Raw genomic sequence first — 66,327 nt, forward strand, 5'->3', positions numbered from 1 at the left:
GCTTTCTTCAGTACTCGACCCACTGTGCACCGTGATTCGTGTGTTCAATCGAGTATGGGCAAACAATTCCCAAATATTGTTTATCAACACGCAGACTGATAAACGGTGAAATTCGGAATCTTTTTTGCTTTTGGTAAACCAGTTTCACTCCATTTCGAAGGTTTTGTGGCCAATCGAAGGAATGTGTCTTCCACCTACTATCATAAGCCCCCGGTTTCCTCCCAAGCACTCGAAGGTTCTTGCGGTGTGGCTAGCTTCCCAGGTTTCCCCAGGTTCGATGGCCCCGGACCACTTCTTCGGTGCGTAAACCCCGTTAGCTTTTCGCGACTCGCGTGGAATAAATTATTGTCGCACAACAGTCGAGCTCCGCCGGTTTTGGGCCGCCGGTGCTATTTTCCACTTGCGTTCGACGTTTGTGCCTAGAAGGAGTTGTTGCTGCTGCTGCTGCCTGTTAATGCGAATGGTACCTGCTTGTTGGCAGGCAAGCGGGCAGGTGGCAACCGCCATCAGCAGAACCATAAAACGACCTAACACCCGCATCGCTTTCTTCTCTTTTTCTTTCCGATATGTAGTCACAAATTACCAACATGTACACGTTCCCTAAATGCTGGACCCTGCTGCTGATAGTCGCCGTAACGGGAATAGCCGCTGAGGTAAGGACAGCCGTTCTGTACGCTGTAAACCACGCGGCCGCGTTCCGTTCTCATATGTGTGACTTTTAAATTTGCATTTCTCTTCCCGGTGTTGTCTCTTCCTTTTCCTTCGGTTGTTTTGGCTGCCCTGTGCCACTTCGTCGCTCGCCCACACGCTGTGGCTTTCTTTTCGCATTTTTTTCGGCAAACTCACCACAACAGGATGTACTCACATGTCCAAATGGTAAGTAGGTTACGGTGGTCATCGTACGCCAAAAACCCAACGGCGCGCAGGATTGCTGTGATTGCTTGGAATTTTTGGGGTAAATATTGGAACTGATCAAACGTTTGGCTTTGTTTGTTGTTCTCCTTTGAATCGCGACAGGCTGGAAGCTTCGGGGGTTACACTGCTACAAGTATTTCAACGTGAAGCACTCGTGGGTTAAATCGTCCACACTTTGCAAAAGGTAGGAACACTCGTCTCCTAAAGCATGATTTCAGTCCAAGCGTCTGTTATATGTATTTGTCGGGAAAACCCCTTCAATTTCTCCCCGCGCAGGTATGGCTCCGAGCTGGTGACGGTTGACTCGTACGACGAGAACAACTCCACGTTCCAGATTGCGACCAGCAGCGAGTACCGGACGCGCAACAATGTCAAGTACTGGCTCGGGTTCGCCTCGCTCGACGACCTGCGGACCAACACGCTCGAGTCCACCTCGAGGGGTCTGTTCTCGCAGTACTCCGGCTTTTGGGCCATCAACGAACCGAACCCGCTGGCGGGTGAGTGCGTCGCGGCGAACCTCGGCTCGACCGACCAGAGCTGGGAGCTGAGGTCCTGCGAAACGCTGCTTCCGTTCATGTGCAAGGCCCGGGCCTGCCCGCAGAATTCGTTCCACTGTTCGAACGGGGCGTGCGTCAACCAGGCGTACAAGTGCGACGGCAATGACGACTGCGGCGACGGTAGCGACGAGCTGGACTGCAGCGCCAACTGTAACATCTACATGGCCTCCGGTGGTGACGTCATCGAGTCACCGAACTTCCCGCAGAAGTACCCCTCGCTGAAGTCCTGCAAGTGGACGCTCGAGGGTCCCCAGGGGAGCAACATCATACTGCAGTTCCAGGAGTTCGATACGGAGAAAAACTTCGACACGGTGCAGATTTTGGTTGGTAGCCGTACGGAGGACAGTGCTGTGTCGCTGGCCACACTGTCCGGTAAGAGTGACGTCCCGAACCGGACGTTCATTACCGCGTCCAACTTCATGGTGATCAAGTTCACCTCGGACGGTAGCGTGGAAAAGAAGGGCTTCCGAGCGACGTGGAAGACGGAACCACAAACGTGCGGTGGCGTACTGCAGGCCAGCAAGCAGGAACAGTATCTCAAGAGTCCCGGCTTCCCGCAGGCGTACCCCGGTGGGATCGAGTGTCTGTACATTATCGCCGCACGCAAGGGCTACACGATCTCGCTCGACATTCAGGATCTCGATCTGACCGCCGACAGTGACTACCTGCTTATCCGCGATGGTGAGAGCGCCCACGATAAGCCGATCGCGAAGCTGACCGGCACGATCGACACCAAACCGAACCGTGTGATCATCTCCACCGGAAACAAGCTCTACCTGTACTTCAGCACATCGCTGGCGCAACCGGCCAAGGGCTTCAACATTCGCTACGTGGAGGGCTGTACCGCGGTGGTTAACGCCCCGAACGGTACGGTCAGCTCGCCCGCCTACAACCTGGCGATGTACCCGAACAACCAGGAGTGCTACTTCGTCGTCAAGAACCCATCGGGCAAACCGCTGTCGATGCGATTCGTCGACTTTGACGTACACAGCTCGGATCTGGTGCAGGTGTTCGATGGACCGTCGACATCCGGTGTGCGGCTTCACGCCGGCAACGGTTTCACCGATAACAACGCGCCAAAGATCACGCTCACCGCTTCCTCCGGCAAAATGCTGCTGAAGTTCATCACCGATGCACTGTACAACGGCAAAGGGTAAGTGAAACCGGTCAACGGTGTTGATCGATCGCGCAATGTTGACCTCCATTCGCAACGTATTTGTCTGTTTTCTCTGCTATAGCTGGTCTGCGGAGTTTTCTGCCGACTGTCCCGAGCTGAAGCCGGGTATCGGGGCGATCGCTAGCAGCCGCGATACTGCCTTCGGCACGGTTATCAACTTCACCTGCCCGGTTGGGCAAGAGTTCGCCACTGGCAAGCACCGGATCACCACCGTGTGCCAGAACGGAGGCAACTGGAGCGTTAGCTACATTCCAGACTGTCAAGGTAAGTGAATCGAGCGTCCAATTTTTGCTCTTTGACTTGTCCGTATGACCTAACGGGCTGCTTTTTGCCCCGCTACAGAGGTTTACTGTGGACCGGTGCCACAGATCGACAATGGATTCTCCTTCAAAACCACCAACGTTACCTATCGCGGTATCGCGACCTACCAGTGCTATGCTGGCTTCGCGTTCGGATCCGGTCTAGCGACGGAAACCATTTCCTGCCTGGCCGACGGTACCTGGGAACGACAGCCGGCCTGTATGGCATCGCAGTGTCCGCCGCTGCCGGAAGTGGCGCACGCCAACGTCACCGTGCTCAATGGCGGTGGACGCAGCTACGGTACGATCATCAACTACGAGTGCATCCCAGGCTACGTGCGCACCGGACGTCCGATTCTGATCTGCATGTCCAACGGCCAGTGGAGTAGCCCGGTACCGAGCTGTTCGCGCAAGCAGTGCTTCAAGTATGTGATCTCATTCTCCTGCTGACAGATCATTACCAAATGATCGTTACTCACGCTGCATACCTTTCTCTTACGCAGAGTGCCAGACGTTCCGAACGGCTACGTGGTCGACAAGACCCGCGAATACTACTACGGTGACGAGGCACGCGTCCAATGCTACAAAGGCTACCGTTTGATTGGCTCCCATACTGTCAAGTGTAATGAACAACAAGACTTCTCTAATGTTCCGGTTTGTGAAGGTGGGTGTACACGGAAGGATCAAGTGTGACTCCGTTGAAGAAACACTCGTATGAATTAGCATAACAAGTTTTCGATTACTAATAATTGTTCTCCGCCATCGTTGCCCCGCCTTTCACAGATATTGATGAATGTCAAACGTCACAGTGTGATGCGGCCTCGACCGAGTGTATGAATGCGGCCGGCTCTTTCCATTGCAAGTGTAAGACGGGTTACACCTCGTCCATGGAATGCCGCCCGGTGGTCGATCTGGGACTCTCGAACGGTGGTATAGCCGACGACAGCATAACGGTTTCGTCGACGGCGAGTGGCTTTGAAAAGGGCGTAAGTATCCAATTGACCAAAAGGCACATTTGCTAAATGTAGGTGAATTCATCCATTATCCGTTAATCGGTTAATCTGTTTGCCAAATTTCACTTTGAATGATTTTCCTCATTTTGATAATGATACTCTGCTACCTCGACGAAGAATAAAAACTAACCTGAGGTAAACCTTATTCAAACATCTACGTATCGTTAAAGTTTATGAAATTTAAAATTTATTAAATTTAACTCGAAAATTTAAATTTAACAGACTGACAGACAAATCTGAAGATTTAGGACTAAAGACAGAAATAAGACTTAGATAAAAGTTTGTTTAAAACCCGATTAAAGTTTGTTTAAAAAAAGTTTGTTTGTACCAACGAAGTAAAATATTTGAATGATTTTAATTTAATTTAATAATTTTAATTTAATTTAATTTTTAATGTCAAATATTTTTAAACAAAATATACATCAACAAAAGATAAACGCAAAACATTCTCGTTAAAATTTTCGCTTAATTTATTTAATGGATTTTAAAAAATCGCTAAAGAGATATCAATAGGATTAAACATAAGTTCTTCTCGAACTCATGAAAAAAACATTCATAAACTAGGCAATTCCTTATCTTAGGCTCTTAAACACAATTAGTATTTTTGTTTTATGTACATTTGTTAGTATTTTTCCAAAACACTTGCCTCCATTTGTTAGTTGGTGGGTAAATGATGATGCATAAATACTAGATACCCTCAATTCTTCTGTAGATCGTTGACCAGGTGTTTGATCTCACCATAGGCATGATAGGTTATAGGTCCTTTCACTTTTTCCCGTTTCAAATTTACGACCTACGTGGGTAGGTAGAAAGACAAACCGGAACTATCAAGCACTTGTTAGCCACCATTCTTGTACGAGAACGACGTTCTTAACGCCGTCCACCATCCATTTTGCGACGTATCAATTTCAGATGATCCGTCTGAATTCGGTCGGCTGGTGTGGCAATGGAAAGGAGCGCGGCTCGAACTGGGTGATTATCGACATGAAGGCACCGACCGTTGTGCGTGGCTTCCGTACGATGTCCGTGCAGCGCATGGACGGTGCGTTGGCGTTCACCTCAGCGATCCGGCTCGAGTACTCGGACGACATTTCCGACGTGTTCAAGGACTACGCCAATCCGGACGGGACGGCGGTAGAGTTCCGCATACTGGAACCGACGCTGTCCATCCTCAATCTGCCCATGCCCATCGAGGCGCGCTACATCAAGTTCAAGATTCAGGACTTTGTGGTGGCCCCGTGCATCAAGCTGGAAATTATGGGCTGCACGCGTTTGGACTGCCTGGACATCAACGAGTGCGCCAAGGATAACGGTGGCTGCAACCAGAAGTGCGTCAACTCGCCCGGCTCGTACAAGTGTGCCTGCAACTTTGGCTACGAACTGTTCCGTCAGAATGGAACCGAAGGGTAGGTGTTGGTAGCGAATGGCGAATGACCAAACATGTAGACCCAGTACGATTAAAATAATACTCTCCTTTCTGTAGGTTCAGTATCGAGCGTCACGAAACGGGTGAGAAGGACGGTGACATTTACCAGCGCAACAAGACTTGCGTGCGTAGGATGTGCCCCGCGTTGTCCGATCCGGAGAACGGAAAACTGCTGACCAGCGAGATTCAGCATCACTTCGGTGACGTCGTGAAGTTCCACTGCAATTTCGGGTACGTCCTATCGGGCAGCTCGTCGTTGTCCTGTATGTCGAATGGCAACTGGAACGCATCGATGCCAAAGTGTCAAAGTAAGTATCCTTCTTAGAAAGAATATGTTTTGATATTTGGATTTTGAGTTCGTATTGTAACATCTATCCACTTGTATAACGCCAGGTGCCAAGTGTGTTTCCTTGCCGGACGATGAAAAGGAAGGTCTCTTTGTGAAGCGTGGCGATCAGAACGAAATTCTTGTACCGTTCAACGAAAATATCACCCTGGAGTGTACGACCTCGGGCAAGCAGATTGGTAAAACGGCTATTTCTACCTTCCGCCAGTGCGTGTTTGATCCTCAACCGGGATATCCGGATTACTGGCTATCCGGGGTGTTGCCAACTTGCGCACGGGCAGACTGCGGTACACCGATGCCAACCGCCGGTGCCGAGTACGGTCAGTACGCCGATACCAAGTACATGAGCTCATTCTTCTTCGGATGCCAGAACACATTCAAACTGGCTGGGCAGACTAGCAAGAACGACAACGTTGTCCGTTGTATGGCGGACGGCGTGTGGGACTTTGGCGATCTACGGTGTGAGGGTCCGGTGTGCGTTGACCCTGGTCGACCGAACGATGGCTTCCAGGTGGCGAACAGCTACGAGCAGGGCTCGGAGGTACTGTTCGGATGCTCGCGTGCCGGCTACATCCTGATCAACCCGCGTCCAATCACGTGCATGAAGCAGCCCGAGTGTAAGACCATCAAACCGATCGGCATCTCCTCCGGCATTATTCCGGACAGCGCTATCAATGCGACGTCTGAGCGGCCAAACTACGAGGCAAAGAACGTACGCCTGAACTCGGTCACGGGATGGTGTGGCAAGCAGGAAACGTTCACGTACGTCAGCGTGGACCTGGGTAAGGTGTACCGCGTGAAAGCGCTGCTGGTGAAGGGCGTCGTCACGAACGACATCGTTGGCCGCCCGACGGAGATCCGGTTCTTCTACAAGCAGTCGGAGAAGGAGGATTATGTCGTGTACTTCCCGAACTTTAATCTGACCAAGCGGGATCCGGGTAATTACGGTGAGTTGGCAATGATCACCCTGCCAAAGTATGTGCAGGCACGTTTCGTCATTCTGGGCATCGTTAGCTACATGGACAACCCGTGTCTGAAGTTCGAGCTGATGGGTTGCGAAGAACCGTCGACCATGGAACCACTGCTCGGTTACGACTATGGTTACTCACCGTGCGTCGACAACGAACCACCGGTCTTCCAGAACTGTCCACAGCAACCAATTCTGGTTAAGCGTGGACCGAATGGAGAGGTACTTCCGCTGAACTTCACCGAACCGACCGCCCTCGATAACTCGGGCTCGATCGCACGATTGGAGGTAAAGCCACCACACTTCAAGACCACGAGCTACGTACTGGACAACACCGTGGTGAAGTACATCGCGTACGATTACGATGGCAACGTGGCGATTTGTGAGATCAACATTACCGTACCGGATATTACGCCACCCCTGCTCGACTGTCCGCAGAGCTTCGTGATCGAGCTGGGCGAGAAGCAGCAGAACTACTACGTGAACTTCAACGACACGATTAAGCGCGTGAAGACATCGGACGCTTCGGGTGACGTGCGCGTTGAGTACATCCCGGAGGCGGCCTCAATCCCGCTCGGTGGATTCCGCAACGTAACGGTGGTGGCAACGGATAAGTTCAACAACAAGGCTTCGTGCAACTTCCAGGTGTCAGTACAACCGACGCAGTGTGTCGATTGGGACCTGCAGGCGCCGGGCAATGGAGACATCAAGTGTACCACGCAGGAGTCGGGTGGCGTTGAATGTGAGGCCACCTGTAACCCAGGCTTCCGGTTTACCGATGCGGACAAGAAGAAGGTGTTCAACTGCAAGAAGGGTCGCTTCTGGAAGCCGTCCTCGGTGGTGCCGGACTGTGTGTCGGAGAACACGCAGCGTGCGGACTATCAGGTTGTCGCTACGACGACGTACCGTGCCAATGGGGTCGTGTCGGAACTCTGCCTGCCCCAGTACCAGGACCAGACGGCGAAACACTTTGCCAGCCTGAGCAATGTGCTGTCCCAGCGCTGCTCGGCGGTGTACGTTAACATGAACGTAACCATCCTCAAGTCGGTGCCGCGCCTCATCGAGGAGAACGTGGTGGAGATGGACTTCGTTCTACTGATCGATCCGGCCGTCAAGCAGCCGCAGCTGTACGATCTGTGTGGTTCGACGTTGAATCTGATTTTTGACCTAAGCGTACCGTACGCCAGTGCGGCCATCGAGCCGCTGTCGAACGTGAAGGCGATCGGTAACGAGTGTCCACCGCTGCGCGCACTGAAGAGTTCGATCTCGCGCGGATTTACCTGCGGCGTCGGTGAGGTGCTCAACATGGACACCAACGATGTCCCGCGGTGTCTGCACTGTCCGGCCGGAACGTACGCCGGCGAGAACCAGACGACCTGCTCACCGTGCCCGAAGGGTTTCTATCAGCATCGCGAACGGCAAGGATCGTGCCTCAAGTGCCCGGTCGGAACGTACACGAAGGAGGACGGATCGAAGGCGGTGCAGGACTGTGTGCCCATCTGTGGCTACGGAACGTACTCACCGACCGGACTGGTGCCCTGTCTCGAGTGCCCGAGGAATTCCTTCTCGGCGATGCCACCGATGGGTGGATTCCGCGACTGTCAGGCCTGTCCGAGTGGAACTTTCACGTATCAGCCGGCCGCGCAGAGTGATACCGACTGTCGGCGCAAGTGCCCGGCCGGTACGTACTCGTTCACCGGGCTGGCCCCGTGTGCTCCGTGCCCGAAGAACTACTTCCAGAAGTCGGAGGGAGCGACGACATGCAATGAATGCCCATCGGGTCGACGTACGGATACGGTTGGCTCGCTGACGGCGGATGATTGTAAGCCGGTCACGTGCAACGAGAACTCCTGCCAGCACGGTGGACTTTGTGTGCCGCTGGGTCACGACATTCACTGCTTCTGCCCGGCCGGATTTTCCGGATCGCGGTGTGAGATCGACATTGACGAGTGTGCGTCGCAACCGTGTTACAACGGAGGCATCTGCAAGGACCTGCCCCAGGGTTACCAATGCCAGTGTGCGCCGGGTTACAGCGGAATCAACTGTCAGGAGGCGAAGAGCGATTGTGACTCCAACCCTTGTCCGGCCCGAGCGATGTGCAAGGACGAGCCTGGATTTGGCAATTACACATGCATGTGCCGTAGCGGCTACACGGGAGACAACTGCGACGTCACGATCGATCCGTGTACGGCCGGGGAAAACCCTTGTGGCAACGGAGCGACCTGTCACGCGCTGCAACAGGGACGCTTCCGATGCGAGTGTACCGCTGGTTGGGAGGGACATCTGTGCAACATCAACACGGACGACTGCGCGGAGAAACCGTGTCTGCTCGGGGCGAACTGTACGGATCTGGTGAACGACTTCAGCTGCGACTGCCCGCCCGGTTTCGCCGGCAAACGGTGCCAGGAGAAGATCAACCTATGTCTCTCGGAGCCGTGCAACCATGGTATGTGTGTCGATCGGTACTTCTATCACGAGTGTATCTGCGCTCCGGGCTGGGATGGTTCCGCTTGCGACGTCAACGTCGACGAGTGCGAGAGCGACCCGTGCAAGAACGGTGGCTCGTGTACGGATCTGATCAACGACTATCAGTGCACCTGCGCCGAGGGATACACGGGCAAGAACTGTCAGCACACGATCGACGATTGTGAAAGTGCACCGTGCCAGAACGGTGGCACTTGCGTCGATCAGTTGGATGGCGTGACCTGTCTCTGCCGGCCCGGATTCGTCGGGCTGCAGTGCGAGACGGACCGCAACGAGTGTCTAAGCGATCCATGCAATCCGATCGGCACGGAGAAGTGCCTGGACAAGGAGAACGCATTCGAGTGCGTCTGCCGGCAGGGCTTCGATGGAAAGCTGTGCGACAACGACATCGATGACTGCGAGTACGCACCGTGCCAGAACGGAGGCACCTGTATCGATCGTGTCGGAGGATTCGAGTGCAAGTGCCCGTCGGGATGGACCGGGGAGCGGTGCAACGTCCAGGTGACGGCGTGCGACGTCGAACGGCCGTGCAAGAACGACGCCCAGTGTATCGATCTGTTTGAGGACTTCTTCTGCGTCTGCCCGAGCGGTACCGACGGTAAGAAATGTGAAACGGCCCCGGATCGCTGCATCGGCCAGCCGTGCATGCACGAGGGCCAGTGCAAGGACTACGGTTCCGGACTGAACTGCTCCTGCTCGATGGACTTCACCGGAGTCGGCTGTCAGTACGAGTTTGACGCGTGCGAAGCCGGCACCTGCCAGAATGGGGCCACCTGTGTCGATCGGGGCAGCGGCTATCAGTGCATCTGCCCACCGGGCTACACTGGCAAGAACTGCGAGACCGATCAGGTGGACTGCAAGGATAACTCCTGCCCGCCCGGTGCCGTGTGTATCGATCTGAACAACGATTTCTACTGCCAGTGTCCGTTCAATCTTACCGGAGACGATTGTCGCAAGTGTAAGTAAAGTGTTACTCTCGGTTACCATACTTTGATAACTAACACTTTTCACCTACTCCTCCTCTTCCGTTCGACTCCAACAGCGGTCCAGATTGACTACGATCTTTACTTCACCGATCCGACCCACTCGTCCGCATCGCAGGTTGTACCGTTCTACACAGCGGCGTCGGACAGTATGACCCTGGCCATGTGGGTGCAGTTTGCGCAGAAGGACGAAACCGGCACCTTTATCACGCTTTACTCTGCAAGGTAAGTGCAAGAAAAAAAATGGTAGATTGAGTCACTCAAATGAGGATTCTGCATAAGATTTAAAAGAAATGTTGTGGAAATGATAACACAAAAAATGTCAATGATACAAAAGTGAATGATGTATTTGTGAAAGTATTTCTTCATAATGGTGAACTAAAGTCCAAAGTACCCGAAATGAGCTTTCATGACCCTCTTTGATCTATTACCAACTATAAAAAATTCAGCTTCTGCACGGACATCAGTTCCTTTGACGTGATTTGTTTGAAAATAAACAGCTCGATTCGATCGGATTAATTCGATCAAAATCTGTGCTAAACATTATAAATCCAATTTTATTTCTGACTTTTTCGACAAAGCCAATGAATTTGTACTGCAAAAAAGCTCGATGAATTTGTAACGATATTGATTGTTTGTATGTTTTTGCTTCCAGCTCACCGAATGTGATTGGAAAGCGCCGCACGATGCTGCAAGCCCACTCGAGCGGTGTTCAGGTATCGTTCTTCGAGGATCTGCAGGATGTCTTCCTGCCGTTCAAGGAGTACAGCACCATCAACGACGGCCAGTGGCATCACATTGCCGTCGTTTGGAACGGCAAAACGGGCCAGTTGATGCTCATCACCGAGGGTTTCATTGCCAGCAAGGCCGAGTATGGCATTAACCGCGTGCTACCGAATTAGTAAGTACCGGAAACGGTCATTGTGTAGGGAAGAAACATGGAGTTCCTAACGGGTTGTTTTTTGCGATTGTTATTGCAGCTGCTGGCCGGTGCTTGGAGTACCGCTTATGGATGGCAACCGGAAGGAGGCGTACAGTGATCTCGGTTTCCAGGGCAAGCTGACCAAGGTGCAGATCTGGAGCCGTGCGTTGGATGTGACGAACGAAATTCAGAAACAGGTGCGCGACTGCCGCAGCGAGCCGGTGCTGTACAAGAACCTCATCCTGAACTGGTCCGGCTACGAGCAGACGCTCGGAGGCGTCCAGCGATCCGTGCCGTCGACGTGCGGTCAGAAGAAGTGCAAACCGGGCTACGGTGGGTCGAACTGCCAGCAGCTGCAGGTGGACCGTGAAGCGCCTGTCGTTGAGTACTGCCCGTCGGATCTGTGGATTGTGGCGAAGAATGGATCGACGGCGGTAACCTGGGAGGAGCCACGCTTCACCGACAACATTGGCCTCTCAAAGGTTGTCGAACGAAACGGACACCGATCGGGTGAGACGTTGCTGTGGGGCATCTACGACGTGATGTACCTGGCGTACGATGCGGCCGGCAATACGGCATCCTGCAACTTCAAGGTGACGATCGTGTCCGACTTCTGCCCGGCGCTGGCGGATCCACTGGGTGGTGCGCAAAGCTGCAAGGACTGGGGTGCCGGTGGACAGTTCAAGGTGTGCGAGATTACGTGCAATCCGGGCATGAAGTTCTCGCAGGTGGTACCGAAGTTCTACACTTGCGGCTCGGAAGGTTTCTGGCGCCCGACGGTGCACCCGACGGTGCCCCTGGTGTATCCGGCATGCTCACCGACCAAGCCGGCGCAGCGCTTGATTCGCATCCAGATGCAGTTCCCCTCGGATGTGCTGTGTAACGAGGCTGGCCAGGGTGTACTGCGGCAGCGCATCAAGAACGCGATCAACGCCCTCAACCGAGACTGGAATCTGTGCTCGTATTCGATGGAGGGATCGCGCGAGTGTCGCAACGTGGACATTGACGTGCGGTGCGATCGTAACCGACATCCGAACGGTATTGTGAAGCGCCAGACCGTGCTGCAGATTTCACCGGAGAGCGCATACGCAATCAATGCTACCATCCCGATCAAGAGGTACGTTCTTTAAACACGCCGTTCCGGACGTGGCCCATCTTGTTGCAATGATTTTCTAATTCGTTCTCCCGTTCCCGTCACTTTGCAGTGAAATTGCTAGCAACTCCAATGGACAACGGTTGAACACGGTCAATCTGCTGGAGAAACTCATCCTGGAGGACAACCAGTTCGCGGTGCAGGACATTCTGCCCAACACGTTCGGTGACGCGTCGTCGCTGAACCTCGTCACGGAGTACGCTTGCCCGCAGGGTCAGGTCGTGGTCGAGCCGGACTGCGTTCCATGCGCCGTCGGTACGTTCTACAACGTGTCGAGCAAGACGTGCTTACCGTGCCCGGAGGGATCCTACCAGCCGGAGATTGGTCAGCTGAAGTGCAAGAGCTGCCCGAAGATCGCCGGACGTGTTGGTGTAACGGCACTAGTTGGCGCACGGTCGGCCGTCGAATGTAAAGGTAAGTTGGTAACCTTTCCACCATCCCAAATGGATTATTGTTTCTAACCAACGACCTTCTCTCGCTGCAGAACGATGTGCCGCCGGTAAGTACTTGGACTCTGTGACCGGACTTTGCCAACCGTGCGGCTTCGGTTACTACCAGCCTAGCGAGGGTTCGTTCTCGTGTGAGATCTGCGGGCTCGGACAAACGACACGCACGGCGGAAGCGACGAGCAAGAGCGAATGTCGCGACGAATGTAGCTCCGGTATGCAGCTCGGCTTGGAGGGTAAATGTGAACCGTGTCCACGTGGTACGTACCGCAAGCAGGGTGTACATCCGTCGTGTCTGTCCTGTCCGAATGGACGCACCACGGCTAAGCTGGGATCGTCCAACGTCGAGGAATGTTCGTTACCGATCTGTTCGCCTGGAACGTACCTGAACGGCACGCTGAACGTTTGTGTCGAATGTCGCAAGGGCTTCTATCAGTCCGAGTTCCAGCAGACGTCTTGTATTCCGTGCCCACCGAATCATACCACACGCAGTACGGCAGCGGTAAGTAAAACGGCCCTTTGTAAACAGTTTAATTTAAATAACTTAAAATTAACTTTTCCTACCTTTCATCACAGAACAACAAAAATGAATGTATCAATCCATGTGAGGACGTCTCGGATGGTTCCCCACGTTGCGACCCGAACGCGTTCTGCATACTGATACCGGAAACGTCCGATTTCAAGTGTGAATGCAAACCAGGATTCAATGGCACCGGAATGGAGTGTTCAGGTACGGCCAGGAATCATTGCTGGCATCAGGAACAGTTTTTAATTTTAACACCCTTTTCCAGATATGTGCAACGGTTTCTGTGAGAACTCCGGTCATTGCGTGAAGGACGCGAAGGGTCTACCATCATGCCGCTGCAAGGGATCGTTCACCGGAACGAAGTGTACCGAGCGATCGGAGTTTGCGTACATTGCCGGTGGCGTCGCAGCAACCGTTATCTTCATAATACTCATTGTTCTGCTGATTTGGATGATTTGTGCGAGGTACGGTGACTAGTTTTACACGATCGAGAGTCGCTTGTTGTATTTGTGAGAAATGTTAAACACTTTTTCTTTTCCTTTTCACAGAGCCAATCGCAAGCGCGACCCGAAAAAGATCATTTCACCAGCGGCGGATCAGACAGGCTCGCAGGTCAACTTCTACTACGGAGCGCACACGCCATATGCCGAAAGTATTGCTCCATCGCACCACAGCACCTACGCGCACTATTACGACGACGAGGAGGACGGCTGGGAGATGCCCAACTTCTACAACGAGACATATCTTAAAGATGGTATGGGACACTAGGCGCCATAACCGCCTTTTCACCTTTAGCGACCTTATGCGGGTTAGTTAGATAGTTAACCTATTTGTCTCGTGAACAGATCAATTCATCGGTGTTCAAGGTCCCAACGGAAAGCTCAATTCGTTGGCTCGATCCAACGCATCGTTGTACGGTACGAAGGATGATCTGTATGATCGGCTAAAACGTCACGCTTATACCGGTAAAAAAGGTAATTTAAATTTTGTTTTTGAGTAAACTGCAGCTAGGACATTTTCATTTTATTTTATTCTATTTTCATTTCTTTTGCAGACAAAAGTGACACTGACAGTGAAGAGCATTAGGCATCGTTGTTAATTTAAGTATTAGTTTATATTACAATCCCTTCAAAATACTCTTGTAAAAAAATATTAAGTAGAACAAGAAAAAAAGACAGAAAGAACGAAAACCGAAAGAACGACACAATCACGCGGGAACACAATCTTTTCATTAAATAAATTGTATGTTTTAAATTACGACTTTTAATTACGACTTGCCTGAATTGGTTATTTGTTTGATCCGAAAACGTAATAAATATACGCGCTTAAAGGTACTGGTAACGAATTTCACTTGTTTTAAGTCACTGATGTGTTTCATACAATATTCCTTATATAATTGTATGCTTCATGTCGCCTCGTATCTGTTTGTCTTTTGCACAAACCAAAGGAAACATAATTACTTTATTGCTAGAAATTACGCGCGACTAGCGTGTCGTTTGCACGCTACATTTGCTACCGAAAATCTCAACATTGACCAGGTATATATGTAGTTTGCATGTTCCAAACATATTCTTTTTAAAATGATTAACACGTGGTGGGTAGCTCATATTTGCTCACATTTAAATTGAGCAAAACTGCCATCTAATTGCTGTCAAACGATCCCGTCAGTTGAAGATTTCAATCCACGCTCGTAAATGTCATCAGTCAACGTAAACAAAGCGGTGGTAAATAAAATTGTGCCGATTCCTGATCAAATGTTCCATCAAATATATTTTTGTGATAAAGGTTCCGTATAGCTTCGAGTAGTTCCACTGAAAGAAGGTAACCGGTATCGCCAGCTAAGAAGCTCCATCACTCGAGAATGGATCTACTAATAGCAAATGTTGATAGTTGGACATTTAAGATTGAAAAAGATCTGAACGAGCAATATGGAGCTCTCGCACTTCCTTTCCCCGGCATGGACAGTAAGTAGAATGCTTTCCGTAGCGCCCGTACGCAACAAGTAGTGAATATTTCTCCCTGATGACGAACATCCCATTCGTTTACAGAATCCACCGCCGCCGTCTGTCTATTTTTCAATGCATCGGATGGAACAGAATGCCAGAAAGGAAACGCGTGCCCCTTCCGGCACATACGCGGCGATCGCACCATCGTGTGCAAACATTGGCTGCGAGGTCTATGCAAAAAGGGCGACCAGTGTGAATTCCTGCACGAATACGATATGACCAAGATGCCCGAATGTTACTTCTACTCTCGCTTCAACGCGTGCCACAACAAGGAATGTCCCTTCTTGCACATCGATCCGGAAAGTAAGATAAAAGATTGTCCCTGGTACGATCGGGGATTCTGCCGGCACGGTCCGAACTGTCGACACCGGCACGTCCGGCGAGTGCTGTGTAATAACTACCTTGCCGGCTTCTGTCCCGATGGTCCGGAATGTAAGTACATGCACCCGCGGTTTGAGCTTCCACCACCTCCCGAAATCAAGGATCAAACACCGAAACGTCCAACCACCTGTCATTACTGTGGAGAACTGGGTCACAAAGCATCGTACTGCCCGAAAATGCCCCAAGAGGTAAGTTGTAGGCCCGTTTTCTGGTTGCTTGATGTGAAAAGATCATTTTTTGCATCTTTTTCCAGCAACGGGAAGCTACACAACGCATGGAAGATGCAAAATACCGTGCACTTGGATATTACAAACATCGAATGCACCAGGAAGGAGGAAACAATGCTGGCGGAGAAGAGGGTGCTTTTGTTCCACAGAAACCACCGCCACGTCCAATCGAGGAAATTACGTACGTACTGCTTTACTTCAATAGATATGATTCTTTCGAGTTACCTCACTGTTTTTGGTTTATTACAGTTGCTTTAAATGCGGCCTCAAGGGACATTACGCGAATAAGTGTACAAAAGGCCACCTGGCTTTCCTTTCCAACAGTGTACAAAGGAAGTAGGAAATGCATATTAGGGATTAGAGACGTAAAACACAGAACCTTAAGCAAGCCCCGTATCGTTTTTCTTATTTACGATTTATTTGGATCATTGAAACATTAAAATAAACCACTTCATTTTAAAAGAAAAAAAATATAAAGTTCAAAAGTGTACGAAGCTGCTCTTAGTTATGCCGTTCCTTGTGGTCAACGCATATTTTTATATATTAAACGAAAATCTTTTAAGGTACGATTGGTATCGGCATTCTTTGAATCACCTTTAGTACAATTTAGAAAACACAAATAAAACGGGTTTAAATAAGATGAGAAATTGACAACGTAAAGCTATAACCTGCCCGCCCTTTCGTATTTATCGCCATCCTTTAATGCATATGCTGGAAGGTAAGTCGCTTCTTCGTCGTTATTGTCAACTTTAAGATGAGGATTGGGAACCGTATTCGTTTTGTCACCTATCGATGTGTATCTGAAATCATACCGTTATCTTTAGAGCTTCCCCATGTCAATCACCATGCCACTAAATGAATACATTACCCTCTATCGTACAATGTACAGTACGGTACATTGTGCTCTCGAATGTACGCCCATATATCGTCACACGTCCATTCTAGCAATGGATTTATGCGCATTAGCTCCGGCCATCCGGGATCCGTTTCCTGAAACAATACCACACGGGGCCATATCATTATGCAATCGACCACTTGTGCGAGGTCAGTGTCGGTTGGGTGTTACTACCTTAAATGGTTCTAGCAGTGCACAGTACGGATCCGATCTTCGGGAACCCATGATACATGCCTTGAGCTGCTTGTCCTCCTTGCAAATGACCTCCAGGGCCGATTTTATACCGCCAGTAACGGTCGCTATCGTGATGCCATAGTGTTCCCTGCACAGTTCCACAAACTCCTCGATCTCACTGAAAGGGTTCAAGGGACGGACATAGATATATTTGATCCCTTTCGCATCCTTCGGCATGGAATTGTGGATAAGATCAAGCAACACCGTACAATCCTTGCCGCCGTTGAACGAAAGGAACATTTCCTGGGGCTTGTAGGTACTCAGCGCCTGCTGGATTATCTGCGCGAAACGTGGAAGAGAAGCACTTTAGTTAATGCACCACAGGCGGTTCGACAGACTAGCCTTACCCTCAGGGAATCTTTTAATTTACTCATTTTTAACTACGAAACCTAAACCAACTAATTGTTTTACTTATGTTTAACTACACCGACCAGCCGGCGCGTTTGTTTCTAATCACAGAGTAGCATTGCCACTGCTGTCATTTGCGGATGGTTGCCACATCAATTACCCAAGGTTTATTAACCCAAAGCATCGAAGAACATAATTCAACGCAAACCAGTTTTTGCTAACTTTTTTTTTGTTTGTTAATGAACGAACTTTTTTTTTGTTTGTTAATGAACGACTATAAGCGGCAATGTTCTTAATTAGACCGTAAAAAAGCCGAAAATTGTTATCGCAATACTCACGAACGTTCCATTTCCGCATAAGAACAATGTTATTTAGCTACGGACAAATTAATTTAAATTCCTTATCCATCGGCGTGCAAAAAAAACTAAATCGTTTCTTGCCTTTACATAAACATTTATTTTCATTATTACTTGCGTTCCTGAACGAGTAACACAGAAGAAATTGAATGCTAAGGAATCGGCTGCCTTTGGGTTCCGGTGATTAGAGTAATAAGAGTAAGGTTAGACAATTATTTAAAATTTGGCCCCGTACGGAGAAGAACACGTAATTCGGTACGCGGGAAAATGTGTTGTCACTGGTACGAATATTGATGACGGTGATGCGCAGCAAGGTTGGCGTTATCTTTCGGTACGCTATGGCGCGATCGGTTAAAATTATCCTTGCATAGTCCATTAAAGCAGTAACGCAAAATGATCACGCTCGATGCGTCGTTTGGCACACAACGGGACCGCCCCCATCACGTCCTGCGGTGGTGGCAGACCACCCTGCGCATTAGCCATCTGAGAGTAAAATAGTTCACGCATGCCGCACTGGTAGCCATACAGAACGGACTCCTGAGATCTGTGGGGGAAAACAAATTACGGTCGTAGATATTTGGTTGGTTGCTATCGATTTGAATGAGGAATGAATATTTACTTCAGGGTAACCTCCGTGACCAGGTTGCTTTTCCGGAAGTACGTGTGCAGTGACTCCGTGGTTTGCAACTCCTGGGCACTCCAGGGGCCACTTTTCTTCGCCACATCCCAGTTGGCATCGAGGGCAACCAGACTGTAGCCTTCCGCTTTGTCATAGCCATCTACGTTGATATTCATAGCCAGCTGAATGTCATTTTCAATCCTAAGGAACTTCGACACACAGGATTCAAACTGCAAGGTAAAAAACAGGTATTAGGATCACCAGGAAGTGCAATCATACAAACATTAAACGTATCGTAACGAATCAGTACCAGTGCCTGCACAAGTCGTTGATTTTTGCTGTTTCTTTCCTGCATTACCAGAACGAGCGTCATGTTCTGCTGAACGCAGACGAAAAGTTCCACTTTGACTAGGGCCTTGTCGTCATCGCTACCGTTTGCCTGCAAACCGGCACCCTGTGATATGTCCTGCGATTTTCGACGCTGTGGAATGTATTCTTGCGGTGACATGGCCATGTTGTAGCTGCATCCTGGCGTGGTATCCCAGCTCGATACACCGCTCGACTCCGGATCGTTCATAGCCAGCACGGTAAGTTTCGTCATGAGTGGCGTCAGCTCGAGGGCGCTTTTGCGCCGTGAGAACAGTTCCGGGCCTCCGCTTGTAGAACTGTTTCCCGCACGCTGCGGATGTTGATCGTCGTTCAGATTGAACGATTTTATCGGGAGGCTGAGGCTTCGCCGATCTTTTGGAGTTGTGGCGGTGGATTTAACGGTACCCGGTAGTTCTGGCACAAATGATTCGCTTTTTCGAATCTCTCCACCAACTCCGTTAGCTGCTCCCGAAGGTGGCCGAGATTCGATCGTTTTGTTCGCCTTATCCTTCGACTCTTTCTTCTCTTGCTCTTTTTCAACCATCTCGGCAAAATGTTCATTGCGGAGTCGTTCAAAATCCTGGAACAAACTGAACGACATTGCCCGTTTACGCTGATCTACCAGCGGATACAGTGGGTCGGCAATTGTCTTACGAGCATCATAGTCTTTACATAACATCTGGTGTAACTGAGCCTTGCGATTTGTTTTAAACGTATCCGCACTAGTTTCGTCGGATGCGGAATGATCGTCAGTCTCATCACGCTGCCTTTGGTCCAAATTCAACATTGATGCAGCTCGCACACTTTTCGACGTCATGAACGGATTGTTCAATATTGTGTACTTCACTGCGTTCAAATGCGGGAGCAAACCATTACTGTCGGCTGTCTCCTTCGACGGTTCTTCCACTGATACGTTCGCATCGGAAAGATTCTCTCCCTGCTGCACCGAGGCAGGCACATCTTGCGTCACGCAAATCGACATCATGTTACGGTTTGGCACAATCTTGTTCTCAGTCAGTGGTGTCGAACAGACACTGGTTTTTCCGATAAAGTTGGGAAAGCTATCCGATTCGTCGAAGTTGATGGAATTCACGCCGGAGTCGATAATGTCGCGGGAGGTTAAATTTTTGAACTTTAGTGGCAAAAATGTTGGTCGCGAAACGCTGAACGGCTTTTTCGGAGTCTGCTCGCTTACCGCCTCCGAACCAACCGTTTCTTCCTCGGGAATGTGAGAGAATATGATCGATTTGTCCGACTTCAGCATAGGATATCCCCCGGAACTACCGAGCCCCTCTTTTGAAGGGATGATTTTCTTCTTAATGGCAAACGGTACAGGGCCTGTGTTTGGCGCGGAGCTGGTGCAGTTGTTGAAGTAAATTGGAATGTTTCGCGACGCCTCAACCAACTGCGTGTAATCTCGCTTGGTGATGTACGCACTGATCAGACTGACACCGTTCGGAACATGAAATGCAACGGTTATCGATTCGGCTATTTTCGTCCGATACGGATCGGAATATACGAGCAGTTTGGTTAAACTGATTGGCAACTGTGTAGCCAACACTCTGCAAAAGGATTTTATAGCAATAAATAGTTGATATTAACTACCGTACTCGCTCGCAATTACTTACTTGTTGTGGTAAAATATGGAACCACCCAGTACTCCTTTATTTTGTAGGAAACTCTGAAGAATTTGATTAGTTTCGAGATAGACGTTACTTGCACACTGCACGGGGAGATAATGAAGAACAAAATTAACATAAAATACTTATTATTACACTAGAATCATGCAAGGAATTACCTTTGGCAGTCGTAGGGAGGGCATATTTTGGAAAATATTACCATTGAACTGCAACAATGGCAAACAGGACTCCATCAGGCAAAACACCTTTTCGTTGAAACCATTCTTCTGTTCCTTCTCAACGTACACAGTGTAGAGTGTATTGAAATCGCCATGATACAGCTCGATCAACGAGGATAGTAAGTTCGCTCGGTACTCCAGGATGGAGTCTGGAATGTTACGGTCCGACCCCACTGCCTGGAGAGAAAATAATTCATCGTGAAGTTTTACCAGGTTTCCAATCGCTATCAAACAATCTTACCAACATAAATCGACCGTGCGGGCGTAAAGCAAATTTACCATTTTGCAATGAAATGAACCGTACTTTCGACAGAGTTTCGCCGAGGAAATGGGTTGATCCCTGCCAGGGGAGACAACAAACAAAATTGAGCACTTCCAACCGCAAACAGAAAGCATGCCAGTCGGGAACTTACCATTAATTGACCACAGAGCGATTTTTTCTGCAACTCCGACACCCACATCGGGTGGAAGTAAATAATCGAACCAGTGGGGTCATCGTTTTCCACCTTCTTAGTTAGGTCGTAAACAAAGATTATCATCGTTTCCCTGCAGAACGATAAGCCGGTTAATAAAGACCCGTTCGTTGATATTTGGTACACGAAATTAAAAGGATTATGCTTTTGGTAACTTACTTCGACATCGTGGAAACTTTGTGTAATGCACTTCATTTGCAAACGAAAAGCGAAAAACTATTCTCCCTGCATCCGAAGTCTGAATAGAATGGGACTGGGTTTGAAGGGAAATGGAAAACGTCAACCAGTGTCAAGGTTTCTAGATGAAATCCCAGTATGCTTCCGCAATGTTTTAATCAAAATACATTAATTAATTTATTTAAATTGTATTCTGGCTTCTTTTCGAAATAGTAATAGGTTTGTTTGATATTTTTTCTGAAATTATGTTTATTTTAAATAGTCAGCCCGATGACCAGGTGCTATGGAAATCTTGATTCCGCAAACTTCAAATCCGCCAATGTTTGACACCTTTCCAACCGCTTTCATTCGTTGGCATCTTTGGCCAAATTTACGTTGTGCGCCAGTTCGTAAGGCCAACGCTTTGGTAGGAATCGGTCAAAAATGGAAAATATCGCTCAAACTCAGTTTGAAAATGTGTCTTTCAACGTTCCGGAGGTGCTATCGCTCATCCGCAAGCACCAGGAAGAAGTGCGAGATGTGGTGACCGCAAACTATGTGGACTTTGTGGCAAACAACGCCACTAACAGTACACTTATAGACAGTGGCAAAGAGCTGGAGACGCAAATAAAGGAGCTCGTCGCCGCCACGAGTCAGCTAACGGTGGACAAATCTAGCGGAGCCTGGAACGACCTACGCCACTACCAGCGCGACCTCGAAGAAGGTGTACGGGGGTATAAAATCGCCAGGAAGCTGCTATCGATCCACGACCTGTTCGAAAGCATCAACCTGAAAAGCAATGGGTACGAGAAAAAGGCGCACATACTGGGCAAGATCAAAGTGCTGCTGGACGAAGTGGAAGATCCAGTCCTGCCGGAGCTGCACTGCTTCCAGAGTATGATCCTACGCTACGAAACGGAATACGAGACACTTACCAACGATCTCAATGTGGAGTTCACCAACTTGGTAGTGCTGCAGCAGCGATCATTCCAAAACACCAAATCGATCACGATAAGGATCCGGAAGGACGAAGACAAACTGTACCAGGTGGTAGCTACGCTGATGAAAACGCAACATGACTTCGAGTCGGTATCTCAGTTTCTGCTCGAAAATGTCTTTGCTCCCGTGATCGTAAAACCGGTCGCACTGATTTGCGACGAGCAATCCGATGAGCATAACGTGCTGATCCAGCTGTCCTACCAACAATCCGTCACCGAAGAGCTACGCCCCGGGTACAAGACCGTACTATCGAACATAATGCAAATTTTTTACAACCTCAGCAACATGAACATTGTCGTGTCGGACGAAGAGTGTCTGTTCAAGGTGATTGCTAAGCAGATGAAGAAAGACCTGTGCGAGATGCTTATCGAGCGTTGCCTGGAGCGTGACATTCCCGACACAATCGAGGGCATGAAGGAATCCACGATGGTGAAGGACGTGTGCGAGTTCAACACATTTCTGCTAACCACAAAGTTTGCTGACGACCGAAACGATCAGCTGTTGGAGGTGTACGCCAACTCAATCGAAACGATCCATCAGAAGAAACTTTGCGACAATGTGCTCGAATCTGCACTGGACATAATGAAACGCGAAAGTCACGAGATGGTGCTGATCGAGGAACACGAGTACCAGTTCGGCACTTCCACCATGCGCTTCTCGAGCTGCATGGTAACGCGCACGGTGGTGGAGCTAAAGAAGTTCCTCGACAAGGTACTAACCGAAGCAGACGCACACGGGAAATCAGCCGAACGGTTCGTCAAAACGATCGCAACGATCCTAGAGCGGTACACTGTCGACGTTCCGATGTCTAACGAGAAGCTGCTCTTCAAAATACCGCAACAGTCGGCCCTGTTCCGGAACGATTGCATGTACCTGAACTACTGGCTGCAGAAAAATGACAATAAGCTAAAGGACCACTGTTTGTTCACGAACATAGCCGACGCACTGAAGGCGTGCGGTGAGGATATTTTCCAGCACCAACTCAACAACCAACGGACGCAAACAATGCAAGCATTGAACGGATTTAGTAAGTTTGTGATAATTTTTACTTTTACCCGGGATGAAATTCGACCATAGCTTACGTTCTTCTTTGACAGAACTTTCAATCAATTTAGTCGAACTGGGAACCGAGCAGCAACGTGCCATCCGGCAGTGCATCCGGCAGTTCGAGTTGCTGAAGAACGTCTGGCAAACCGTTCTGCCCGACCCGGTCTACAAGCAAAGCTTGGCGGGGCTGATAGATTTGTTTGTTCGCGAAATCATTAAAAGAATACAGAGCCTCGAAGACATTACCACGGCTATTGGCAACGGGTTGGCGTTGCTTATTGACACCATGAAGGAAACACTGCCAAATCTGTTCAAGGTGAGACAGACCGATCGATAAAGAAACGCAAACAAGTTTCATTTCATATGTACATTTCCTTCGTCATCTCTAGGATCCCAACGATGTACACCAGCATGTTAAACAGTGGACGAAACTACTGCAACTGCAGCAGATATTGAATGGTTCTCTGGTGGAAATTACTGAACTCTGGGCCGAAGGCAAGGGTCCACTAACGATGTGCTTTAGCACCGAGGAAGTTAAGCATCTTATTCGTGCCTTATTCCAGAACACCAAACAACGCCAAGCTTGCATAGCTTCTATTGTGTAAAATCGCGTTGAAAGTATGTCTACTTCTACTGTGGCCGCTTCGTGTCATTGCGACAAATAAATAAGTTCAGGGTTTTAGATGTATGTAAAATGAGATCCATTTTTTATTGCTGCGCAACGATTGTCGGTTTACATGATCTGTCATTGATAATGCCATTCTCGACCAGGAAGCTTTCAACGTCTCCGAAATCGAACTCATCGCTCAGATCGTCGACCAGCTTCACGAAGTTGCCGATCATCTGGCCACCCTTGTAAATCAGCAGCGCTGGCACACCAGACGTTTTAAAGGTATTGCTCAGCCCCGCATCGCTGCTGATGAACTTGCAAAACTTTACGTTCAAATACTCTTTCGCCAGCTGTTGCAGTGCCGCATTCATTTTCGTGCACGGTCCATACTTTTCCCGGTAGATGTGGATAACGACGGTGACGTTTTTATCCTCCTTATCGACGGCTTGTAGGAAATCGTCCCCATTCTTCAGATCGATCAGCTCACCGAAACAGCCCTTCCTGTTGTCCATCATGGCAAGCATTTCGGCCATGCGCTTTCGTTGATACTCCTGCAGGAAATCTTCATCCATGAGCTCCTGAAATTCGGCATCCAGCTCGCTCATCGCTTCGGCTGCCTTATCCTCTTCTTTCGTGCGCGCCGTAATACTGAGCTTTTTCAGCAGACGCAACTTTTCCGCCTCATCATGTTCGCGCCGCTCGGCCTCCAGTTGCTTGAACCGCTGCCAATCCTGTATCACACCCTTCGGGCCGGTATTTCCAGCCGTCCCCGTCCAGTGCGTTTTATTTTGCACCGCTCCCGGAGCCTCGGAGCTTGCGGCGCCGCGGGAGCTCAGCTTGGATGAGGCACCCCGTGCGGAACTACCGCCCTTGGATGCTTCCGACGAATCGCAATCATCATCTCCGGCCTCATCTTCGCTGCTACTGCAATAGTTGTGTATTTTTTCACCGAGCAACTTGTCGTCTAAGGTAGCCATGGCTGCTGGCGGTTATTAACGGTTACGCCCAGCGGGTGTGCCTTGTCGATGTGTGGAGGTGTGAACGGTTAAATCCAATTATACAGGCCAATTATCAATTAACTCCCGTAACCTGGGTCTCACAAGTACGATTGCCCTCCTGAATACACAGATTAAGTAACCTCTTTACCCACGCATTTGCCCACGTTAACGACACAAACACACAATACACTTGCTAGTATCTTAGCAATTTTTATACTTATCGGATACTACTTAAGTTAATAAATCAGTTTAAAAAGTACTGCAGACATAAACAACCATCGCACTCCTCCACCTCGAGAGCGATTAAACAAACAAACAAGAATGAAGCTGGAAGTGTTAGGCCAAGGTTGCTACAACACGCGTAATTGCGCACCATCTACTATTCACCTTTTTCCGCGTTCAGCACACATTTATTCGGATGATTAAATTAGTTTGATGATTATAATAAGCACTAAAGTCTGTGCAAACAATAATTAAATGTTACACTGCAGAGAACAATATTTAAAACCAAACCAACCGCTGACGATCGATACCTGTCCCATTTCCGCTGACGATCGATACCTTTGCTTCGGAATCTTTAACCCTACAACATAAACTGCACTCTGCAAGCCTCTCTTGAAGCGCAAATCTATTTTTATCATGTTGTGATCATAATCAGCATTTTCCTTTCGTTTAATCACGGGAACAAAACGATTAGCTAGACGTGAATTTCTTGCTGTTCCCACGGTGATACATTGAAAAAAGATCTAATGGCGTGAGAATACGGTATAATAATTTCACGTGAGCTGCAGCGTGATGTAACGTAAGTTTTAGAGCTGAAGAATCGAATTTAAAGAGAATGTTAAATCGTAATTCAATCAAAATCTTCGTAGTTGCTAAGCATACATTTTTCTTTCAGGATATTCTAATGCTGGTGATGTATTGCCCACGAGTGACGACAATGCGAGGTGCCGGCAAGAAACCGGTTTCTTCTCAACTGCGTTACGCCGGCATTGGCTGTGGATAACACATTTCGGTACCTTTTACGAAAACAGGTTCTTGCTGCTTAAATGCACGATTTTAATATTGATTTTTCGTTATTAGTTCATAATTATATATTTATTTCCTATTGATAAACATGCGTACTTTGGTGAGGTTTCGTGTAACGGCGTTTGACTGGCCAAAACAATATTTGAAGCAATTACTATATGGCCAACTTTTACCATGCGTATACCTTTTCCATTTCGCATACCGCTCATCAATCATATTCTCAGGAGCTGCAAAATCAGGTTGACTTTCTGAAATCGACGCATCCGTCCGGTTTGGTTACGTTGGAACCGTCCGTTCAGGGAGGAAGCATCGATACGAAGCTTTCATTCGCCGACATTGACTGCAAGAGTCCAGAGCAGGCAAGAATCTTCGGATGGAAGAAGGTGGTTGTCCGCTTCGTACTATCTCATTAGCTATAACTTTCTTTATTATAGATGGTGATTGATGAATCCCAGTCCGTGTTTAAAGTATTTGACTACTGAGGAACCTACTCCCGTGACAGTGATAGTTCGTGCATAAGATATCAACAACGGTGCGGGCAATTAAATCTAGTGAAAAGTATTCGAGTAATGATTCTGTCCGTCGGTAGCTTCGACTATTGCCTCCTTTTTAGAGATTCCATCGCAGGAAAGGTACGTACTGATATACTGATAGAACTAGTTGGTCTGTTATCATTGAGCTGGTTCACCTGTTTTTCAGGATCAGTACCGAGATCGACTGGAGTGGAAGGATAGAACTCTCCCATCGCCCATCAAATGCCCGACTATCATTGTAGTAGTGGATAGTAGTTTGCACGCTTGGAAAGGAAAATAGTAAAACCGTCTACCAGAGCTATTACAACTGGACTACAACGCTGCGTTGCTTTTTTCTGCCCCTCCATAATTTGTTTCTTCACTGAACCTTATCAGTTTCAACAGCCGGCGGCATCGACTGGCGTAGCTTATCGTTCGCCTCCATCTGTTTATCTTTCTCGTACATGCGAACGTCTTCAATGCTCATGCCGTGCCATTCGTCGATCCAAGCGAACGCTTGCCTGTGTCCCAGCAGTAGGACGTCCCGGATGCACTGTAGTGATAAAAGTGAACATTAGCTTTTCAGGTTGCCGCCAGCGGTGCTGCCGGGAGTGCGAGATAAAAAACCGATATAAATGTACCTTCTGAATGAATTCCTCCACCCGCGTCTGCAAGCCCCACACCTCAAACGATGCCTCGACCAGTTTGTAGGAACACATCATCGGTTTGTCCGTTTCACGCCATCCCTCCACCAGCGGGCCGCGTCCAGTGACGCGGGACTTGAAAAACTTTGGATCCTCTTCCCTTTTGTAATGCTTTTCAGTGGGCTCCTCGAATGCGATGTCCACGTGGTCGACGATACGGGTTTTAAGACTTTCTTCGGGAAGATTCAGACACTAAGGGGAGTGGGAAGGATCAAATAAAATTAGGGCCGGGCAGCCTGGGACATAGTATACCTACGTTATCCGACGTCCCAGCATTGTCCTCAAATCGGGTCAGTATTCGTATGTGTAGCTTTGGTATGAACGAACACTATTGGAGGGATATTGGAAAAGGGAGAAAGTTAATAAACTTATCCTTAACCGGAAGCTCCACACAATGTCTTACCGTATATTCTGCAAGTGGCAATTAGTGAAAAAAATCAGATTTCAATAAAAAAAATTAACGCACTATCTCCGGATTCCTACACTTACCAGTCACTGTGTACGGATAGTAGTTCCAACCCTTCTCGATGACATAGAAAACTTTTGGGCAAACTGCTTGCAGCCAGTACGGCAATCGGCTAAGAACGGCAAAGAACAAATCGTATCAATCCTTATCTTTGCCCGGTTTGTTTGCATTTAAATGTCCATACCTCGATAAATGTATCCGTTTCTCCGTGTACTGCCCCTTGCCGTGATCTGGGTCGAAACATTCCTTGTTCTCAATCACCTCCACGCCTTCTCCATCGTTCGACTGTTCGAGGCTGTGGCGCGCAATCATGTACAGTTGGCCAATTTTGTACTGGAAAAGGCAAAAGTGGAAAATTTAAGCCACTTTTACTTGTTGCACGAAGAAACCATATAACTCAAGTCTATATTTTACCTCTTCCACGGTGAGCGGCATGCATATTCGGTATTCCTTCGTAAGTACCATGCTGTTTGATGTTTTTGCTACAACCTATTTGTTACTTAACCGTCAATAGAACTAACTTGGACGCCGATGATTGATAGGAAAGTCACGCACCTCGTTTGTACTTTTGTTACTAGTTTCGGTAGGTTCGCAGACGGAAGATTGTAGCTCACACGGGGCCGTTTTTCAACGGAGCTCGGATTTTATCCGCAAGTTTTCCCCAGAATTTTCAATCTGACAGCGTAAATATGTTTTTAATCGATTATCTTGACAGTTTGACAAGCACCTCACAGGGGGCTATCTACTTTAATGTGGAAAGGCTACTCACATATTAGTTTGTAATTGCTTCTCTACATCGGCGTTCATTGCTAGATGATTTGGTTTAAATCTTCGCTTTAAAAGTATTTAATCATTTAACAAACAAGATGTTTTAACCCAAACGTATTTCTCGCTTCGTCGACACCAACGTGCGTGAATGTACCTTTATTTATGACCTTGGTCAAAACAACAATAAAAATTGACATTTCGTTTTCAAGCCGCTTTTCCGATAGCACAAATTCGCCTTTGCGGCACAAATCCTCCGGTTTTTCCGAATTTGTCATCAAAAAAGGGTGGTTGACGTCGTAAAGTTCCGCCGTAGAGGTTTGTATGGTTGTTTTGGCCATGTTTGCAGCGTTACTTGAACCAGAAAAAAAATATTTTGAACCTTCTTTTCGTCCCCAGGAGATTCCTTCCACCTGCAACCATGCTGGAGTTAGAGACCCACGAGTTGACGCTCTACTCGATTATCCTTTTTTTGCTGCTGGAATCCCTAATCGACATTTATCTCACCTTCCGACAGGTACTTTGACTGCCCCTGTAATTATTGGTATTTGCTGATAAAGGTGTGCTTGTCTTTTTCAGCTACGTGTCTATCATGGCAGCAAAACGGTCCCGAAGGAGCTGCGGGATGTAATGGACGCGGAAACGTTTGAAAAAGCCCGTCTGTATGGGTTGGATAAAGCGAACTACGGCTTGTTCAAGACGATCCTGTGCGATGTGATGATATCGCTGTTCGAGCTGTACTATGGCTTCATGGCTCTGGTGTGGATGCGCTCCATGCAGCTGTCGGAAAAGTTTGGCTTGAATCCTCGTAGCGAGATTCATGTCGGGTGCCTTTTCGCCGTGTTGCTGAACATTATCGGCACGCTTAAGGAGATGCCGTTTAAGATTTACTCTACGTTCGTACTGGAAGAACGGCACGGTTTTAACAAGCAGACCGCAGGGTTCTTTGTGAAGGATCAAATCAAGGCGTTCGTCGTTGCGCAGGTGCTAACCATTCCCGTGGCAGCGGTATTCATCTACATCGTTCAAATCGGTGGACAGTACTTTTTCATCTGGCTGTGGGCGTTCGTCGGCGCCATTTCCCTGCTTCTCATCATGATCTATCCGGTTTACATTGCACCGCTATTCGATAAATTCCGGCCACTGGAGGACGGAGTGTTGAAAACGAGCATCACCGAGCTTTCGAATCGTCTCAAGTTCCCACTGGGACAGCTGTTCGTCGTCGAAGGATCCAAACGGTCGGCCCACAGTAACGCTTACTTCACCGGGCTGTTCGGTGTGAAGCGTATCGTATTGTTCGACACGCTGCTACTTAACAAAGGGCTTCCGGACGATGACCCAACACTAACGGAGAGCGACAAGGGCAAGGGTTGCAAGAACGAAGAAGTGCTGGCAGTGCTTGCACACGAACTCGGCCACTGGAAGCTGGGCCATATTTCGAAGAACATTGTCATCATGCAGGTACAGCTGTTCCTCATCTTCCTGGTGTTTTCGCAGCTCTTTACCTACGCACCGCTGTACGAGGCGGTTGGCCTGCCGCCCGGCGAGAAACCCATCCTTATCGGACTGATGGTGATTATGATGTACGTGCTGGCACCGTACAACACACTGATCTCTTTTGCGATGACCATCATGTCGCGCCGGTTTGAGTACCAAGCGGACGCGTTTGCCGTTGGTCTGGGATACGCAAAGGAGCTGGGTCAAGCTTTGATCAAGCTGCAGGTTGATAACTTAGGATTCCCCGTCTACGATTGGATGTATTCGTCGTGGAACCATTCGCATCCGACTTTGCTGCAGCGCCTCGAACGGCTCACCACTGAAGAAGGGAAGAAGAAACGATAAGCAATGGTTCCTGGGGGGAATCTTTCCGGGGACGAACTGACTGTATTCAGTCATGTTTCAGTACTTCGTACAAACGAAGTTTTATTGCACCAAAACAGCTCTTTTCAGGCAATGACGGACTCTGCTTAGGAAACACAAAGTTAGCTTAAGTTAGTGTTATTTTCACATTTCATCGCAGCAGTTCTTTTTGTTTCAAATCGAAATGGTAAAATAAATGTAAAGAAAAACACTAGTTGAAGCGTCTTTTTTTTCTCAAATAAATTCTATTTTTTAAGGAAAACCCAAAATTCTTTTTCTTTTTAAAGGACAGTAAAGTTTATATCGGAGTATGTTTTCGGACCATCATCTGTCATCGGATTCAACATTTTGGAGCAACTCTGCACTTTAGCGTGTTTTGGAGAGTTCGCTTTTGGAGGGATCCCACTTTCTAAACCATTTCAATTTTTGAAAGACCTGCGTATGGTAAATGTTTCTTTAGAACCGTTCGACGAATAGAATTGCAGAAGCGTTTAGGATAAGAAATGTGATTATAAGAGGAGAAAGAGAGAGAAAGAGAAAGAAGAAGAAAGGAAATACGCAATAGCAGTTGGAGGAGAAGAAAGCAGAAAGTTAGCGATAAATTGTGTTTCCAGAAAAATGGTATGCTGGTGCTCACGGATGTGAGATACGAAACGAAGGATTAACCAAAAATTATCTTATCTTCACTACAAAGAAGAATGTACAATAAGCTATAAGATCTACAATGAAAACTAGATGATGAATGGATGGTTCAACATAAAGGGTAATTATGCGGAAATGTGACCAGTATGGTAAAGTTCTTTGGGCAACGGGCTAACCTGTCTCTCCGTGGTACTGAGAGATACTGAGTATTTCGTTTTCCTCGAGATCGTGTTGCTGGAATTGGTGCTGCTGTTGCTGCTGTTGTTGTTGCTGCAGCTGAACGGCCAGGGAAAGGTTCATTCGCGTATTGGACATCACTGTATCGGTACCGCCGCCCGTTGTAAGGGCTACTGGTGGGGGTCGTAGTCTGGCCGGATCAAGCAGGGACTGCATTTTTGACTGCTTCTTAACGGGCGTCCGATTCGGGGACGACTTCCGACTGCTCGAGTAAGATTTCAACATTTTGGCGCTAAAAAGGAGGAAACATTAACGATAGCACATTGGTTTCTCACAACCGGTTTCAAGTTGGTAGCTTACGCTTCGGATAATTTTTTCAGCAGTCTTTGGTAGGCTTGGTATTCCTCTTGACCGAATTCATTCGGATCGTGCCGGGCATGCTCGTACCTGTGTGCAAAATAAAGAACCAAATGGTCATCATTTAGAGCTTGCATGTGTGAACCAACTCAAAACCTTACATATCACAGAACTGATGAATTAATCTTTGACCCGATCCATTCAGCGGTGCTGCCAATGTGGTTAGCAGGAACGCCCGTAGACTATCCCTCGGATGTCTTGCCGAGCCATCTTGTTTCGTTATTTCTCGCTCCAGTTCTTTCACATCATCGACGGCTTTCATTCGCCAGTAGTACGGTGGCAGGGTAGTATCCGGTTGCAGGATGTACTTTTCGTCATCGAGCTTATCATCCCAGATGAGCTTCGGTTCGTAGTATATTTTCTGTATACAATCGAGCCTGCGTTCTATTTCCTTCTTAATTGACTGATGGTGGGTGGAAAAAGTAACAATTGATGCAAATCATTAATTAGCTGAAATGAAAGAGCTTGGAAACTAACCTTCTTTGCGTCGTGCCCAACTGCAACGTGCGGTCCGCGACGCTGCCGAAGTGTGAAGCGAACGATTTGCCTTTTAGCGAAAATGAAACACATTGTTACGCCCAACACTCCACCGCCGATAATCAGCACTATCATAACACCGGACAACTCCTCCATGTTTTTGCATTCGTGTTGCGGGACACTATTCTATGTATTTAGCTAAATGTCGTCTAACAGAGAAAAATCGATCGATTAACTCCCGAAGACCTCCTGTTCCTTTTTCACTGGAGATTAAGTTCGCTATGAGTTTTAAATCAAACAACCTACTACTTTTCAAAATTCGTTGGAATAATACACTTCTAGTTTATTAAGGGACTGGCAGGATTTAGCTATAATTCTCGATACTTTGTGATTTTCTATATCTTCTTTGAGACGGACTTTTTTCTGTTTTTCTGGTATGTTATGTTGTTCCACTGATTGTTTGTTGTTTGTTTATCTATGATTGTCATTTTTACCTACGGTTTATAGTTGCTTGCTAAGATCTCACATTAACCAATCAGGATATCATAGCATAGAAAAAATGTTTCCTTTTTGAGGCGTCGACCTCCTTCTGTTGTCTTGATTTCATAGTTTTTCAAAATATTGTTTTCGATTAAATCCGCATTCTAGTCAGCGTTCATTGGCCAGTCTTCATCAAAGTAAATTTTGATTTTATAAAATTGCAGCAGTGTTGATCCGGGTTTAGAAGACGTCAGTTGAGATGCTCAGTTGTCAGTCTGGTAAACAAATACTTTTGTTTTGCATTCCGAAATGCGCACCGTCAGGCAGTAGTTTCTGTGTTTGCGCTTCATTTAGATGATCAGAAATACGTTACCTTTGTCGAGTGTGTTTAGAGAATCGCTACGTACAAAATGACGCCGGAAAAGAAAAGACGTCCCGTAACGAAGGTACCCAAGGGTCCTAGCTCGCCGAAAAGTCAGCAGGACTGCGCTGCAGCTGGATCTTCCTCGGAAAATTCGTCTGGTGAGTTGGTGATTGATGTTCAACCGGATCCCGAGACCCGTATTCCTACGATTTCCGGAAAGGAAAGTGAATTAAAAAATGGTATACCAAAGCGTGTGCTTCGGAGAAAAAGGTATGTAACGCATTGCATCACTCATGACTGTATCAATAAGTAAATGCGTAATTTTGCGTATTGTGTTTTAGAAGAAAAATGTCCTTACCCTGTGATGAGGAAGCAGTGTTTGACGAAAAATTTGAAGAAACGATACGAAAGTCCGCGACTAAAAATAATTTAACACCAATTTGCGTAAAAAAACTACTAAAGGTAAGTTCAATTTCCATTTGTATACACTTTGCTAAGGACATTTTCAGTCAGTTACACTTGTATTCATTTTTGCAGAAACTAGTTATGAACGACCATGTATTTGCTATAGTGAGGCTAAAAGAAGAAGAGGAGCAGGAGAAGAAGAGGAGAAATTCTGACACAAATTCTACTGAAGCAGACGATGGAGACGATGAAGACGAAGATGAGGACGAGCGTACTTTTCCAAAGCTTACAAGACTAAAGGCAAAACAGCTCAATCAAACGATCTTTCCCCTGGTGCCACTCAATGCACCGGCAACCGACAAAGAGGTGGCTGCATTGATACGTGAAGATCTGAATTCCGACGATGACGATGAGGAGTACAAGCCCGGCGAGGACGACATACCTTCGGATGATGATCCGAACACTACCATATCGGACATAGACTCGCAGCCTCGAACGCCAGCAACGATTGTGGCCGTATCGGGGACCGATAATGATGCTGAGTTGAGGTATACAAAGGATGGTCTTTTCAAGATACCCAAACCGCGAAACGACAGCTATTGTTCGCAGTCGGAACAGGAGCAGGAAAACATCGCATTACGGACGCGCTCAAAGCTATGCCTAACAACGACCGACATTGAAACGTTGGAATCGACTTTCGTTCCACCGGATATTACGACAGATATGTACGAATACGACGGTGATATGGATCAGGCGTGGAAGGATTTTTTAGAAGAGTTTACCAAACCGCTGCGTGAGTATGCTGTTTGATTCACTGGAAACGTGTCGTCGACTGGAAAGTCGACACGTGTACGCATTGAGAAGCTCCATGTTTCGTTTCTTTTTACAGCAAAAGATCTAGAAGAGGATGACGATAATGACCCGGAATATGTCGCGGCAGATATGCCGGTTCCATGTAAGAAACGATCGGAGACGAACCTTTGTAACGACCTGATTTAAAAAATTACGAATTCCTTTCGTTTGCAGTGGACGCTGAAGAGATGCGTCCTGTGAAAGTTTCGAAAAAAGAGCTGAATGAACTTGTGTCGGAATTGATGGAAATGAGCAACATAGACGAACCGTATTTGGAGCAAGCGCTAAATGAAACGTTAAACGAATCTTTAGGCTGTGTGGAATACGACTGCAGGTCGGATATGCTGAGGACGCCGTTGCCCGAACCATCCCACCTTCAATCTGCACCGTCGGCTGCGATACAATCAGAACTCCCTGCAGTAACGGAGAAGTATCCTGTGATAATGCTGGAGGATCAGAATCAAACATTTGACTCGCGGCCAGCAAACTGTGATGGTACATTATTAAGGACGCAAGACATGACAATGGTGGCACCTGACTTTACTTCGACACCGATTGTACATCGAAGCGGTGTAGATACGGTTAAAGATACTACTTGTGAAATTACCTTTCGCGGAAATGACTCGAGCACGGATGTTATGCCTCAAACGGTTGAAAGTTCACATTTTGGGCAACACATTTCGTTTCCCTCTACGAGCACAATTGATCAATATGACAGATTCTTCATCCAATACTCGGTTCCGGAGGCATCGAAGCCATTGGGTTCCTACGAAAACTGGCATAACTACCATACAGTGCAAGTTCCCGTCAAATTGGAGCTGTTGGACGAGCCGGTTGGGTTTAACGAGTTTCAACTACAACTTTTACAACAGCAACTTCGTATGCACGTTCAACTTACGACTCAGCATTTCTTACAAACTTACGCCCATCCATTGTTCTGGGAGTCCGCAAAAACGTTCAAAGACATGCTCGTAGAGTTGGAAACGGTGTGTAAACCTAAACCTAATGTACTACCATGGAATCTACCGCTAGCGCTCGAGTGCTGCCAAAGCTGGGAAGAGGAGCTGGCGAGCGAGAGTGAAAGCAACAAGTTGTATATTAAATACCTCGATGAATCAATCGCGCACGCTGAAAAACTCCAACTGGCCCGTTCCAAGTTTCACCAGGTCGATTTTCACTGGCGTATAAAGGAAAAAATACTAACAAGCAAAGCCTTCCTGTACCCAGCACTAATTCCATACAAGACGTTTCGGCTTACTCTGGAACAGTGCAAGAACGGACGATATACCAAGAACGAAGAACAGTGAGTACATGTGCATAAGCTGTTTTTTCTTCAATGTCTAATGTGCTTTGTTCTCTTTCGTCCGACAGTTTGATAGCCTTCTGGTTTCAACGGGCTACCGAGGAGTTGAAAGAAAAGCGTAACATTCGCAGGTCAATTAAATTTAAGGACAAACCTACTAGTCGAGAGGTTACTGACTACATTGCCAAACATGTTGGTCCAATGTACACTAGTGCGCAAATCAAAGACCTAATTCGCAACAGAAAAAATATTGTTCATCCCAATGCGATAGATGTGCGTATATACTTCGATTTGAAATCGTATGATAACTTTACAGTAATGACTTCTTTTGTTTACTTACAGTTTTTCTTGCGATACGGATATTCACCTCCGTTTAAGCAGGTACTGGAGTACATTGATTTCGACAATGTGCTACCGCTCGAGTCGTGTCAAAAAGGATTACTACCTGCTAACTGGGAACGTTACATTTCACAGGTCCGCAAAAAGGTATGTTGACATTAGCTTATCGTAGAAACTAAGCAACTCATCAATCTATAAAATAGTAACTTCTCCAATAGAAGGCGATTTTTCGGTTCCTTTTTTTTTATTTTTCTCCAAAGTACCCAATTTAATTTATTTATCCTTAAATTTTCCTCTACGTTTGACGATGCGCCCTTTTTTGCTTGAGAAGATGGCTAATTCGTTTCGAAATCCCCAACACTTATTTTGTTAGATTGATATGCTTGGTTCTCTTTGATTACACTCTTTGGTGAGGCTCTGAATAGAATCTTGCGGAATGATCCAAGCGTAACAGAAATTTACACTTCTAAACTTTGCATACTTTGAAAATAGTAATTAAATTGAAAAATAGAAATTTTTTTCCAATTTTCGCTCATATATCAATTTTTCTGCTCATGTATATGTTATGTAGTAATTTGAGTTGAAATATCTCTACGGTATAAATACGCTAAAAAAGTTGTGTAAATTGTTGAAACAAATCATTCCAACAAATGGGATATCTCTTGTTTCAAATTGTTCTATAGGAGCATATTTCTGACTCGTTCGGTATATTTAGCCTTATTGCTTGGCGTATTACAAATGCTTAAAGTCATTATCGTTTTGATTGCATTTTAAAATGTAAAACGTTTCGTGCACTTCACGTTTCTGATAATAGCATGATCTTAGCAATGTCATTATGAATCGATAAGTTATACAAATATTATTGAAGTTAAAACTAAACTAAAGTGCACACAACGCGCCGGAAGCTACTAAAAATAATTGAAAAACGGAATAAAAAAGGGAATTGTTGGGCAAAGTTTTTCCGCAAATGTAATATTCCGCACCCTACGTACTTTCAATTTTTTAAATTTCAGTTAAAGGATGCCTACAAGGTAATCAAACATTTTATTATAAATCACAATGGAACTGTACACGGAGCTTCAGATGCTGTATCGAAAATCTGTTTGTAGCTTCCTTCGTACTACATCATTATTTTCAACGATGTACACTACTTTGTTTTATGGAGAAACCTACTAAAATTTTATTAGGTTTTCGTAACAAAAGCATTGTACCGTTGAGTACCGTTATTTTCAGTCATGATTTACATTTTCGTAATGCGGAATGTGAGCAACAAATCAGGTACTCCAGCTTTTGGCTGCGTACTGTTTGTTTTGTTTATATCGTTGGTCTCGGAGGCAAACGTCATAACATAGTGAAAAATGTCGGAAAGCATTTGGCTTCGGTGGGATTGTTTTTGGTAAAAAGTGCGCTGTTTTTCTTGATGAAAGACCAAAATAACTTTTACTTATTGTGATTTTCCCTATTTTCACTTTTTTGCTCTTGCAGAGTCACACCGTTGAACGGAAGAGCGGGCGCAGTACAGGCGAAGTTAAGGACGAGTCTTGCCAGTCATCCAGCTTCGCGCAAGAAGCCATTTCCGATGATGCGAGTTTGCAATACAAACTACGAGTATTACTGCCGCAAGAATCTTGTGAATCGAAACCGGAGGAAAATGCATCTTCTACATCACCGCCATCGCTCATCGAAACGCATTGTGAAAGTGTGAAAAACAGTTCCGAAGAGCAGTCGCAGCGTTGTGATGTTGTGACGAACGGCTGTGAAATCTCGTGCAGTGTGGTGTCGGCGGAAGAGCCAAATTCATCGGAAAACATGAACAATGATGAATCGTGGAGTAGATCCTTAACTTCATCGGTGGCCAGTGTAACGGATTGCGGCTGTGTTTGCCACGGGTTGAAGCAAAGTGTCTCACAAATTGCTGTGCATATTTCGTCCGATGGTCATCTGTGTCGAGGTGAAACAATAGACAGGTTTAATCATGGTGATGATAACGGTAGACTAACACTTTCTCCGGAAGCCACACGGAATGTTTCGTTGTCGGCACGGAATAAAGATGTAGTCAAACACAGTGTGAACCGATTGGCTGCAAGCGCCACCTTGTATGTTGTCCTGAAAAGGTATCTTAAGGAGTTAAAAGAACAATGCAAACAGGAGCTAGCAGGCGGGAGCGTATTCAAACCGTCGCACCCGATTGGGAAGGTGTACTTACATATGGTGCAACTGGCAGTGTACGCTCGGTTTTTGGGAGGACTGCGAAAGATGAGTGAAAATTTAGCCGCCTATCACCATCGCTACAGCTCCCTCCAGCAGTACAACCCGCAGCGATTGTCGGGACTTTTGCAGTTGTTCCACTTTCAGGAGACCGATGGTAGCTTCGTCGTGAGCGCGCGGTACATATCAAGTTCATACGATTACTGTAGCATGGAAGATAAGGATGCGCTGTTTGCGTTCAACTATTATGAAAAAGTAGAGGAAACTTTGCTAGCTGCCGGACGGTCCGATCTGCTCGAACGTTTCGAGGAAGTAGTGAAAAGATTCAACGAGCTCGAGGACAGTGCCCCGCAGCTGTACTATACGGTGGAGGAACTATTGGGTGAATCGTTTCCCGAGCTGGTCGACATGTTTCTTACCTTTCTGCTGCCAGGCCAGGCGGCCGAGGTTGGTAGATTCTTCGAACACTTTATCCTCACGAACATGAATGACTTTCTGGAAAAGTTGAACATTTTTTTCGGCAAGCAACCATCGCAAATCAAAAAGGTGCACGCCTGCTTGAATGAGCTTTCGAATGAGCCGAACGTGACGATTGACCAGGTTAAGTTAAAAGTATTACCGCTGCTGAAGGGCAGTACGCTACTTACCGAATGGTTTCTGCAGCTGTTTCCCACTGAACGGCCACCCGAGTCGCCGCTATGTGATTATGAAAATGTAACTTTGAAAAAAACACTTAACACGGATTCCTCCGAACCCGGGATGGTGTACGAACAGGTACCGTACGTTGAGACGGTTCCGGAAGGTGCGGATCATGCGCCTCCACATAACACGATCCGGTACATCCAGGGGCGCATCTATCAGGGTACTCTTCCGGCACGGTTAACCTTTCTCGCTAACCATTGCCTTCGGCTGAAGAACGATCCGGGCGCAACTCCAAATGGTAACCCGGAGTCACACAACCTCTGTGATGAGGCAACTCTGAAAGCGCACGCTATTCGCCTCAACCCGCTAGTGCACTGTCCGAAAGGTATTACGTATGCAGATGTGGCCCATCTGCTTTTGCCGGGAGGCAACAAGGATGCAATTTCGGGACCCTCTGCATCCGAAAGTGGTAATACAGTGGACGAATCAAAGGGCACAAGCTCACCCAAAAAAGTACCACCAAAGCTACCGATTAAAAAGCGTTTCAATTCGCCCACTTCGCGCAAGATAAGCAATTCGCCGAATGATGACACCAACGCTGGTAAGGAACCGCAGGCAGCAGCGTCGAAGAAAACATCAAACGTCTCGACAACGGTGCTTCCAGGTGATTCGAAAGCTTTATCGACGTCAAAAAAACTGAAAACTCTAATCGAAACCCCATCATCGTCGCGTGAAGTGGATCAACGGGAAACGGTTCCATTAACGGCCCCACCAGTACTATCCAAAGTGGAAGCAGCACAGGTTCCGCATGCTTCCAACGGTCCGTGCACTTCGAAAGAACGTATTGAACCGGAGCCACCCGACAGCCAGCCAACGACTGCACCAGAAGTGCCGAGCTGGACGCGAGAGGAAGACGAAATCATTTTGCTTAAAATCATCAAGGGTTATACGTCGGTGGACACGTTTGTTAAGATGATCGAGCAGCAGCTGCCAGAGAGGACCAACGAGCAGATTCGAAGTAGAGTTGAATTTTTGAACGAAATGTTGCAGCGGGTCAATCAGAGCTGAAAGAATGGAAAGCAAAGCTCAATGAGCCAGTAGGTTAAGCTAAAAGTATGATTTTCAATGTGTAAAATATAATGTAATTAGTGTTTGTATATTATAGTCTGATTACTCGGTAAGAAGAAATTTGAAATATAAGTTCTATTTAAATGCCTTGTGCGCGAATTAACAGATTGTTTATTACTTTTGAGCGATTAATACTTTTTCAAGAGCACTATTTTTTATGTTTCCCTTTTCCTTTATGTTTACCCTTAGCTTTCTTTCCACCCATTGGGCCAAACCTTCCAAGACGCTTCCGCACCATCACTCCGCGCCACCATGCTTGAAGTTTGGTTGCCATCCGACCGCACAGCTCCTTATGCTGCATTTGCGCCTCCCAGCTGATCAACTCCTTTTCCAGCGATTCAATTTCATGCTGTCGCTCTTCGTAGTTGAGGTGCAGTTCGTTCCAGTGTTTTTCGGTGGCGCGTACCTTTTGGAATCGTGAATCCTGTTCCTCCTTTTCCCGATCGAAACGATTCATCCAGTCCTCTATTTCTTGTTCCGTACTTTCCAATTTCCACCGGTAGAACTTTTCGATCGCGGCAGACGCCACGATGGTATGAGTTTTATCGAGAGCGGACGCCGTTAGTACCTTCTCAAGATGATCAACACGATCGGAAATGGTGTGCTGCAGTTGCTCTTTGCGTGATGATTCCCAGGATTTGATGAAACGTTGCTTTGCCATTTCAATTTGAGATTCTAACTGAAAAAAACACGTGGAAGGGTAAGAATACAAAGCGCGTATGGGTTTAACGAAAACTTACGTGAAGTTTTTGGTTCTGCTCGTGAAACTGATATTTAAGGACCTTTAACTTTTTCATCAACCGATGGATCTCTTTGCAACGTTCCAGATACTCGACCCGATCGTAGTATACTCTCGCTTCACCCGAGGAACTACTTACGCGGAAATCTCCGGCTTTGTCTGAACAGATTGATTCAGTAGATAGCGGTTCATCACTAGATCCGATGATGTCAGAAAGAATTTCATGCAGTTCTCGTTTTTTAACATACAGCAGTTCGGCGATAGAATATGTTTTGGTTGAATCAAACAATTGCGAATTTTGTTGACACCAGGATAGAACTTCTAATTTTCGTAAAGCTTCCTGAATTGCGGTCTTGGTGAAGGTTCTTCTGCACGTTTCAATTGATTCTGTCATGGTTCCTAAAGGCTCTAGTGTGAAGGCGCCAGACCAATGCAATAGTTGTACAATTCGGTGAAAAGTAAAGTTTGTTCACTTTTGTTCTGAAGAAAACATTAATCTAAAACAGAGTTACCCAACGATGGATTATTTCAACAATCGCCACGTGAGAAAAAAGACAAACTCTGCGAAAGTAATTAAACTGCACCCAAGAATGAATCCTCCGAGTCCACCGATGTATACTGTAAGTAGAAAAGCCGTATCAAATAACAAAGCATGCTGCGAGGTTTTCAATGAACAAAAAATAAGAATAATTTTACCAAACACATCAGACAAGCCGAAAATGATATCTCTGTTGAGCTGCATCTTTGGGTAGTCTGTTAAGCCCCACTGAAGATTTGCTCCCAAAAACCATTCGCGTGATCGCTGCAAGTTTTTGTTTTCATATTATAATATTGAAAAGGTGTCTTTAATAATTTAAACAGTCTTGTAAATAGTTGTTGTTTTTTGTGTTTACTGGACTGGTGAAGGACTTTCTGTAGGCTTCTAAAGAGCAACACAATTTTATAAGTGGGACACACATGGTACGTACATGTGCTTGGATGAAGAAATTGGAATCGTCACAGTTGGGCAGGCAGTTACAGTCGATGACCTTTTTCTTGGTTCGTATCGTAATCATTTCATCTGTGAAGGAGCAAGTTAGTTTAAGGATTGTATTTTTATTTCCATCTCTTTTTTCACCATTCACCAGAGGTGGAATAAGCGTTTTCCAATCTTTCCAAGAATCTTTTATATAATTTAGTTAATCGTTTTAAAACTCAAGAAGTAATTTTAGTTAAATATTTTAAAAGAAAAGGCTAGTGCATTATTACTATATTTAGATATGTGCTACACTACTTTTACTAATCCATGTGCATTATTCTCAGACTATTCTGAGAATTTTTATCTTCTTTAATAACATCTTTACACTGATATTTTTAATATACGTTAGTGCATCAATCTTTTATGTTTTAATAGAAAATATCACGAAAACGTGTCGTTTGGTGACTTTTTCTTGATCAAGACGCAAATTACATAATTCAGTTACATCATTCTCACATTGTCATATTCTTCATTAACTTTCATTCGACAGTAAATATTCAACCACATCACGCGTTTGATAAGACCAGCTATTTTTAAAATTAGAAAAATATTATGGGCAAACAGTACGGAGATCTTGGAAGATCGGAGCGCCAACAAGCTGCTTAGTTACCTGCTTACTCTATGAGCCACATTGCCACTCACCCGATCGCCGTCCAAGGCAACGTAATCCCTCAAAGTCACAGATGCGGTAGCGGAAGTTTCCTTTCCCGATGGGGCGATAGAAGTGGGGCACACAACCGCACAGCTTGAAGGCTAGCTTCATGCGACACTCGATGCGGCACAGGTTGTAGCTGTACACGGGGCTGAATAGTAGCAGCTCTCCTTCGTGCGTGAAGCGGCACTGACGCTGCCGAACGGACAGATCACGAGCATTGCGAGAGGTAAGGATCTCCAGTGCCATCAGCTCGACCGTCGTGTAGTACGATTCCTGGAACGAGTACTGCCGCTTGGAGATCTCGGCCACTTCCATCGAGCCATGGAAGAAAACCTCGTAGGAGCTCTGTAGCTTGATCAGCTGACCGTAAACTTCGCCGTCGAGCGGATGAACCACCAGCGGGGGAGGCTCGGGCCCCCGGTCCCAACGGCGCGCCTTCCAGTACTCGTACGAGGTGTACTCGGCGATCCGCGAGTTCACCGCGAGGCAGAGGCCCAGCTCCGTGACTACAGGTTGGACGGAGAGGTTGCGAGAGGTACCACTGTTCACCTGCGGCATGAACGTCCAGGACAGGTTGTACAGCAGCTCCATGTAGTCGTAGCCGGCGATGCCGAACGTCTTGTACATGGGCAGCTCGAGAAACGTCCGGTAGGACACGTTCGCCAGCAGGACCACGAACTCGCGGAACTGTTCCGCGTCGTCCTCGTCGAAACCGCGCAGCTTGATGTACTCGGCCAGCTTCTCCTCATCGATACGCCGATGTGAACAGATCGTCAAACTTGGGAAGCTGGTGTTCCATAGGTACATGTTCCGGTCCATGGAGATGACGGTCGGTGACGTCTGGAAGCGGTTCCAGATGCGCTGAGACAGCGCCACCATGCCATACACACCGATCGTAATGCAGCTAAGCCAGACCAGTCGCTCGAGAATATGCAGACCACTAAGCACCAGGTATCGCACACCGTGGGAGGAAGTTGTCGTTAGTAGATGGACGACGAACCGCCTCGTACGGCGCACCAAGCGAGCCCGGAGTCCCTGTTGCTCCATCGTGAACACTAACGCAATAATGGCCACACGTCGGTTAGCCGCTTGTCCGTGTCCGAAAATTCGGCGGAGAGCCTTCTCATGCTCGTTAATTATCGCATGATTACTGTCTGGCAGTATACCACCTCCTCCATTTCGCCAAATGCTTGTACCTTCTATCGTTTCTACCGTATCACGCTCATTTAATTCAATTAACGCATGACGAAATGTCGATCTAGATGTGGCTCGAACGAAATCCCTACGGTCCCCAGGTTTCATTCCGATTAATCAACCACTTACAAACGTCGTGGGGGAAGAATTAATGAGCCTTCTCACTGCAGTCACCGGAGTATCGTTAGCATCGATTCGAAGACGGCCCCGATTTCCCGATAGCCGTTTAAATAATTCATGTCATCGGAATGAGTGTGCCCTTTTTTTCGGATGCGATCGATTTGCGCGCATTGGTTTGCCGTAATGGTTTTGTTTAATGGTGCATCCCTGGAGGCTAAACTCTGGTCCGGCTTTTTATAACAAGCAGCACAAATATTCTTTTCTATTTCTTGTTGTATCCATTTTTAATTCAATGGCTTAAAGATGTGCTTTGAATTTCGGTCTCAGCCTTGTTTCTATTTTTCATAAGGCGTTCTTCTAGTACCGCCCTGTGTCTTTCCTAATCCGCAAAGTAATCGTAGCCCTTCCATCGAACTTGTTGCAAGTATTTGCCGTCTCAAAGGCTCAAGCACTTACGGGCGCCACCATATTAGACGCGTGGCTCTCCTCTGCAGCGAGGAAAGTGCCGGAAAGGACATTCTTACGCCCGAGTGTCGTCGTAAGCAACAAACGACCATGAGTTAGCACTCATACGATGCCTCGAAACGAGTCGTTGGCTGGCGCCTGGTGTGATATGGCAAGAAATCAGAAAAGCGCGTCCACCGGAACTGAACAAGCCCTATGTAATGGCTAGCACCAAGTATATGGCGAGTATAGGATGACACTACATCAGAATAAAATTCCTCTTTACATGGTTGGAATATTTACAATGAAATGGGTAAGGTCCGAAAGCGGTTAACAAGTACCATCCATGAAAGTACGTCTCGTAAGTCATCTAAATATGACGGGTTGAATAAAAATGGTATTGACTGTATAAAATGTAAACCTTAAACCAGTTTGAAAACAGCATTTTTTAAACTGAGTTGTCTTGCATTTTTTGGAATAGTATTAACAGTCACATCTTAAAACCAGAAACTGTATTTGCTAAAGAAAAAACAAAATCAATCCTGAACAAACATACTTCCTACGGTATCTTCATCCGAAGGTAAACACTTCAACGTCGAAGCGATATAAATACCCTTCCGATGGAGCCTGATTTTTGGCCTCTCGAGCTGACGAGTAGTTTCAAATGTATTTTGCGTTGATTTTGAAAGGCATTTCAAGTGTCTAAATTTATCACAATCCTATGCAACAATAGTGATTGTTTTGAATTTTCCAAAGAATTAGGAGAGCAGGAGTTAGAAATTAAATGGCATTAGTGTATGCAAATAGCGTTTTATAATAGCTTCTATGGTTCGAATTGTTTTATTGCTTATTGTGTTTGTATGTAAATGCAGGTATATTTGGTTTTGTAAATTCAAATCTTCCATTTTACAAGATTCTATTGATTTACTATTTGAAAAAATTATAACAAAGAGAGGTTCACAAGGAGGAGGAGGTAAACAATATTGCCTTCAAATATTGTAAATAATAATAAAGTTATATGTAGGTAATTAAAAAACATCAGGCTTTTTGTAGTGACAGAGGTTGCAAATATTACACGATCATACACACTGTATTATTGTCCTTGATGTACTCATATTTAAAAACCATCTTGTCTGGTTTTAATAGTACAGTTTAATTCAGCATTCAAAGTGAGATTTGCAAATAGCTGCAGTTTCAAATAGTTGCATCACAATTTAATTCGAACCTCGCCAACATTCATCACATGGCATGGCTTTTCCCACGCCACACATTATTTTGACGCTCACATTCTGTACTTTATCGACATCATCGTCATTCATCTGAGCAACCCACGGAAACCGAGAACGAAGCCAACCCCGGGCTAGAAGAAGGGTGTCATTATTTTATTATTGAATTCCTTCGACGATTATTAGTGGAATTCCTTCGCAGCAAAAGGGAGAAGTTCGTGAGAAAATTAAATATCTTAACTTCATCAGCAGCTACGCACGGGCCACTTCAACTCAGTGACGCCCTTTTCTCGACCGAACCGAAGGGTAGGGCGTTGAGTGGCGCTGTTGACGACTATCTGTTGAGCTGCGTTGTGTCGAAGAACGTTTTCTTAGGTCAATGGAAGCCCCTACCCGGGCGCGGTGGAAAAAGGCACATAAAAAACGAACATACCCAAACGGAGGATATGCTGAGGATGACGCAGGATGTCATTTTGCTGGCTTTGATCGGCCGTAGAATGGGGCGAATAGAATTCTCTTCACCACGTGGCCCGAACGGAGGGGGCATTTGCCTATTCTCTGGTGACGACTTTTGCCATTTGATCGTAGTCTGCTGAATAAAAAGGGATGAGAATGATTATGCGTCGGGAAAACAACGTTAGGTATTTGGAACTTTTTTGCATTTGGCCGCTACCGCGCCAGCCTGCTGCCGTCGGGATTTCGAAGCCTGGATGGTTAAAAATAGCACACCATTCGGTATTGATGAATTGAGTCACACTGGCTTGGTATGGCATTTGTCTTCTTGCCAGTTCTGTAGCGTATAATTGTTTGTCGAAGCTTAGTTTGCTTGGGCGTTGGCGGTAGATCACTAGAATACCAAATGTTGGGTATTTCAGACTGAAGCAGCAAGCAAGTTGTGCGCTTAACAGACATTTTCGAGTTTATTTATCAACCAATTTTCATTTTTCACAACGTAAAATTTTTAGTTTGAACGCATGAGAATTCGTTAACCGTTAATTGTATCGCATATCGCATTTACTATACTGCATTGAAGATTCTTTCCTATTGGAGATTGAATAAAAAACTGGACATGCTTGGAATTATTTTGGATAATTTAAATTTTTTTTAAATGTTGGCTATTAGATAGGTAAGTTTTACTTTGATCTTTAAGATACAATACGATAGGAAAAGAAAGGACGACGGTTTTTGGATGTAGAATAAAAAACACTTTTGTTATTCAATCCCTATTGAAAGAACAATTTTATACTAAACCGATCTATTACGATTACATAAGAATTGATTATAAATTTTCGTTCAACATGCCACGGTTAAAATAGGCCATGTTAAAATAGGGACCGATTGTACTAATCATCAACCCTAAAAACAAAAATAAAAATAGAGTAGGAGAATACAAAGTTAAGGGTACTTATTAAAGCCACTCGAGTTTGTTTAACTTTTGGTCAAAGCTTTTTAGTTCGTCCCGGTATTTTCTTGTCCTTCTAATCCCACTTGAGTGTTATTTTTTAAATTTATTGTGCCTACGCGGAACATCTTTAGGACATTGGACACATTCTATTGATTTGCTTTTTTTTTGTTTTCAGATCGTTACGGGTCACAATGGAAAGCAGAATCCCAACAAACCTTTTGAATCATTTCTAAAGTGTGTAAATAACTCTGGTTGCCGTATTTTGGATTTAAAAACATAAAGAAAATGTCTTTGTGTTTGGTTAATAAACTAGCAGTATTATGAGTTTTTGTACGTTTTTTGAGAGTATATGGTCATGTGTTTTTAAACATATTTGATTGTTTGGAAACAAGATTAGTTTTACTGCGACGACTTTTGTTGTTTTTTTTTGACGATATATACTACGTAACTTGGTACCGATCAATGTAACAAATCAAATTTCACCTTAGTTGTTATTCATGCAAAACTGTGTGGGGATATGTGTAACAGATAGTCAATTTGGAGTAAAAAAATTTGGTCAATCCCTGTTGCATCGAACACCAGTTCTACTGGTCACAATATGCGAAACAGGATAAAAAAACATTCCGTTCCTGTCCACAACATAAAACCAAAATTTGACCAAAATATTAGTCCACGATGAATAATAGAGAAATGCCTTCCTGTGTGGGTAAGGAAAAGGAAAACATTAAAATAACCACCACCAATACGAGAATATGCACATGAAAAACGACTTCCTATTTATCAATTGTGAATTATTTACTTGTTTCCTAATGAGAAACAATCACTTCACGCAAGGATGAAGAACTACCCCGGAGGGCACCGTTACCGTGCCATGTGTCAATCAGAAAGCCTTCTATCCTTTCGATGTTTGGCCTGACGCCAGTTGGCATCAGATCGGTTTGTTCGTAGGCTAGCGACAACCGTGCGCCATTCGTGGTCCTTGGAGCTCTTGGAGTTTAGGAGGAAAATGTTACTAAAAGGCTATGCCTTCATCGTTACGCTAATTCATATATGGTACGGTGCGTCTGGTGCTACGGATCGAATCCTCGAAAGTGTATCTCCACCAAAGGCCATATTCGGGCAGGCGGTGCGAGGCCTCCTATCTCGTTACTTCCAGAGTGCACGGGTGATACTTTTTGGCAGCTACGGAGCGCACGAGGAACCACCGCATGAACGTAAGTATTGACTGAAGGCTGAAGGGGTTGTGGTTGTGTCCCGTTTGAGAACCGCGTCTATTCGTAATGCCAGTGTTTGCTGCAATCAGGCGACCGCTGCTTACCTTTAGCCACGTGCTAAAAGTTCACCCGGAAGAGCTGGAAGTTTGGATGGATGACGACCATCGTCAGGAGAATGTAACAACTGCCGGAGTAGCAAGCTCTGGCGCGAACCTTTTCATGCTCCCGCAACATAGTGAGATTGGGGTGGTACTAATATTCGCCTCGGTGAGACAGTTCCGCCGCTACTGCGAGGATCTACATCCGCTTCATGCCCGCGAGCGCTACGTGCATGGGAATTATCTTATTCTCGTCGAGCAGGAGCAGGTGTCGATGGAAGACCTTCGACCAGCCGTTTCCTGGCTGTGGCGGTACAATTCGATCTTGAACCTAATGGTATCGATCGGGACTCAGCTTTGGGAGGAGGGTTCCGGCACCGTGGTAAGTATTACCAGGCACGCTACTTTGGTTCGAAGGGTAAGGGACATAAAGTTCCTAAGGCTTCTTCCAAAAAGTATTTGAAATTCTCCAAAATCCGTCTGTTCAGGACTGATGGTGAACACCTTTCGTAACTGCCGTTTTGCAGAATCTGTTCGTGCTGAATCCTTTCCACACGGATATCAATGATCAGCTAGTGGAGTTGAAGGTGCTCGCTGAGGCAGCTAGTTTTCCAATCTCTCGCGACAAACTGAGCGTGTTTAACGGCATGCCGATACGATGCACCGTGTTCCAGCGGAATCCGACCTTACTCTCGTGGAACAACCTGCCAGAATCGTACCGCAACGTTCCGTACGTCCGCCAGTCCGCCCTGGCAGCCAACGGTTCGAGTGGGTTGGATGGAATGCTGCTCGGGAACTTAGCGGTGGCCCTTAACTTTACCGCCGAAACGATGGATGCTTCCGACGGGCTAGAGTACGGCTACCGGTTGGCGAATGACACCTTCGTCGGTTCGCTGGGCGACCTGCTCGAGTACCGTACGGACATATCGTTCAACGTGCGCTTCATGAAGTACTACGACACGAATGCGACCGAGTTCCTGCAACCGATCTACTCCGACCAGCTGTGCGTGCTGTCGCCGAAATCGCTGGAGATTCCGCAATGGTTGGCGATCTTCCTGTGCTTCCATCCGTACGTTTGGGCCACGTTTGTGGTGATCGGGTTCGCCGGCGGTTACGGATGGTACGGGTTGCGCCGTTGGGCCCTGCGTAAGGTGCAACGCTACGGCGACCATCTGAGGCGGGGCGATCGGGCCAAGTGTACCACACTGTCGATCGAGCTGTGGATGGTGTTGCTGGGTGCCAGCTCGACCCATCTGCCCGTGCGAGCTATCGAACGTTTGCTGCTGTTGGCCTTTCTCGTCGCGAACGTCATCATATCCGGAACGTTTCAGGTACGTGACTCCCAGTGACACTTAGCCCCACTCCAAAGAGTTAATCTCTCCCTGGGCTCCACCGAATTATCTCGTAGGGTACTCTTACGACAGCCTTTAGCACCAAGTCCTACTACAAGGACATCAACACGCTGGAAATGTTGGACCGGTCGGGGTTTCCGATTGGGACGTCGTCCCGCTCCCTGCTGGACATCTTCGGTAACGACACATCGAGCGCCCTCTACCGCTCGCTCAAGGGTAAGCTGCAGATTCTCAACGACTCGGCGCGACATCAGGCCGCGTTCCAACGAAATATCTGCTGCATCGAGCGACGCTCGGACGTGCATCTGATCATCAACACCGAGTACATCCGGGCCGATGGTCAACCGATGCTGCACGTCATCGAGGAGTGCCCCCGGGTGTACTCGCTGGCGTACATCGTCCGGAAGGGGTGGCCCTTTGCGCCGTTGTTTAATGACGCCATCCTGCGGTTCGTCGAGTCCGGTCTCTGCATGAAGTGGTACGGCGACACCGAGGATGCGCTGACCTTACGGAGTCGGTTGCGTCAGATGCGCGAACGCCAAGCCGAGCAAACCCTCCGGAAGCTCACCCTTATCGACATGCAGACCTCGTTCTACATCATTGTGCTGGGAGTCGCCGTGAGTTTGGTGGTTTTTGTCTTCGAAGTGTTTGTCGGCAAAGGTGATTAACTCGGTGTGCATAATTCGAGCAAAGACTAGATCCCATCCGGCAACATTCTGGTCTTTATGCAAGTAAACTAGCAATTAAACATGATACAAATTTAAAATAATGCACACAATAAAACCGTGGTTCGTGCGAGATATCCTTATACATTTGTGGAATATTTTCATTCTTCTTGCTTCCAAGATTTGCCTTTCTTTGCACCACCGTGGACATAAATTAGACATACAGAAAATTTGAAAAAAAGCACATTTTGCCCATCAGATCCAGCGCGCATTGGGATTGAATTTCCACGCTTCGTACGTTCAAGTGGTTTGATTCGTTCAAGAAAATCTTACCATTGCTGATGACGTCTGAATAGGAAGCTAATTTAGCAGAAGGCAGTTCAGTTCTTGTGTGTTCAGTGTACATGTGTGCGTGTGTATAGATATGGATGGTGGGAGTTTTTTTAATATAATCATATAAAGTTCACCATCTTACATCCCCATCCGGTTATCGACAGTTTAATATGGAGGTGACATGCACTGCGATTCGATAGACAGGACGACCTTTGAGTTTGCCCTCCTACTCACACGGGAAATGGATTGGAAATCGGTGTATAGGAGGAATATGAAACCGCCGAACAAAATGCTCTCGTATTTATAGAAAAAAATAAAAAAGCGTGTAACAATCGGCACTCCGGAAACGTGCAATAAAGTGTTTGGATGATTGAATTACGCTATCACAATCGGCGGAGTGTCTGGTGAATTCAATAACCGTGTAACACATTCGGGCAGTGGTAGAGAAAAAATGTAAAACGAACAAAACAAACTAAGATTCAAAACACAAAAAGAGTTTCCGGTTTATGCGACAATCAATTCGCTATGGAAAAAATCAAAAACATTAGAGACGTTTCCTTCCGGGTCTGATGAGTCAGTTTTAACACAATATAAATGTTAAAATACCTTCGTGATAAAATTGTGCTTACAACGGATGTTTTTCTGCTCTTCAAATTGTCATGCAGAACCATTTTCACTGGGCCATGGGACACGTTCTCGGGGAGCGGCCATTTTTCCCGGAAGGGAAACCGTCAGGTTCCTCGCTTTTTCTCGGCTGCGGTGGGCGAAGGAATTGCTGATGGTGCCAAAACACAAGGTTGACAACCGGTAAACGGTGGATCCTCAACACCTGATTAGCTTGATTGATGGTAGATCACGCGGTGTAAACGTGCAAAAGTCGATACTTAATGTTGGTTCATACCGCTACAGCGTGAAATGCGGAGCGCAAAGGAGCGGAAACTTTTTCTTTTTCGGCAACTTTCTTTCGGACAGCAACTGGTGTACCTTTCTGTTTTTTTTTTTCTTAGAAGGGACGAATCTTCAGCTCGTTGGAAGGAAAGAAATGTTTTACTTAACACTATCCTCAATCTTAAGGGTCAGTTTAACAGAAGGTTTATTCTCTTGCCTGGCAAAAGAAAAAACGCAAGCAACATTCTTTCAAAAAATTTTCAAAGTCTGCTTCTCGCTTCTCATCTATTTGCCGGGTCGAATAAAATGGCTTACTCAGGCATATAAATTGTCAAAGACAATTAACAGACAGGTCGCAGCATACCATGTAACGAGCCGAAAACCGTGGGAAAATTTTTGACAGTTGGTTAAAATTTTGTTTACTACTCACGAACAGCGAAGAAAGTGGGGTAAAACTGCAAATTTGGTATGTTTCATCAAAAGAACAAAGAGTTGAGGCGTTCGAAATATGTTCTGGAGGAAGACTGGGTATAAAGCAGACCAACACACTTAATTTCGGCAATCACAGCGAGCAAAAGGATCCATATCCCATGATTTCACACAGAAGAGCAGTTTCTATCCGCAAGACCATGGATACTGTGATCTACAATTACCAACTACCTATTTCGCGAAGATTTTGGCGGAGATCTCCCACAAGTAAGCTGGAATTTTTAAAAACATTTTTTTAACCAACTGTCACAACAATGGCGGAGCAAAAAACAGCTTTGACCCGACCTGTCTGTTAAATGTCTTTGATAAATTGTGCTTGTATTTAAAGCACGATAAAATCAATTAGAAACACCGGTTTGAATGATGAAGCCGCAACCTGTGTGAATATATGGAGTGTTCAATTACTCTCCTTTCGTCGGTAGTGGGAATTAAAACCACAATCTGTTAAAGATAAATGCCGACATGCTACACCCGTTTGCCGAAGGTGCATTTGAAGCTAATGGAGTAATCTATCAGTCGACTAATTAAACGACTAGACCGCAACATGTCCAGCGAGTTTAGCACGCTCTCGATATCCGCCGATGGGTCGAGAAAACGGAAGCACTGCGTGGTAAAGTTTCGCACGTTAGTTTCGAAGCTAAAAGCCGTGTGGTAAAATAATGCAGAACCCAGATCTTGGGTATTTCAGCGGGAATGAAATCGACTGCGCATTGAGTCAATTAAATCGGTATTGATTGAATTTGCGCCCTCCCGGTAACACACGTCACGCTGGCTTGATAGGACCTTGTGACGCAACGGCGTTAGCCCGGGTAGTAGGAGTCGGAGTCGACTAGAATGTGCTGCTGACAGCTCCGAGTGGCACTTGATGATGGCGCCAGGATTTGAATTCAACTGCCCCGTCCGCCGGTGGCCGTGTCTGCTCATTTCCGCCCGTGCCCCGGTTCGAATGCAACGCATGAAGTAATCATCGATCGGGATGCCCGAGGGAACTGTTGTCATGGCGGTGGGTGGATAAAGAAAAGCGTACGGCGGCGGTACACGGATGAGGGCTGTAATTTTGCTCGTTTGCTTTTATGTTTTAGAGACGGTTTTATAGTCCAATGGTCTTGGTGGCTGCTGTACAATTATAGGAACCTATGCAAATGTGTTCCTAGTTCGCCATATAGAGCTTGGGAATTTGTATAATGGCTTAAACGATGAATTTATTTGTTGGTATTTATTAGTATTTAGTTAGAATCCATGATCAAATAGCGTTGAAACGTATTCCTTATCGTATTGGTTTAAGACCCTACCAAGAACAGAGAATTGAATTAAATAGAAAATTTCCCATGTTCAGCTCACCTAACCCGATTTGATATCCACGATAAGATTATATTTAATCATTTTTGTCAGCGATTTACTACTACTGTTTTTCGATTTACTCAGTTATTATAATGCAATTTTTAAAATTTGTACTTTTGATGATTTTTTCATTTTTTAAATTTTCCAAAAACTCTTGGCACAGTACAAACAATTTCTATCGAAAAGTAAATAAAATCACTTCTTATTAAAATTTTTGAATTTAATTTAAGTCAAATTAATTTAAAACTTTCAATACAGTTTAGAATTAGAGTTTTTCAAAAGCGACTTAAAATTATGTTTGTAGAGCTTTTATTCTTATAATGCAAAATTCGAAAAAATCAGAGGAAGGATTAAAAACCCAAAAATGGCATACAAAGAGCGAGCGAGACGATAAGTGTAATAAATGGTAGTCTATAATAATCTTAAAATTGTGAAAATGTGTTCTTGTGCTCAGTAGATTAAATGTTGATTGTCGGTGTGGGTTTGTGTAAGTTTGTACAGCTGCCGTTGTCTTGAATAATTTCTAAAATAGCAGAAAGAAGGGAAGAATAAGATAACTAGCTCGATGAACGATTGAAAATAGAACCAACAGTGAATCACGAACCAGAACTACTCGACTGCAGGACAAGATTACGGTCAGTATCCCTTTTGAAGCGGACACTTGTTGATTAACTGTTGGCCTTCATGGTCAAATTCAGCGCCTCAACCAGTGCAGGACGAAACAGTGCCGAGTGTAGCGATGGCGATAAATCTGTTATGCAAATTGCGGTAAGTGAGTAACTGATATCATATTGTTGTAATTTGAATTTCATGGGCAGTGAAGCTACCCGCAGAACCCTGCACCCAAGCAGGCAGATTGATCTCCCTAAAAGGGCGAACAGTAAACCACCTTCCCACCCACCAAGGAGGGATACAAAGAATCCCGCATGATTTTTCTCCCGTCCTCCCCCATCCGGACAGCATCCAGCGGAGACTTTTGCAACGGAAACGGAACCACTGGGTGGCGACCAATGGGGAAAACCACCGCTACCATTATTCGATTGACTTCCTTTTCCCTCTCGGGACGTCGGTTCGCTTTTCCGAACGGTGAATTCCGGACGAAATGTACGCACATAAATTTTCATCACATTTCTCCAATTTACGATAAACGGGCTGGAAGACGATAACGACGAGGACGCCGACGACGACGACAACAACGACGACTACCGGGTATCGGAATCGGTCAGAATCGATGGAACCTGCCGTGGACGGACTTCAGCACGAATGGATCCTGAATCTTCTGCCCACCCGGCTCATCTGCCTCACCGCTGCCCGACCGTTACCCGGAGCGTCTTGCAAGACAAGTCCCGGAGCGGAAATGGAAACGGGACGCTACTGCCACTTGTTGGAATTGTTCTGTAATCGTTTTTCTTTCATTTTTCCCACCCAACGTCTTGCGTCGGTCGGAATGTGTTCGCCCTGTTGCGCTTATGCGGGCGGATGCCTTTCCTCGTTCATTTTCACCTTCCACCGTCCCGTTCCAAGGGGGTTTGCAGCGGCTAAGGATAAACCCAAGAAGTCATTTACTTTTCTTTTCAATTTTCTTCCATCTGCTCCGGTAGCACACGAACACAGCTCGAAACCCGAAGATTTCCAACCCATTCTGGGGTGAAACCGTGACGGCAGGCCGGGGGTGGAGGTGTGCTGGCCGGAGAGGGTGAATTGAAACGGTTCTTTCATTTCCGCCCAAAGGAATCCGAGTGGGACGCACGATACGCAGGTCGCGAAGGAAAGCGTCGGCAAGTGGTCCGTTCCTTGGAAAACGCAATAAAAAGTGTGAAAAAATACTTCTGCACTTGATGTGTGATACTGCGTCCGTTTTGGGACGCAAAGAAAGGGAGAGCAAACGAGAACACTTCCACCCGAAAATGCCGTCAGTTTTCCCGCCGATCCCGTAGCGCCTCGAAAGGGACAACCAGCGTGACGCTCGGACGGAGCCGAACGAAAGGCCGACCGCTTCGGGATTTCGTGCTCGACTTCGAAACCGGATGCTGCTCCCGTCGGCCAGTTTCTAGCGAACGAGTGCAGTGTTGGAACGGTTTTCCGCGGGCCACCAGTGGCAGTACGAGACTAGATCTCGTCGCAGTAAGGCCGTGGGCTCACCCTTTTTTCCTCCCTGTCGATCGAAAAAGGCATCGAAGGGCGCCGGAAAGGAAAACGCTCCACCAGCCAGAGGGACAGGTTGGCCACCCGGGGGTTTGGCGTTTGCCTACGGTCAACCCTTTCGCGTCCATCCGGGGCGTTAGTGTGGGCTGTAAGTGCGTACCGGGGATAAGTAAGTGTAGTAGTTATTGTGGTTTGTGAGCCGGCGTTCGGCAGTGTTTTTGGGACGTCCAATGGTCAAGAGAAAGGCAGCATGATACAGTCAGGAAATGGAACATAAATGGCCTCCCTCGTTGCGATAACTTGAGAGATCGTGTGTGCAAGATTGCCGCCAACGCGGAAAGTGAACAATTTGTGGTGTGTTTTGTTAACTGGTTAAAATTGGTCTCATGTGCTGCCGACGTTGGACACGTGTTGCAAAAGCATGTTGGGGTTTTATCAGCTGCTGTTGCTGTTTCTGAAAAAAAATAGATTGTGATTCGTCCCTGAACCTAATACGTCTCCTAAAAGTTACGTTTTTCTTCTAAAAAGCTAGTCTTGCCAGAATTTCCCATCGCTTGCTTTCATTTCCAACGGAGTACAATTTCTGAACTCAATTGAGCATATCTGAATCTCGAAAGGAACGTCATTAAAGAATACAACAAAAAAGAATCCCCCTCGCAGGCGAACTGGAAGCCAAACAGAGCCGGGAAAAATAATCTCTCCCACTGTTTGGAAACCCCCCTTTTCCCCCGCTAGATTCCATTCCTCCCTGTCCACGTAGGACGTAAACGCTGAGCTCGCGATCTCGCCTTCGTTCGGTATCCTTTCGATTACTTTCGACGGGAAAACGCGAGAGCAAAACAAAAACCAAACGAGACGAGCCGACGAAAAAAAGAAAAATTAATCTCAGTAACCTACCGCAGGCACCGTGAGACGTGAGAAAAACCAACGGCGGCAGCACCAACACCAGCAGTCCCCGGAGCCGACGGTACTCGAAACGGTTCCCTGCGAGCGCGCGTGTGTTCAAAGATGAAGTGACATCACAAACGCACGCTTTCCGGTTCATTTGCGATCCCTCCCGAAGGCCACAACGAAACCAAGTCGTGTAAGTATACGGGATGAGGTTTGTATTCACCGGGGGTTCCGTACGGGAGAGTCCTATCGGCGAACGACTTGACGTTGAGACATTCCCAGGAAGTGCACTGTGGCCGTGTCGAACTTTTACCTCGTTTTCGTACGTGCTGTGCATTTAATTGAATTTGTCATCTGAGCTCCGATTGAAGGCGACCAAAAGGCAGCTCACTTGGTATCAGTGTTTCATCCAATTACATGCCAAGTGATACATTGCCAAGCAACTGTGCATTTCAGAAAAAAAATGAATACTACAAACCAGCGACAGTTTCTTCCTGTGGTTTTCCTAGCTTCTAATATATCTTATAAATAGGCACTTGCCAAGGAAATGAAATATGGATACTGAACCCATTCTGACGCAACCGACGAGCGTTTCAAAACTGTCGGCAGCTGCTGGCGTAAGACGATGTCCCGCTCCGAGCCACGTGCAAGCGTTCGGCATGTTGTGAAAACGCACCATTCTACCGCCATTCCTTCCTGTGTGCCGTCCCATTGCGCTGGCCGTTACTAGGGAAATGATTTCCGGCTGTGTTTTATTTTGCGCCCACTTTTCACCCCATCTCGTAGCGTGTCACCCACATTTCGCGTGACGCCCGAGCGATGGAGGGGTTTGTGTGCAAGAAGAGTGATGAGGAATCGAGGACGAAAACTTCCTCAAATCGGGCACCTTTCAGGCCCTTTGCCCCGGCGCAGCAGTTTACGGATCGTTATCATCACGCTGATTGTTGCCACAAGAGCGGAACTTTGCAACGTCTTTCGGAAAACGTGGCCTCCGCCTCTCCTGGAGGAAGGTGGAACACTGGCCGTCGGTCTGGGCGAGCCTATATAAATGGCGTTTGAATGTTAAAGGCAAAACAGGATGGAGCGGGCTTGCGTTTTTTTTTTGTTGTGTTAATAAAGCTTCCGAAAGCACCTCGCTTGTCGAATTTCCCGTCGATACCGTTGAATGAACGTTTGGGAACGGGACGGGTACCGCGCGTTTCCATTTTATTGAACATCGTTCGAAGTCCAGTGAAGTTTCCGTAATTTTGCCGAAATAAAGGAATCAAAACAAGGAAGTAAAAAACCGTAGGGAGGTAGAGGCTATGGATGACTTAGTCGGAACAACGGTCAGGTCGATGTCAAAATATCCGTACCTTTCGGAAAAATGAAGGAATAACTTTTCACATTAACATTTCGACACGGTTTTTAACGTGGCTGTTCAGTCGTTTTCCGGGGAAAGCTGTCTTGTAACTCAATCAATCCACGCTCAAAAGTGAACCAAAACAGGGGCAAACAAAATAAGGTGGTTTGCAAGCAAAGCTTAAAAGCAACCTACTCGAGCAGCCGTCGGAGGCTACCGTTTTAAATCGGGTGTTTGCTTTTTCTTCGATGCATCCTTTTTGTGACGAAACGTGTTGGAACACTTTCGACATGGAAATTTTCACTCACACAAAACATTTTTTTTTCGTATATAAAATAAAGAAAAGTAGCTTCATCACAAAAGCTTTTTGGCCCTGGAAGCGATTTTTAGTGTTTACGCAATTTCATAATATGTCGTAAAGTAGTTTGATGAACTACACATCTCCCAGAAATAATAGGCTCGGAAATATTGAAAACGGCAGAGAAAGTGAAGGAATATTTTTTATATTAAAAAGCGAGTTAGAAAATTTTGAAAAGTGCTCGTTTTGATATTATTGAACGAGATTTTGAAATAATATTTATTTTTTATGTTGTACGGATTGTAAAATCGCACTGTCACACAAAATGAGTTGAATAACTTTTCGTTCATTCCACATACAAATTTAGAGTCTCTCTTTATTGATAAATCAAATATAAAAACAATAACTACCTTTGTTAATGCAATTAAATGTTTAACAAAATAATAAAACTTTCGGAATAAAACACGGTTTGAGAGTAAAACATAAAAGTTCTGGCAAAAAAAAAAAATAACTTCAAACTATCCGATTCACTTTTAAGTTCACATGGATATCAGTTACAACATTTTTTTAATATCAAACTATCCGTACTATTCAGTAAATTTGACATGCTAATCTTATTTTAATTGCTTGAAAGCAACTTCACAAAAATGAATGATTTATCTCTGGCCAGTGTGAAGTGTTAATTGAGCAGTCCCTCTGTATATGCCTATTGATATTGATCATGTCAACACTCTTTTTCACACGGCTTGCCTTTGGTTGCCACCCTCGTATATATCGTTATCTTTAGCAGCACGCTATGTTGCTTGGCTCATTATACGACGCAAGCGTGCATGCTCCAAGTCTGCTCGTTAGTCAAGATTTTTGAACTGCTAAATGATGGAGGGCTTTGCTTAAAAACGTTTTTATGTTAACCTCAGATGAAACCTTGACTTTGGGGCGTATTATGATGAAACCAGCGCCAAACACTTGTTGCAGCACGCGTGAGAGTGACCTGATTCTAGATACTTACAATTATCTATTCTTCGGGTGCTTTAGAACGTGTATGATGAATTTTCGTTCGCTCGATGAAGGGGAAGGCTATTTTAATTAATCGTTTTTTTTCATTTCCTTACTAATCATTATACGATTCTGAGAGGGTCTAATTAAGTTTTATATTTTTTCGATTTTATTTTACATATCAACTTTTTAACGGTGGTGCGGGCAGGGTGATTGGTGGGCAGGGGAATATTACATCGTCAATGATTTATGCAAATTAAACCGGCCTCAATATTTTAAATTAACATAACATGGTGAAATATGGCACAAATTTAGGACTAGTCTAGAAATCGGAATTACAAGCTGAATATGTAGCAGTAATAACTATGTTGACTAATCTTCGAAATAATAAGAATAACTTTCTTATTTGTTTAAAAAAAAAACTACAAAAGCTTACAGCTCACAAAAATTCAATCCATGAAGTAAACTATCAATTATTTTTCTTTTTTGGACAAGTAGAATAATAATAACCTTTTAATAGATAATGTAAAATAAAAGTTACATACACCATTTTCTTTGGTGAAAAAAGTAAAAGAATAAAAAAACAATTGGTGTCGAAAACAAAGCTTTGAAGCAAAATCGAAAGTTTTCAAAAACGCTTCCAGGAAGCAAAAATAAATGTTTGCCAATGAATAAGAAATGAAATAAATTGGACACCAAACAATACACGCATACATTGGCCCGCCCCGCCGATAGCATAACCTTGAACCTTGTTGCCGTGTGGAGAAGAGGATTCCACTCCGCGACCGGATTGAGCCACATACATATGATTTTCTGTCGAAGCACAAAAACTCCAACGTATCGGACGACCGAATCCGCCCGCCTTTCCGCGTTTCGCCGAATTAGGATGGCAGAAAAACAATGTCCAAAATTTGCCGATCGCTCCGGCGCGATGGAGGATGAAGATTGCCCTGCCCAGGGCGTTTGATGCTGCAGTGATAGTGATGAGCAGGAGTGAATAAAAAAAGCAAAGAAAAAAAAATGCCCCGGAACGTGCCTTTAACACACGTCGCGGCAGTCCGACGAGCAGGCAACACCTGAAGCACGGCAGGAGAGGAGAGGAAAAAAAGGCCGTGCATGCCGGGAAAAAGAAAAACATCGAAAACAGGTTCTAACCTGTTGACGTTAGGCCGCTGGCCGGTATCGAAAGATTCGGGGCTCGCAGCAGCCGCCTTTTAACGAACATTTTCGAACGGAGCGCGCACAGTGTCTCCAACGCGCGCCCGAAGTGGGGAACAGTGCGTTTGATAAAAGGTGCCTATAATCGGTAGAAAAGTTATTTTTTCGTTCGTTGCGGATAGTTTTTTGATTTTACATTTTGTTGGTAAGTTTATTAATTTGTGGTCATCTTACATTTATTTTCAATTCAATGGAGGATTTCCGTGACGCGCAGATAAGAGCAATTATTAATCGTGCTCTGTCAAATTAAAAAGGCGTTCTGAAAGCCTGCGGCACTTTAAACCCGAAGCAAACGAAAGCCTTTCGTTAGAACGTAGCAGTCGGCGAAGGTGATGTTAACCCTGTTGAGCTGGAAGAGAAAGTGAAGAAGTGGCGTTGATGTTTTCTAGAGCCAGATAAATTTGGAACTTGATGGGTTACCTTTCGACCAATCGATGAGGATGCTTCCCCGGGATCCTACCTACCGAACGAATGTGACAGTCAAACGTGCGTGAACCGCCTCCGAGGCGCGGATCGCGGATGCTGGATGAGAAAGGCAAGTGGCTGCCCGGCCGAAAAAGACGCTCAGGTAGCCTTTGTGTGCGAGAGATGCCCGGAGCTGATGTGGAAATGTTTCAGCAGGCATGTGCGCGTACACCAGCGTCCCCGCGCTTTGAATGCTGCGAAGTGGCGCGTGTGACAGAGAGATAGAGAGAGAGACGAATGAGACGCCGGTGCGAAAAGGGACGGTCAGGTAGTGGGGCTCCATCGCTACGATAACAGCGCGGCGTGAGGTATCGAGTGAAATGGTGTGTTGAGCAGTTATTCTTGACGGTCCGTACGGCGAACATCGGAGCATCCGGGCTCCGTCGGGCTCTGCTGCCAAAGCCACCATTCAAATCGCACAATTTTTCTGATGCACATCCAAGTTGCAGAATTTGGCCCCAGCTTACAAAAAGCCACCGGTCGTCAGTGCTTTACTAACCTCATTTGGCAAAGCTATCCAAATTGACCCGTTTCGCGAAACCTACTTTAGCACCGGCGTCCATCTGTGTAAACATTGTAGTGTGAGAGCGTGTGGCAAGGTGATCGCCAAAAATTCAACGTTCGTGGCTACTTAGATCGATCGATTGAATTCACCGTGCAGTTATTGTGCTCCAAGCCCACTGTGCGTAAACACGCGGTGTGTGTGTGTGCGTAGGTTTAGTTCTCCGTGAAAAGTCCACGTTTCGCTAGCGTTCCATTTCCCTAACGGCAAAGGTAATTCGATAACTCCGTGCAATGTAATCTGGTTCAGCTTTCGTCCGCTGCGTGTATGCAGTGACACTTATTTCGTTCATTCACGCGACACACATTTAGCTCGTTTTGCTTAAAACCCGCGAACAACCTTCGGTGGCCGTTGTTTGCATTGATGTGCTAAAAACCTGGGAATCCCGGCAAGTCATTCATATTGGGGATTGTTTGGGGAAGATGGGACTTCATATCACCGTGAGGCGTTTTCTTATCGATAAGAAGGTGTTTCAAAGTTCACAATTTAAAAAATTACTATTCATTTGATTCATTCTTTTGGTTCCCGGAAAGCAGACATGTTTCTGGCATCTTTTCTTGTTACTTCATGGTTCAGTTAATACCCACAAGTGAAAGAATATGACTATGAACACGAAATTCATTTTGAACACGCTTTGATGTTTGAAAACAGTAAAATTTGTATCTAATCCAATGTATTATTTCTTCTGTATGGGATAGAGGACCCGGGGAAAAAACGAACAATTTTCAAAAGCGAGCGTCCGTTTGTAAAGATAAACAGGTTCCAGGGGTATGCTTCAAAGTAATAGAAACTTGTCCAAACAAATGCTACCAAGGAATCCCATCACTCATCATCATCATCAGGGTGCATCCAGGTACGGGTTGATTTATGATGATTCGACTTCGATTGTTGCCTTGCAGCGTACGCGAAGCCGGGCGCGTTTGACAGTTATTACACCTTGCCTCGACGACACGATCCTCACGGAGGACCGATCGGCCTAAACGTGACGAATTGAAAAGTGCATGTTACCACCCAGCTAGTTTGCTGTTAAAAGCCACACGTTGACATGCGTCGATGTTGACAGAATTCGTTGGGATTACCTTCACCCTCGCAACCGACCCCGTTTTGGGATTGCCACCGGAGCGTTGTGCTTAAAGTGTGCACAGCGAGTTAAGGTCATCCCGAACCACGCCGAGCACCAGGACAGGCGGACGGTGTGTTGCTGCATTTTGCGCAGCCAGCTTCTTCCGCCATTCGGAGGCACTTAATTGTCAGAAATGAGGAAGCGGACACAACACAATCAAGTAGGCGCGCGAGCAATTCGCGAAGCTCGGAATGCCGGCAAGCGGTCGGAGCAATCTAATGTCTAACTGCATTTCGCCGTGCGCCTAACCGTGTGCCGGTGACACACTCATTGTTGGCCACGGTTGCTGAGTGATTAGCACGTGACCGAGCTCGTCCGAAATGGTTCCGCACATCGACACTGCCGCGTCTCGGTCGGTCTTGGCCTCCGCCGTTGCGAGCTTGGCGGAGGTTTCCCATACCCAGGGTCGGGTGCATTTACCGGCGGCCCACACCAGCCCCTCGGTGAGTGGGGCCCGTACAATGTGTGTGGTGTGCATGTGCCCCGGCCACGCTCAATCATCTTTTGCCACGCACATAGTGCACCACGAAGATAGTGATCTCGCCCTCTCCATCCATCCATCAAGCGGGTGGTCAGCGAGTTTGATATTATTTTTATTTTCCACTCACACACACACAAACACCTTCAAAAACCCTCACCGAGTCGATGTTTTGGGAGATGCACGCAGCCCCATTAACACACCCTCGTTGGCTTTGGGAGGCTAATCGGTGCATCGCTTTGCATCCACTTGCGCGGCAATTCGGTGCAAGGGAAATGGCGGCAAATTAAGACAAGAATGGACGAAATTGCAAGCCCACACAGCCACGCGGTAACATTGTGGAGCTCGTGTGTATGGGTGTGTGAAAATGCACATGCCAACATGATGCATGCGATGAGCGCGAAAGTGAACTTGAACGCGGTGTCAGGCTTCCAGCTTCCGACGGCATTGACATTGTTGGACTATGTTGCTAATTAACACATGGGTGTCTTGTTACAACCGGCTCGGAAGGCTCGAAGTTTGTCGTAGCAATTGATCTCCTCTATAATAAGTTTTAAACGAATCTTCGAAGCCGAGAGTTTTTTTTCAGTATCTTAAAAGCACACTTTTTATTAAATACTGCCATGCAGTTTAATTAATATGGTTAAGCAAAATCGAATTAGCATACATCAAAATTTAGTTCACCATTTTCAATATTTTTTAAAGAAGAAAATTAAGCATTATGGTAAAAAAAATTGTGCCATAGTAGAGGCTAATGTTAGTTGAAAATCATATAACATTATTTTACACTACTGCTATTGCCTTCAATTATATTTAAATAACTATGAAGTAATTCAAAAATGATTGAAATATCAAGTTGACAACTTGAATAGTTTTTCATCAAGAATAATATAAAGCACAGTGTTGAGAAGCTGACATCCGTATATTTTACTGTTAACATATCATAGAAATGAGAAGTGTTAGCAATATCTTATTTTCATATGGTTTAGAAAATCTGAAGGTTCTACAACTTTTATTTCTAAAGAATAGTCGAAATGGAGTTTGCAAATATTCTGCATCTCGAAAAGAAAACAAAGCTAAACGTGATATAATTTTGAATTTATAAGCACCATGCGAATGCCGATGAAAATTTCTCGTAATGAACAGAATGCTGAAAGTGGTTTGACATTCTGTTGTGTTTTTGAAATTTACTCTTATGTTTGCATAGCGGCAAGAACAAGCGGCTACATGTTTTTTTTAGCTTCACGATCAATTTAAAATATCTTATGTTACCTTCCTCTTAACACAAAACATTTCGTCTGATCCCTCCAATGGCATTCGCAAGTTGTTTTGCATGTTTTAATACTTTGGAACACTCCTTTGTTTTTGTTATCCCATTCTTTATGTATTAAACATTTTTCGACAGCTTTTTTCTTTTTCATTACGATTTCAGCCATTTCATGTCTGTTGGACTTTTTTTACTTTTCGAACTAAAACATGTTCAATCTAAGTTGAGTTAAATTTACCATTTTTCATATTTCGTTATCGATAGTGAGCGAAAAAGTTAGAAAAAAAAGAAAAGTTAGAGCGAAATTAACGGTACACACTACGGTTCAAATACTCGTAGGTTGAATTTAACGAATTAATGTATCACCAATTGCATACATTCAGTTTAAACGTCCACAAGAGGTGTAGCCACGATCAAAAACATGGCGGCCGGGGCCTCATTTACTCTTTTACCAAAAGTTATGATGGAAAGTATTCCAGAAAGATAAGTATTCGTCGATGTTGTAATAAAATAAATCCTGTTTTTTTTTTATTTGAAAAATGAATGAATGCTTTAAGTTGCTTTCCACGGCGATGCTCTAAAGAAATGATTACCCTCAATTCAGCATCATGTAATTCTTCTGTGTCTCGATGATCAGTCCATGATTGATGGGGCGTTGTTTTGACAATATAACAAGAAAAAGATGTCTCACTTCTCAACTGTGTTGCGCCCATTATTTGTTCTCCTGTAATGGCGACAAGCTTATGCACTATATGTCCCAGCGCTAAGCCCATCGTTTGGAGAGCGCTTGGTAGAAGCTTGTCCACTGAGGCAAATGTTGCAAAAGGTCCTACCCGGCACATTAGCTCATAATTCATCGGATCATTTCATTTCGAGCTTGGATTGGGAGGGTAGACCGCGTCCTATGGACGGGCGATTTCTTGGAAACGGAAATAAAAATGTCACCTTGGGAAATCATGAAATATGGAGACGCGGTGGATACTTTTCAATTGTCGTGCGGAGCTCCATTGCGTGAACGACTTCCATTGCCATTCTTTGGCGTAGACTCAAAGGAACAAAAAACTTACCCTTGCTACGTTATCGTTCGAATTTTCCACGCACAGCATCTCTTTCCGGTGGACGGAAAATGTCGCCTCCGTTACGGTGGCGAGCGCCTTTGGTTGCTGTTTTACTTTAATCTGATGCCTCCGGTAGTACCGCAGGAAACTGGCTCGTGCCAACAGCAGCAGCAGCAGCAGCAGTCGGGGTCTTTGATCCTTCGCTCTGCGTCTGGGTTTTCAACATAATTTCCCTCCAGTAGACTGCGTCTCGGGTGGCGTACTCGCGCAGGGGGAAAAGATGGTAATCCGCTTTTCATTTCAATCTCTTTCTCTTTCTATCTCTCTCTCTTCTTACTCCACGAAACCGTCGATGTAAATGCGGGCCACCACGGAACCATATTCGGACGACGAATTCCCGGACGATTTTTAACGGAATTGCGCCGCGTTGCCGCCCAAACCCCGCAGCCACCGGTGTTGAGGTAAGCTGAAATGCAAGCAACGGCCTCGGAGGGAAACGGTCCGGGACCCAACAGCAGCAGCAGCAGTAGCACCCACACCGGCCACAATCACAGCTCCTCGCCGAAACCCCCGCCGCCCGGCTCGTGGGCATCGCTGAAGGCCAGCGTGGTAAGATGGCGCGGCTCGCGGAAACTGGTGCTCGTCATCGTCGCCATCGCACTCCTGCTCGACAATATGCTGCTGACCGTCGTTGGTAAGTTTCGTAACAATGCTAGCTAATCCCGCAGCAATCGGCCACAATATCGTTCAGCAATTACGGCGCGAATAGTCGATGGAACCGCGGTTTCCACGAATCCCGTTCCCGGAACGGTTTGTTTGAAACGAAACACTTTCGTGGAAAATGGCACCAGCGAAATCGTAATGGTTTTCAATTCCTTGTACATGGATATCGAGCCAATCAAACCAATTTTCGAACCGTGGTTTATGGGAAAACTTTGGATATTCCAAACTTTAGGTGAAAGCACTACTTCTTATTTAAAATTCCGACAAATGTATTTACCACAAGGTTTTACTGCACAATAACTTTTAAATAAATTTATTAGTCATCGATAAATAAAAACTTCTTTTAGTAAAGAGAAGGTAAAATCATTTAGAGGAAAACAATCTTTCTGTAATGCCTTTAGTCAAATGATGAGACAACAAACTCTTTTTGATTTGGATTCTTCGCAAAATTTCAATTTACGAAACATTCATAACCGAATGTAACTCATTTTCTTCCCAGACTATGTTACATTGCACAATGGCCACTTTAGAGTAAATACCGGGATAAAATTATTTTTCAATTGTTTCATACTGCAAACTGTATTTTATAACTGTTTTATATGAAATTTATTCTCAAAAAAGTAATTCCACCCAATCCCACTAGGGGGCGCTATATGCTATGGTGACAAGCTATCAAGCACATTTTACTGAAGCTATTGTTACGTAAAAATGTCCTTATTGTCCGATTGAGTCATTTATTATAATTTATCAATTGATTTACTTTATTTTTTTTGTACTTTACAAAAATATGAAAACAGTAAAATACGTTTTTTAATCCAAAATTATTATATGTTCCTCATGGTATTAAAAACTTGAATAACTTTCGATTCTGCGCCTATCCGCAGGTAAACTCTTCATGGCTTAAAAGAATACATATCAGGCTATAATATCACGCCTTTAAACTTACGCAACTCCGCGCACTTTTTGTTTGGCAAGATGTCGAACTTCAAGTTGTTTCATATTTTATCTGTAATTTGATAC

The 66,327-nt window shown here is 45.9% G+C and overlaps 14 protein-coding genes across 14 annotated transcripts in view; 7 read left to right on the forward strand and 7 right to left on the reverse strand.

The window, feature by feature from the left end:
* The first annotated feature begins 587 nt into the window (after positions 1–587).
* LOC131286337 (sushi, von Willebrand factor type A, EGF and pentraxin domain-containing protein 1) lies at positions 588–14,300 on the forward strand. The gene is made up of 21 exons (XM_058315276.1): positions 588–653; positions 855–876; positions 1,018–1,099; positions 1,192–2,625; positions 2,711–2,913; positions 2,992–3,373; positions 3,452–3,612; positions 3,732–3,934; positions 4,874–5,367; positions 5,445–5,695; positions 5,781–10,142; positions 10,227–10,392; positions 10,823–11,068; positions 11,148–12,206; positions 12,295–12,656; positions 12,727–13,190; positions 13,265–13,418; positions 13,480–13,678; positions 13,763–13,968; positions 14,060–14,188; positions 14,269–14,300. Exons 1-21 carry the CDS (start codon positions 588–590, stop codon positions 14,298–14,300), a joined length of 10,677 nt encoding a protein of 3,558 aa, XP_058171259.1.
* Positions 14,301–14,945: 645 nt separating this feature from the next.
* LOC131287296 (cleavage and polyadenylation specificity factor subunit 4) lies at positions 14,946–16,207 on the forward strand. Its single transcript, XM_058316331.1, has 4 exons — positions 14,946–15,178; positions 15,263–15,789; positions 15,855–16,009; positions 16,078–16,207. Exons 1-4 carry the CDS (start codon positions 15,076–15,078, stop codon positions 16,166–16,168), a joined length of 876 nt encoding a protein of 291 aa, XP_058172314.1. The 5' UTR covers positions 14,946–15,075; the 3' UTR covers positions 16,169–16,207.
* Positions 16,208–16,489: 282 nt separating this feature from the next.
* Positions 16,490–17,331, reverse strand: LOC131287656 (FAD synthase). Its single transcript, XM_058316728.1, has 4 exons — positions 17,305–17,331; positions 16,898–17,236; positions 16,697–16,818; positions 16,490–16,628 (listed from the first exon to the last, which is right to left on the reverse strand). Exons 1-4 carry the CDS (start codon positions 17,329–17,331, stop codon positions 16,490–16,492), a joined length of 627 nt encoding a protein of 208 aa, XP_058172711.1.
* A 418-nt stretch (positions 17,332–17,749) lies between these two features.
* LOC131286253 (uncharacterized) lies at positions 17,750–21,204 on the reverse strand. The gene is made up of 8 exons (XM_058315183.1): positions 21,140–21,204; positions 20,921–21,053; positions 20,749–20,847; positions 20,448–20,684; positions 20,278–20,372; positions 18,591–20,211; positions 18,281–18,510; positions 17,750–18,205 (listed from the first exon to the last, which is right to left on the reverse strand). Exons 1-8 carry the CDS (start codon positions 21,145–21,147, stop codon positions 18,037–18,039), a joined length of 2,592 nt encoding a protein of 863 aa, XP_058171166.1. The 5' UTR covers positions 21,148–21,204; the 3' UTR covers positions 17,750–18,036.
* A 326-nt stretch (positions 21,205–21,530) lies between these two features.
* Positions 21,531–23,861, forward strand: LOC131286353 (centromere/kinetochore protein zw10). The gene is made up of 3 exons (XM_058315300.1): positions 21,531–23,162; positions 23,233–23,498; positions 23,572–23,861. Exons 1-3 carry the CDS (start codon positions 21,581–21,583, stop codon positions 23,785–23,787), a joined length of 2,064 nt encoding a protein of 687 aa, XP_058171283.1. The 5' UTR covers positions 21,531–21,580; the 3' UTR covers positions 23,788–23,861.
* Positions 23,862–23,890: 29 nt separating this feature from the next.
* On the reverse strand, positions 23,891–24,920 carry LOC131288215 (phosducin-like protein). Its single transcript, XM_058317331.1, has one exon. The coding sequence runs from the start codon at positions 24,767–24,769 to the stop codon at positions 23,891–23,893; it is 879 nt and encodes a 292-aa protein (XP_058173314.1). The 5' UTR covers positions 24,770–24,920.
* A 1,160-nt stretch (positions 24,921–26,080) lies between these two features.
* On the reverse strand, positions 26,081–28,154 carry LOC131288217 (cytoplasmic phosphatidylinositol transfer protein 1). Its single transcript, XM_058317333.1, has 7 exons — positions 27,916–28,154; positions 27,686–27,834; positions 27,525–27,613; positions 27,439–27,446; positions 27,292–27,363; positions 26,973–27,227; positions 26,081–26,884 (listed from the first exon to the last, which is right to left on the reverse strand). The coding sequence occupies exons 1-7, from the start codon at positions 27,964–27,966 to the stop codon at positions 26,711–26,713; spliced, it is 798 nt and encodes a 265-aa protein (XP_058173316.1). The 5' UTR covers positions 27,967–28,154; the 3' UTR covers positions 26,081–26,710.
* Positions 28,155–28,476: 322 nt separating this feature from the next.
* Positions 28,477–30,120, forward strand: LOC131288213 (CAAX prenyl protease 1 homolog). Its single transcript, XM_058317330.1, has 3 exons — positions 28,477–28,584; positions 28,666–28,783; positions 28,846–30,120. Exons 2-3 carry the CDS (start codon positions 28,688–28,690, stop codon positions 30,106–30,108), a joined length of 1,359 nt encoding a protein of 452 aa, XP_058173313.1. The 5' UTR covers positions 28,477–28,584; positions 28,666–28,687; the 3' UTR covers positions 30,109–30,120.
* A 425-nt stretch (positions 30,121–30,545) lies between these two features.
* On the reverse strand, positions 30,546–32,089 carry LOC131288216 (protein C1orf43 homolog). The gene is made up of 5 exons (XM_058317332.1): positions 31,840–32,089; positions 31,464–31,765; positions 31,306–31,392; positions 30,945–31,237; positions 30,546–30,580 (listed from the first exon to the last, which is right to left on the reverse strand). Exons 1-5 carry the CDS (start codon positions 31,993–31,995, stop codon positions 30,546–30,548), a joined length of 873 nt encoding a protein of 290 aa, XP_058173315.1. The 5' UTR covers positions 31,996–32,089.
* A 577-nt stretch (positions 32,090–32,666) lies between these two features.
* On the forward strand, positions 32,667–39,659 carry LOC131284775 (uncharacterized). Its single transcript, XM_058313634.1, has 8 exons — positions 32,667–32,953; positions 33,025–33,145; positions 33,221–33,881; positions 33,978–34,043; positions 34,115–35,243; positions 35,312–35,558; positions 35,625–35,729; positions 37,068–39,659. Exons 1-8 carry the CDS (start codon positions 32,730–32,732, stop codon positions 39,498–39,500), a joined length of 4,986 nt encoding a protein of 1,661 aa, XP_058169617.1. The 5' UTR covers positions 32,667–32,729; the 3' UTR covers positions 39,501–39,659.
* Positions 39,660–39,708: 49 nt separating this feature from the next.
* On the reverse strand, positions 39,709–40,693 carry LOC131284776 (dynein regulatory complex protein 9-like). Its single transcript, XM_058313635.1, has 2 exons — positions 40,301–40,693; positions 39,709–40,239 (listed from the first exon to the last, which is right to left on the reverse strand). Exons 1-2 carry the CDS (start codon positions 40,691–40,693, stop codon positions 39,709–39,711), a joined length of 924 nt encoding a protein of 307 aa, XP_058169618.1.
* A 129-nt stretch (positions 40,694–40,822) lies between these two features.
* On the reverse strand, positions 40,823–43,019 carry LOC131284777 (uncharacterized). Its single transcript, XM_058313636.1, has 4 exons — positions 41,960–43,019; positions 41,268–41,359; positions 40,996–41,101; positions 40,823–40,917 (listed from the first exon to the last, which is right to left on the reverse strand). Exons 1-4 carry the CDS (start codon positions 43,017–43,019, stop codon positions 40,823–40,825), a joined length of 1,353 nt encoding a protein of 450 aa, XP_058169619.1.
* Positions 43,020–48,305: 5,286 nt separating this feature from the next.
* LOC131288540 (uncharacterized) lies at positions 48,306–49,693 on the forward strand. The gene is made up of 2 exons (XM_058317680.1): positions 48,306–49,004; positions 49,082–49,693. The coding sequence occupies exons 1-2, from the start codon at positions 48,321–48,323 to the stop codon at positions 49,691–49,693; spliced, it is 1,296 nt and encodes a 431-aa protein (XP_058173663.1). The 5' UTR covers positions 48,306–48,320.
* Positions 49,694–65,055: 15,362 nt separating this feature from the next.
* Positions 65,056–66,327, forward strand: part of LOC131284778 (synaptic vesicular amine transporter) — a 17,552-nt gene continuing 16,280 nt past the window's right edge. Inside the window, exon 1 of the mRNA XM_058313637.1 lies at positions 65,056–65,278. Within this exon, the coding sequence (XP_058169620.1) occupies positions 65,056–65,278 (223 nt within the window). The remainder of the gene's footprint in view (positions 65,279–66,327) is intronic.

The sequence above is a fragment of the Anopheles ziemanni genome, chromosome 3, assembly GCF_943734765.1.
Source record: "Anopheles ziemanni chromosome 3, idAnoZiCoDA_A2_x.2, whole genome shotgun sequence".
NCBI classification, from domain to species: Eukaryota; Metazoa; Arthropoda; class Insecta; order Diptera; family Culicidae; genus Anopheles; species Anopheles ziemanni.

Excerpts from the sequence above, each read along its gene's own strand:
- LOC131286337 (XM_058315276.1), top strand. The coding sequence starts at position 588 with ATGTACACGTTCCCTAAATGCTGGACCCTGCTGCTGATAGTCGCCGTA. Across the intron at positions 12,657-12,726 it reads GTCGGCCGTCGAATGTAAAG|AACGATGTGCCGCCGGTAAG; the intron begins GTAAGTTGGTAA and ends CTCTCGCTGCAG. Across the intron at positions 13,419-13,479 it reads CACCGGAATGGAGTGTTCAG|ATATGTGCAACGGTTTCTGT; the intron begins GTACGGCCAGGA and ends ACCCTTTTCCAG.
- LOC131287296 (XM_058316331.1), top strand. The coding sequence starts at position 15,076 with ATGGATCTACTAATAGCAAATGTTGATAGTTGGACATTTAAGATTGAA. Across the intron at positions 15,790-15,854 it reads GCCCGAAAATGCCCCAAGAG|CAACGGGAAGCTACACAACG; the intron begins GTAAGTTGTAGG and ends ATCTTTTTCCAG. Across the intron at positions 16,010-16,077 it reads CGTCCAATCGAGGAAATTAC|TTGCTTTAAATGCGGCCTCA; the intron begins GTACGTACTGCT and ends GGTTTATTACAG.
- LOC131287656 (XM_058316728.1), bottom strand. The coding sequence starts at position 17,331 with ATGAGTAAATTAAAAGATTCCCTGAGG. Across the intron at positions 17,237-17,304 it reads AATTAAAAGATTCCCTGAGG|ATAATCCAGCAGGCGCTGAG; the intron begins GTAAGGCTAGTC and ends CGTTTCGCGCAG. Across the intron at positions 16,629-16,696 it reads TGTACATTGTACGATAGAGG|ATACACATCGATAGGTGACA; the intron begins GTAATGTATTCA and ends GTATGATTTCAG.
- LOC131286253 (XM_058315183.1), bottom strand. Across the intron at positions 20,373-20,447 it reads CCTCCCTACGACTGCCAAAG|TGTGCAAGTAACGTCTATCT; the intron begins GTAATTCCTTGC and ends CTCCCCGTGCAG. Across the intron at positions 18,206-18,280 it reads GTCACGGAGGTTACCCTGAA|ATCTCAGGAGTCCGTTCTGT; the intron begins GTAAATATTCAT and ends TTTCCCCCACAG.
- LOC131286353 (XM_058315300.1), top strand. The coding sequence starts at position 21,581 with ATGGAAAATATCGCTCAAACTCAGTTTGAAAATGTGTCTTTCAACGTT. Across the intron at positions 23,163-23,232 it reads GCAAGCATTGAACGGATTTA|AACTTTCAATCAATTTAGTC; the intron begins GTAAGTTTGTGA and ends CTTCTTTGACAG. Across the intron at positions 23,499-23,571 it reads CACTGCCAAATCTGTTCAAG|GATCCCAACGATGTACACCA; the intron begins GTGAGACAGACC and ends CGTCATCTCTAG.
- LOC131288215 (XM_058317331.1), bottom strand. The coding sequence starts at position 24,769 with ATGGCTACCTTAGACGACAAGTTGCTCGGTGAAAAAATACACAACTAT.
- LOC131288217 (XM_058317333.1), bottom strand. The coding sequence starts at position 27,966 with ATGGTACTTACGAAGGAATACCGAATATGCATGCCGCTCACCGTGGAA. Across the intron at positions 27,835-27,915 it reads TGCCGCTCACCGTGGAAGAG|TACAAAATTGGCCAACTGTA; the intron begins GTAAAATATAGA and ends TGCCTTTTCCAG. Across the intron at positions 27,614-27,685 it reads AAACGGATACATTTATCGAG|CCGATTGCCGTACTGGCTGC; the intron begins GTATGGACATTT and ends TGCCGTTCTTAG.
- LOC131288213 (XM_058317330.1), top strand. The coding sequence starts at position 28,688 with ATGCTGGAGTTAGAGACCCACGAGTTGACGCTCTACTCGATTATCCTT. Across the intron at positions 28,784-28,845 it reads TTTATCTCACCTTCCGACAG|CTACGTGTCTATCATGGCAG; the intron begins GTACTTTGACTG and ends TGTCTTTTTCAG.
- LOC131288216 (XM_058317332.1), bottom strand. The coding sequence starts at position 31,995 with ATGGAGGAGTTGTCCGGTGTTATGATAGTGCTGATTATCGGCGGTGGA. Across the intron at positions 31,393-31,463 it reads ATTCATCAGTTCTGTGATAT|GTACGAGCATGCCCGGCACG; the intron begins GTAAGGTTTTGA and ends TTTTGCACACAG. Across the intron at positions 31,238-31,305 it reads CTGAAAAAATTATCCGAAGC|CGCCAAAATGTTGAAATCTT; the intron begins GTAAGCTACCAA and ends CCTCCTTTTTAG.
- LOC131284775 (XM_058313634.1), top strand. The coding sequence starts at position 32,730 with ATGACGCCGGAAAAGAAAAGACGTCCCGTAACGAAGGTACCCAAGGGT. Across the intron at positions 33,146-33,220 it reads GCGTAAAAAAACTACTAAAG|AAACTAGTTATGAACGACCA; the intron begins GTAAGTTCAATT and ends TCATTTTTGCAG. Across the intron at positions 35,244-35,311 it reads TATACCAAGAACGAAGAACA|TTTGATAGCCTTCTGGTTTC; the intron begins GTGAGTACATGT and ends TTCGTCCGACAG.
- LOC131284776 (XM_058313635.1), bottom strand. The coding sequence starts at position 40,693 with ATGACAGAATCAATTGAAACGTGCAGAAGAACCTTCACCAAGACCGCA. Across the intron at positions 40,240-40,300 it reads AGCAGAACCAAAAACTTCAC|TTAGAATCTCAAATTGAAAT; the intron begins GTAAGTTTTCGT and ends TGTTTTTTTCAG.
- LOC131284777 (XM_058313636.1), bottom strand. The coding sequence starts at position 43,019 with ATGGAGCAACAGGGACTCCGGGCTCGCTTGGTGCGCCGTACGAGGCGG. Across the intron at positions 41,102-41,267 it reads ATTTCTTCATCCAAGCACAT|CGATCACGCGAATGGTTTTT; the intron begins GTACGTACCATG and ends AAAAACTTGCAG. Across the intron at positions 40,918-40,995 it reads CGGCTTGTCTGATGTGTTTG|TATACATCGGTGGACTCGGA; the intron begins GTAAAATTATTC and ends TTCTACTTACAG.
- LOC131288540 (XM_058317680.1), top strand. The coding sequence starts at position 48,321 with ATGCCGATACGATGCACCGTGTTCCAGCGGAATCCGACCTTACTCTCG. Across the intron at positions 49,005-49,081 it reads TCATATCCGGAACGTTTCAG|GGTACTCTTACGACAGCCTT; the intron begins GTACGTGACTCC and ends ATTATCTCGTAG.